The sequence below is a fragment of the Chiloscyllium punctatum genome, chromosome 20 (genome assembly GCF_047496795.1).
Source record: "Chiloscyllium punctatum isolate Juve2018m chromosome 20, sChiPun1.3, whole genome shotgun sequence".
Taxonomy (NCBI): domain Eukaryota; kingdom Metazoa; phylum Chordata; class Chondrichthyes; order Orectolobiformes; family Hemiscylliidae; genus Chiloscyllium; species Chiloscyllium punctatum.
The window spans coordinates 68,208,254-68,280,342 of NC_092758.1; positions in this window are offsets into that span (position 1 = coordinate 68,208,254).

The window sequence follows — 72,089 nt, forward strand, 5'->3', positions numbered from 1 at the left end:
AAAAGTCATGGTTGCTGTGAGATGAAGCCCAGTGGCGTATAGAACTTGGGTAGGTGCGACAGCCCTGAACAAGCACATGGACCATATGAAAGCTGAAAACTCGCACATTGAGCAGGAGCAAAACCTACCAGGCTCCTCAGAACAGATGGCAAAGCTGTTGGAACCCATTGGTTCTCCCTCTCCATCAAGCCTTGAAGAGACCTCATAATCTGAGATGGACATGGCAGATGTCACAGTCCCAATGCCTTTGCTGCCTGAAGAAGAGAATGAATTTCTTTCTAAACCTGGTGAGTGAAAATGGTGAGCTACCATGTGTTACAAATTACTGGTCCACGATATAGTTGGAGGAGCCTGGCCTAGTGAGACAATGCCCCAGGAGGAGTGAATAAAAATGGCCTATGTCCTCAGATCCAGAGGCCAAAGGATGCAATGATTGTAATGAGGTCAGCCAAGTGAACCTCAAAGAATATGAGTTCCCTGATTGTTCCTGTTCATCTGGTCCAACAGGGAGCCCTGGCTCACAGATTAAAATGGAAATACCGGACATCCTATCATTCTGATGGCCAGCTGTGAAGGAGCTGGATCGGTGTCAAGGACTTTCCACATGTAAATAAAGGGCAACTTGACAGGGCACCGGCCTCTGTGGAGTTAATTCCAAAAAGACATAGTACATGTGTATGTTTTGATTAGATTAGATTCCCTACAGTGCGGCAACAGGCCCTCCGACCCAACCAGTCCACTCCGATGAGTAACCCACCCAGATTTAATTCCCTCTGACTAATGCACCTAGCACTATGGGCAATTTAGCATGGCCAATTCACATCAATGTTTATATTCGTGACCTGCCCATGTGGACTGTGGGTGGAAACCAGAGAACCCAAAGGAAACCCATGCAGACACGGGGAGAATGTGCAAAATCAACACAAACAGTTGCCCGAGGCTGGAATCCAACTTGGGACCCTGATGCTGTGAGGCAGCAGTGCTAACCACTGAGCTACCATGCTGCCCGTAAAGAACAAGGCTTTATCTCTTAAATATGTAATTTTCAGTGCATTCAAGTGTCCACTGACAATGTGAAATTAGTTAGCAGTGTAATTCTTTGCATTCTTGTGATTATTCAGCCAACAACATCCACATGCAGAATCACATCTAATATTGGACACAGTGCTGCGCATTTTGCGAACATGATCTGGTTGAATACATTAATGCCTTACTTGCTGTGAATAGCTGAATGGATATACTGCTTGATATGATGAGGTAAAAACAATGACTGCAGATGCTGGAAACAAGATTCTGGATTAGAGTGGTGCTGGAAAAGCACAACAGTTCAGGCAGCATCCGCGGAGCAGTAAAATCGACATTTCGGGTAAAAGCCCTTCATCAGGAATACAGGCAGAGTGCCTGAAGAGTGGAGAGATAAATGAGAGGAGGGTGGGGATAGGGAGAAAGTAGCATAGAGTACAATAGGTGAGTGGGGGTGGGGATGAAGGTGATAGGTCAAGGAGGAGGGTGGGGGAAGGTAGCAAAGAGTACAATGGGTGAATGGGGATGGGATGAAGGTGATAAGTCAGAGAAGAGGGTGGAGTGGATTGGTGGAAAGGAACATAGGCATGGGGACAGTGCTGAGTTGGAAGTTTGGAACTGGGGTGAGGTGGGGGAAGGGGAAATGAGGAAACCGGTGAAGTCCACATTGATGCCCTGGGGTTGGAGTGTTCCGAGGCGGAAGATGAGGCATTCTTCCTCCAGGCGTCAGGTGATGTGGTAGCAGCGGAGAAGGAGGCCCAGGACCTCCATGTCCTCGGTTGAGTGGGAGGGGGAGTTGAAATGTTGGGCCACAGGGCGGTGTGGTTGATTGGTGTGGGTGTCCCAGAGATGTTACCTAAAGTGTTCTGCTAGAGGCGTCCAGTCTCCCCAATGTAGAGGAGACCGCATCGGGAGCAACGGATACAATAAATGATATTGGTGGATGTGCAGGTAAAACTTTGATGGATGTGGAAGGCTCCTTTGGGGCCTTGGATGGAGGTGACGGAGGAGCTGTGGGCGCAGGTTTTGCAATTTCTGCGGTGGCAGGGGAAGGTGACAGGACGGGAGGGTGGGTTGTTGGAGGGCGTGGGCCTGACCAGGTAGTCACGGAGGGAACGGTCTTTGCGGAAGGCGGAAAGGGGTTGGGAGGGAAATATATCCCTGGTGGTGGGGTCCATTTGAAGGTGGCGGAAATGTCACTGGATGATTTGGTTTATGCCACCCCCATTCACCCATTGTAGTCTTTGCTACCTTCCCCCACCCTCCTCCCTGACCTATCACCTTCATCCCCACCCCCACTCACCTATTGTACTCTATGCTACTTTCTCCCTACCCCCACCCTCCTCTCATTTATCTCTCCACTCTTCAGGCACTCTGCCTGTATTCCTGATGAAGGGCTTTTGCCTGAAACATCAATTGTCCTGCTCCTCGGAAGCTGCCTGAACTGCTGTGCTTTTCCAGCACCACTCTAATCCAGAACCTGCTTGATATGATTGCCAGTCCACAGAATAAATGGCATATATACTAGCATCACACCAACACTCAAACACATATACCATGCAATGATATCCTACAAAAATGAATTTATCTAGTAGAAAGTGAAGACTGCAGATACTGGAGATCAGAGTCGAGAGTGTGGTGCTGGAAAAACACAGCTAGTCAGGCAGTGTCCGAGGAGCATGATAATCAATGCTTCAGGCATAAACCCTTCATCGGGAATGGCTGATGAAGGACTTATGCCCAAAACGTTGATTCTCCTGCTTCTTGGATGCTGCCTGATCTGCTGTGCATTTCTAACACCACGCTCTCGACTCTGAATGAATTTCATGCCTCCATTAAAGTTTAAACAAAAACCAGGCAATTAGTTGTCAATCAGCATTAATGAATGCATTCTCCACAGAAATGACTCTACCAATTAAAGTCAATTTACCAAACCATAGTACTCTTCTGTCATTCAATGTAAATGCTGGATTTCCCCTGAAGTAACACATTCCTGAAAATCGTCATGGTGATTGTAAGATGAAAATCTTTGACAAAAGTTATGTTTTGTTTCAGCAATACTAAATAACTAAAAATGAGACATTGACCTTAACCCAAGTGAAAATGTATGACAAAATTAAACCAGTCATACTCTTGCCAACCATTGCAAATAACATTGCTTTCTCCTCTAAAGTGATATCAGTGGGATACAGATCACTTTTAGCATCTGTTCTGAGGAAGGGTCACCAGACCCAAAACATTAACTCCTATTTCTCTTCACAGATGCTGCCAGACCTGCTGAGCTTTTCCAGAAATTTCTGTTTTTGTTTCTGATTTACAGCATCCACAGTCCTTTCAGTTTTAATTTAGTATTTATCTCACTGCCACTTCTCTTCTAGGCATGACCACCTTGACGAAGTTCTGTTTCTCTCTTCGACAGGATTTCTGTTTCAATCTTTTTTCTTATCCACTGACATTAATTTCACTGTTTTTCCTGGTCTTTGGCCAGTTATTTGCTAAAACTCAATTCTACAGTTACATCACATTCCTCAGTGACTGCCTCTGGCTCAGACTCACCGGACATGGATTCCAAGTTACGTTTCATCCCTTGTGCTTTGATTGCACCCAGGATCACAAGTATTTCTGGAGTTCTAAGGAAGGGTCACCAGACCAGAAACATTAACTCTGTTTTCTCTTCGCAAATTCTGGCAGACCTGCTGAGCTTTTCCAGCAATTTCTGTTTATGTTCTTCGGATCTGTGTTATGGGCAAAATGCAATTTTACATTCATGTTGTAGTCTGAAGTGATTTATGCTGATTGTAGAAGCTGCTATATTCTTTCAATCACCTGACTGACCAGGAATCTCTCCCAGTCTTGCTGCCTGCAGTGTCTTAGGTTTGAAGGATGTGCAGGTCAATAAGCAACCTGGTTGGCTGCATTATGAGTTCACCTTCCTTGACTAACAAGTGGAAGTTAAACTCGACCTCCTGACACAGACATACTGACAAGCACTTTCCATCAAATAAAATGATAATGGCACTGCATCATTCCTAAGAATGATCCATCATGCTTCTCCACATACTAATGAATCATTAATTAGTGTTGTTAGTTCAATATTCTTATGCTGCAAGTTGTGAAAATTCAGTGTGATAACAACACAACACCACCAACTGACCTTGGTTTGCAGAATCTTAGTGATGCTAATTCTGTTGTGAACATTTGCTCTCCTGAGTGCAAATGCCAGGATTTAATGACTCAACATTCATCCATGCCCAACTGCCTCAGAAAAGTGAATGTAATACTATAATTTGGAACTAAAACCTGTGCTGATGCTCTCTTTAACAGTGGAAATATGTTCCCTTTGTAGAAAAATGTTTTTGAACCAGAACAGAGATTTCTACTAGATGGCTGATGACACTTGCAATTTTGGAGATTGATCTTCTCTGACCAGTTTTTGCATGTTGTGCAACAGGATTAATGTAGGGGTGAGAAAAATTACTAAAAAGTTTATTAATTTAGTTGAAGATCCTATTTGCTGACTAATAGCAAACACACAGTTCACAGCGATGTCAAAGGAAGGACAGGAGACTTACTGAAATGCCTTTACAATTAAAGAATAGGAACTTCTGAACATATAACAAGGAAAATAATTTAGTGAAAAATGTAAGTAGTACAACAGTGACTTCTGGTAAGGGACAAATTGTTATTTAGCAACAAATGTGGAGTGCAAATTTAAGAGAGCTCAACAATTTTAAAACACTGGCTATTGGAAAATAAATTGACCCCAAAAACAAATTTTAAATGTTTCATATCTTTATCATTCTTTATTTGTACCTAAATTTGATTCATTCAGATTGATTTACATAGAGTAAGAAACTTTAATTAAATGTCAAATAGAAAGTTTTAACAAAAACTGCAGAAGATTGATCTTAACTACATTTCTTATGCCAAAGGATTCTGAGTGTTGTGTTGTAGAGTGATTACCAGCCATAATGCAAAGGGAAAGCATTAAGCTCTGAACGCTTACGCTGTCTCTCATGACATTCACAGAATCATAGAATCCCTACAGTGCATTGCAGCAACTTTAGTTATTACAGCTTTATACAAACACATTGCTAATTTTGATTCTACTCTTGGACTTGGCTGGGTTAATAAGTTATGAGTGTTACCATTTGTGTGCTCAGGATAAGTCCATTTATAATGTTAGATTTCACTCTTAAAAATCACACAACACCAGGCTATAGTCCAACAGGTTTATTTGGAAGCACTACCTTTCAGAGCACTGCTCCTCACAACCGTCTGATGAAGGAACAGTGCTCCGAAAGCTATTGCTTCCAAATGGACTAAAATCAGGTATTGTGTGACTTTTAACTTTGTAGACCCCAGTCCAACACTGGTACCTTCAAATCAAAATTTCACTCTGACTTTATAGAATGATTCAACTTGCTATTTTTATCCTTTTGCCAGTGACCAGCGATTTAGAATTAATTAAAAGTGTATATGCTTGAAAACGGAGCTTGATGATGGAAATTTTCTGATCTTAGTATTTTGGTACTAGTTTGACTTTGTTTAAGAAAAAAATGAAAGTTTTACAACTGTATTGTTTAAGGAAATATTAATCATTAGGTTGCCAAGTTCTTGGGCTAATTAATCCGTTTGTCTTCAGCTAAGGACTGAATGACTGAGATAAACAGTATTAAATCTCCTCAAACACCAGGGTAAGTGCATTAAAGCAATTATTGCATTATGTCTTACAACTGTATGCAACATGACTTTAAGAGATGCACTCATGCGATCATCACTGTATCATAGCACATGATGTGGTGATATAAAACTCTGCCTTCATCTTACTGGGTCATGTACAACATGATATGCAAAGAGAACCATGCAACAGTTTGTAACCGAATTATTCAGTTCTAGCCCAGGCATAGCAGTTCCTGTGGTTGTAATATAAGTGCAGATACCAGGAGCTGTTATAAAATTCTGTGCAATTTTTCAGTACTACATGATGCACATTTTGTTCTTATGTTACAGGAGCTAACATAAACATTTCAGGTACGAATACACTGCCTGAAGCTCATCAATGCATCGATGGCAGATCATGAGGGCAGAATAGATCAATAATAATCTCAATATTAAGTTAAAAATCACACAGAACCAAGTTATAGTCCGACAGGTTTATTTGGAAGTAAAAGTTTTCAGTGTTACAACAATATAGTTGTGTGACTCCCTATTCTCAATGACAACTTGTCCCCATCAACCCCAGCGCTACTCGTCAAATGCCAACTCATCCCCAGGAACCCCAGCGCTACTCCTTCATTAGGTTGCTGGTGGGGCAGCATCATAGGACACAAAATTTATAGAGAAACTGATCTTGAGCTCTGAAAGCTTGCACTTCCAAATAAACCTGTTGGACGATAATCTGGTGTTGAATGATTTTCAACTTTGAGAAAGTGAGGGCTGCAGATGCTGGAGATCAGAATCAAAAATATGGCGCTGGAAAAGAACAGCAGGTCAGGAGCAGGAGAGTCGATGTTTTGGACTTAAATCCTTCATTAGGAATACTTTTTAAATTTGTCCACCCCAGTCCAACACCGGCACCTCCACATCTATCTTAATATTGAACAACTGAAATGCATTTTCATGTAGAAACTTATACTGTGCATGTCATCAGTTATTCTCCATTTCTCTTTTCTTTGTTTTAATTAATACAGTGGATAGAATCTTTAACCTTTCAAAATATTCTTCCATTAAAGAAAACTGGATCAATCAACTCAGTTGGTTGTGGGTCCAGCCTTCCCAAGCTAACTTTCAGGATTCAGCCAATTAAGAAGTTACCTCTGTGAACCTGGTTCAATGAAGGACACTGGGTAGATTTCTGAGGCAACTGTCTTAGAGGTCTGGTACTTTTGAAAGGTTGGTGGCCCAATTGCAAGAGGTGGACATGGCTCAAGGAGCAAGCAAAGCATAGGCTGATATCAAACTCAAAATGCTGAGGGCTGAAGCTGAAAGAGTACTGGGGAGTGAACCATTTGAGCTGTGAATGTGACTTATTATGCCCATGAGTATGTCAGTGTGGCACAGAGCCTCTAAAACATCAGCCTATCACTTGGTTGTGGCATCTACAATGCTGCCAATCTTAGCACTCTCCCACCAGGAAATTCCAGGCTGAGTCCACCTCATCTCTGTCATTAACCTCCTGTCTGATAATTATTTACTACCTGCCATTATTGGGTGAGTATACACTTCCTCTCACCCATCTCTGCACAGATCACCTAAAGGAAGGAAATTTGCTTCCAGCTATACTTTAAATTGATCTCTGTGGAAACGGAAAGATTCTGCCATGAATTTCAAAATCAACTTCAAGCAACAAATCCAATTTGCCACTTTGGAAGTCATTGCAGTTCATCATATATTTTCAAGCTGAAATCCTGGTTGCATGGTGGCTCAGTGGTTAGCACTGCTGTCTCACAGTGCCAGGGACTCAGGTTTGATTCCAGGCTTGGGTGACTGTTTGTATGGAGTTTCCACATTCTCCCGATTCTGTGTGGGGTTGCCTCCGGGTGCTCTGGTTTCCTCCCACAATCCAAAGATGTGCAGATTAGGTAAATTTGCCATGCTTAATTGCCCATAGTGTTCACAGATGTGTAGGTTAGATGCATTAGTCAGGGGTAATTATAGGATAGTAGAGTAGGGGAATGGGTCTGCGCTGGTTAATTTCTGGAGGGTCAGCTTCCTGATGAAGGGCTTCCACCCGAAACATTGATTCTCCTGCTCCTCAGATGCTGCCTGACCTGCTGTGCTTTTCCAGCACTATACTTTTAACACTGGTTTCAAAGATGCCTCTTCAAGGTAATGTAGTCAAACTTGGAGTGGCACAGTGGCTTAGTGATTAGCATTGCTGCCTCACAATGCCAGGGCCCCAGCTTCAATTCCATACTTAAGTGACCATGTGAAGTTTGTACATTGTCCCGGTGTCTGAGTAGTCTTCTGTTGGCTGCTCTGGTTTCCTCTGACATTACATAAAGGTGTGCACAGTAGGTGAATTGGTCATGCTAAATTTCTCCATTCTGTTCTGAGATATGCAGGCTAGGTGGGTTGGCTTTGGTAAATGCAGGTTTATGGGATTTTGAAGGGGTCTGGGTCTGGGTGAGATGCTCTTGGATGTTTGATGCAGACCTGATAGTCCAAATGGCCTCTTTCCATACTGTATTCATGCTGCACATAATTATAATGGTCTGAATCTACTGAGATTTAGAACCACTGTCAGACTACTACTCTCACACCTACATTTCTGGGCCCAGTCTCTAATGCTGGAGGTTTCAGAAAAGAATAGCATCACTTTAATCCCACTGAATCCTCAGAGTTTAAGACAATCAGAGGAAACCAATCAAGCCTGTTTTCTTACAATGCTTACTGCCATTTTCTGCTAAATTTATCAATTTATTAATGCACTGAAAATCTGTTGGTATTTTACAATTTTGCACTGTATTTGTGTATGAGTCAGGCAAGTGGATAAAAGGATGAGGAATAAGGAAGTAAGTTGGCAAGATGTGTAGGATGAATTAAGTGGCAAGTTGGATCAGTGGGATTTAGTGGATCAGGTGGGTGATTGTGCAAGGGACTCAGGGTGTTTGGATCATATCTGGAGGGGAGGGGAAATGTGGATAGGAGGAGTCAGGGTGTGCCTGGAGGCTGTGTGGAGGTCGGGGAGACAGTAGTAATATCTGATCCAGAGAAGGCTGAGTGTGTCAAGTCCAGAAAAGGAGCATTGGCTAAGGTTGCTGGGGAGCTGATATCTGTCCAGGACAGGTCAGGTCTAGAGCAGGGAGAATAGGGAGAAAGTCAACAGGTTTGGCAGTGGAGAGTCAGGTCCCAAAACAGAGGAAGTGGTGTGGTGGTGAGGGTAGTTGGTACTGGATAATTGTGAAGGGCTGGTGAAGATGGCCATCAGGATGATCAATGTGGATGATTGGGGTCTGGTGGTATTGAGAGGTCAGTGTGAGCAACTATCTATGATCAGTTTTGCGGTTAGTCAATAGTTGAAGCAGGTTTTATTTATTCTGAGTTTTCCTGGATAACTGTTCAGTTAAATGAGTTATAACTATCTGAAATTTCTGATTCTAAGTCAGAGTTGGGGAATTCTTTGGAGGGTTCCAGATGTTTGGTAATTGCCTATTGGAGTTTTCAACTTCCTAAGCAATTCATAAGGAGTCAGCTGCATTAGGACCTGACACACAACTCCAGTCTTTGCTGTTGTGATGACAATCTTTCCACTGAAAGACCCAAGACCATTGTGGCATTTGGCTGCATGCTCTGTTACACATCTTCACATTTAGAAGACACTTGAAATTTATATGAGGTGAGCACAACATAAAGCTAATCTGCATTAAATATCAAAGAGCAGAGTACCAGAAATGTTGGAAATTTAAAATAAAAACAGAAGACACAGGAAATACTCAGAAAGTCAGGCAGCATCTGTGGAGAGAAATAGGGTTAAAGTTTCAGGCTGTTAATCTTTCATCAGGTTTTGGCGGTTTTGAGCAAAAGGCAAGGACAAAGGAAAATTCTGTGATTTTTTTTATTGCTTGATTTATCGTTGCCACATATACCGAGATCCAGTAAAAAGTATTGTTTTACATGCTGCACAGGCAGATTGTATGATACCAACTGCATCAAGGTAGCAGAACAGGACGCAGAATACAGTGTAACTGCCACCGAATAAGTGCAGAGAGAGATATGAGAATTAACATTTGAGGGGTCTATTCAAAAGTCCGATATCAGCGGTAAGAAGGGTCTTTGATTATGTTGGCTGCTTCCCTGAGGCAGTGAGAAGTGGATAGGAGAGATTGAATGACAGAAGAGCTAATCTACCAGCACCATAGGAGCTGGTAATGGGGCAGGAAAAGAAACAAAATATGTGCCAAGAACTGGCATAACTCTGTCTGAAAACAAAATCAAGAAAAAAAATCAAAAATACAAAGGAGAGGAAACAAAATAAGGGACAAAACAAGGAGAAAGTTCACAGTCTAAAACTGTTGAACATGATGTAGAGGCCTGAAGACGGTCCTTTACAATGAAATGCTGTTCATCGAGTTTGTGTTGAGCTTCATTGGAACATTGAAGTAGGCAACAGATGATATAAGCATGAGAGCAAGATGGTAAATTGAAGTGACATGCAGTTGATAGCTTGGGGCCATGCTGGAAGATTAAGTTGTGAAACTGTTCCAGAAAGTAATTAACCAACCTGCATTGGCTCTCTCCAAAGTAATAGCACCTACCTTGTCAGTGGAGAAAATGATAGACTCATTGTAAGACATTCATGTAAATCACTGCTTCACTTGGAAGTATTTTGGGCCTTGGATGGGGAGGAAATAGGAGGTGAAAGGGCCAACATTTTGAAATGGAAAGATGTCCTAGGAAGGTGACAGGATGTTACAAATGATTGAGTGGACCATGATCACAGTCCCATTGTCACTGACAGACTAATTTTTACTTAATCCTTCCTGTCTTCCACCCAATTCCTTTGTCCTTATCTATGCACTCCTTGCTCAAAGCTGATTACACCTCTAACATTTTTCAGCTGGTGAAACAAAATAAGTCTGAAATGTAAGCTCTGTTTTTCTCTTCACAAATGTGCTGGAACTGCTTAATGTTTCCTGCATTTTTTGTTTTCCTATATTGCCTAATGCCACAGTGCACCTCTTAAATGACAAGATGCATTCTGAATATAAGGTGTGAAAGAGCAGCCAAATAACAGGATAAGCATTGAAAAAAGGCATAACAGTCAGGGGAGTATGTTCCAGAGCTCTCTGATGCAGCATGGGGGTCCTTGTCGCAGAAAAGGAGAGAGCATAGGATGATCTCTGGGAAAATATTAGGAAGGCAAAGGGAGCATCTAATCATTGTGGTCATTGTTGGCAGTTTAACCACAAGGACTTGGATTCAGTGCAATAATTTCAGAATCACAGAAATGTTACAATGCAGAAGGCCATATAGTCCTTAGAATCTGTACTAGCTCTCCAAATGAGCAGCTCAACTTTGTGCCACTCTTCTGCCTTCTTCCCATACCCTTGGATCTTATTTATATTCAAACAATCATCTGATGCTGTCTTGAATGCCTCAATTGAACCTGCATCTATCACAGTTCCAAGCAGTGTATTCCAGATTGAATCATTTGCATGATTTTTTTTTTCCTGAAATCGCATTTTTTGTGTTTGTAAATCTCTTCAAATCCATGCCCTCTCATTCTTGACCCTTTTAATGAGCACAAACAGTTTCCATCTGTCCCAGGACTGTACACATTACTCCAGCTCAGGTCAAGCAAACATCAAGCACAAATTCAATATACCCTCTTTCCTCTAGTACTCCATTGCCCTATAAAAAGCCAAAGATACTACAAGCTGATTAACTACTGTGTCAACCTTTCTTATCACTTTGAATGATTTATGCACATATATACCCAGATTTCTCTGCTCCTTTGCCTCGTTTACAATTGTAATCTTTTTTATATTTGCTTTTCAACTATCTTCCTACCAAATAAATCATCTTGCACATCTCCACATTAAATTTCACCTGCCATATCACACATTTGTTTGTCCTTTTGCAGTTTGATACTGCCTTCCTCATAGTTTACAATGGTTCTAAGTTCCATATCATATGCAAGCTGTACATTTGGTCCCTGCCCACCAAGACTTAGTTCAGTAAAATACAGCAGGAAAAGCAATGCTCCCAATACTGACCCCTGAGAAACTACAAACCTTCCTCCAGCTTAAAAAAATCCATTGACGGTTGCTTTCTGTTTCCTATCACTCAGTCAATTTTATATTCACATTGCTACCATGAGCTACAACACTTATCAAAAGTTGGCACTATATTGAATTTTTTGAAGGCCAAAGTAGACCACATCAACAACATTGCCCTCATCAACTCTCTTGTTACCTCCTCAAATTCTATTCCAAGTGATTGTTTCTAAAAGATTCCCCAACCCTAATGTTAAAGTGACTTGTCCGTAATTGCTGAGATTTAGACTTACACCTTTTTAGAACAAAGCTATAATGTCTGAAATTCTCCAATCCCCTGGCACATCTCCTATGTCAAGGGAAATGTGAAACATTATGGCCAGTGCCATACTTTCACTTCCTACTTTCACTTCTTACAATATTGTTGGATGCAACTCAGCTGGTACTAGTGTCTTGTTAGCCTTAAGTACTGACAATCTATTTAACACTCTTTATCAATTTTGAATCTTTCCAGAAACAAAGGTTCCTCATCTATCACCATGACCTTGGCAGTGTCTACTTTCTTGGTGAATAGAGAGGCAAAGTATTAATTTAATATCTAGGTCAGGCCTCCATCTGTAAATTCTCATTTATGGCCTCTATTCTTCCTTATTCTTCCCTTGGCTACTTTTATTATTTATATGCCTAAGAAGACTTTGGTACACCACTTAAGTTGACTTCCAATCTTTTCTCATTATCCATTATCTAATTATCATTTCTCCAATATTATTTTTCACCTCCCTCACTCCCCATGATAATGATAATGAGAACGATTTGTCCTTAACTATATTTTCTACCTGACACCTGTCATTAGCACATCTTTTCTTCTTCATCTTCATTTCTCAGCTGAGGGAGCTCTGAACTTGCTTGCCCAATCATTCTTTTCTGAGGGTCTATACCTTGGTTGTGACCAATGTATTTTATTTGAATGTAGTTCATTTTTCAGCTAACCTACCAATCCTTGGACTATAGAAGGAAACCAGAGCACCCAGTATAAACTCACACAGACATGGGGAGAATATGCAAACTCTACACAGACTGTCACCCAAGTCTGGAATTGAACTCCTATACCTGGTGCAGTATGACCCTGCTAAGTCCATGTTAAAACTGAATTATTATGTTTCCACCATTCTGTAACTTTACTGAAGCTTTGTTCCTCCACAGCTTCCCCATGAGTTGATGGTCTATGGATGATACCAAATTGCACACTTTTTTTGTTCTTCGGCTCTAGCCAAATAAATTCTTTGAACCTTCTAAGACATCCTCTTTCTCCAAAATTTCAATTGTCTCATTAACAAGACTGCTGCTCTTCTTCCTTTCCTATCTATTCTGAACATCTTATACCCAAGATGTTTTAAAACAATTTCTGCCATTCCTTGAGCCAAACCCTCTTATCATTACAGCATCATATTTCATCATGGCAATCTATGCTGAAAACTCCCCAATCTATGTTTTCAACATAGATTGCCATGATGAAATATGATGCTATACCCCATTGTTATGGACCAGACCAAACTCCTTTAAATATGTCAAAGAGATAGCCTATACCCTAACTTTGGTTGGTATTTAAAGGCAAGTGCAAGGTGATATGTTCTAGATGTAATTCAATTGGTCACGCTATTCAGCTTTAAGCAAATCATACTTTATTCTTACACCCAGTTAAAGCACAATTAAAAGAAAGAAGTGTCAGTATAATTTTAACTCTATTGGGAAAAAAGACTGAACGGAATAATCGATTTTTTAAACTCCTTAATGGCAATTGTTCCAATTTAGTAACAATAAACATACTCTTGTCAAAGGCATTTTCAGCAAAATAGATAGTCTCAAATGCATTGTTTCTCCAGTCCAGAAGTAAAAGAACACAAAGAGAAAATTCTGGCAGAGAGAGAGAAGTCTATCATTTTGCTGTGGCAGAGAAATGTATAGCAGCTTCCACAACCAGCATCAAAACCCCAACAATTGAAAACTAAACTAAAATCCTAGTACTGAGGGAGCCTGACTCCACTCATTGCTTCTGTTTTTTAACTTAAAAAAGAAACAGGGCTTCATAAGCTGTTCACTTTATTGGCTTGGAAGAGACAACTTGACATTTATGTCGCAAAATCCTCTTCAAAAAAGCCCAGGACAAAATAGTTCTTAAAGCTAATGTATCATCACACTGTACACATACATGCAATTTAACACTGATGTAAAATTTGTTACTTTCTTCCGAATTCCAATCACACCTGTTAACTTTTTATTGCCTATCTTAGTGTTATCTGTCTCTTCAAGTATTTTGAACAACCTGGTATTCCTCTCTAAATATCCTTCCTGATTCCTACACCTCTCCTGAGTTAGAACATAGAACATAGAAGAATACAGCGCAGTACAGGCCCTTCGGCCCTCGATGTTGCGCCGATCAAAGCCCACCTAACCTACACTAACCCACTATCCTCCATATACCTATCCAATGCCCGCTTAAATACCCATAAAGCGGGAGAGTCCACTACTGCTACTGGCAGGGCATTCCATGAACTTACGACTCGCTGAGTGAAGAACCTACCCCTAACATCAGTCCTATATCTACCCCCCCTTAATTTAAAGCTATGCCCCCTTGTAATAGTTGACTCCATACGTGGAAAAAGGTTCTCACTGTCAACCCTATCTAACCCCCTAATCATCTTGTACACCTCTATCAAATCACCCCTAAACCTTCTTTTCTCCAAAGAAAACAACCCCAAGTGCCTCAGCCTTTCCTCATAGGATCTTCCTACCATACCAGGCAACATCCTGGTAAACTTCCTCTGCACCCGTTCCAGTGCCTCCACATCCTTCCTATAGTATGGCGACCAAAACTGCACACAATATTCCAGATGCGGCCGCACCAGAGTCTTATACAACTGCAGCATGACCTCAGGACTCCGGAACTCAATTCCTCTACCAATAAAAGCCAGTACGCCATATGCCTTCTTCACTGCACTATTTACCTGGGTGGCAACTTTCAGAGATCTGTGTACATGGACACCAAGATCCCTCTGCTCTTCCACACTACCAAGTAGTCTACCATTAGCACAGTAATCCATCTTTTTGTTACTCTTACCAAAGTGAATCACTTCACACTTAGCTACATTGAACTCCATTTGCCACCTTTCTGCCCAGCTCTGCAGCTTCTCTATATCCCGCTGTAACCTGCCATATCCTTCCTCACTGTCTACAACTCCTCCGACTTTCGTATCATCCGCAAACTTGCTCACCCAACCTTCTAACCCTTCCTCCAGGTCATTTATAAAAATGACAAACAGCAATGGTCCCAAAACAGATCCTTGCGGAACACCGCTAGTGACAGCACTCTAAGATGAACCTTTGCCATCAACTACTACCCTCTGTCTTCTTCCAGAGAGCCAATTCCTAATCCAAACCTCCAACTCACCCTCAATGCCATATCTCTGTATTTTCTGCAGTAGCCTACCATGGGGGACCTTATCAAACGCCTTACTAAAATCCATATATACCACATCTACCGCTTTCCCCTCATCTACCTCCTTAGTCACCTTCTCAAAGAATTCAATAAGGTTTGTGAGGCACGACCTGCCCTTCACAAAACCATGCTGACTATCCTTGATCACATCATTCTTATCCAGATGTGCATAAATCCTATCCCTTACAATTCTCTCTAAGACTTTGCCCACAACAGAAGTGAGACTCACTGGCCTATAGTTACTAGGATTATCCCTACTCCCCTTCTTAAACAAGGGAACCACGTTTGCTAGCCTCCAGTCCTCTGGCACTACTCCTGTCAACAAAGAGGACACAAAAATCAAGGCCAATGGCTCTGCAATCTCCTCCCTTGCTTCCCAGAGAATCCTAGGATAAAAGCCATCAGGCCCAGGGGACTTATCTATTTTCACCCTTGCCAGAATTTCCAACACCTCTTCTCTACATATCTCAAAGCCATCCATTCTACTTATTCGTGCCTCAGTATTCATATCGACAACAATGTCCTGTTCCTGAGTGAATACTGACGAAAAGTATTCATTCAGCGCCTCCCCAATCTCTTCAGCCTCCACACGCAACTTCCCATTACTATCCTTGATTGGACCTATTCCTTCCCTAGTCATTCTTTTATTCCTAACATACCTATAGAAAGCCTTAGGGTTTTCCCTAATCCTACCAACTAAGGACCTTTCATGTCCCCTCCTTGCTGCTCTTAGCTCTCTCTTCAGGTCCTTCCGGGCTACCTTATAACTGTCAATCGCCCCTATTGAACCTTCACGCCTCATCTTTACAAAGGCCGCCCTCTTCCATTTAACAAGGGATTCCAACTCCTTATTAAACCACGGCTCCCTCACACGACCCTTTCCTCCCTGCCTGATAGGTACGTACTTATCAAGGACACTCAATAGTTGCTCCTTGAACAAGTTCCACATATCAATTACGCTCTTGCCTTGGAATCTACTTTTCCAATCCACACATCCTAAGTCATGCCTCAACGCTTCATAATTTCCCTGCCCCCAGCTATAACTCTTGCCCTGTAGTACACACTTATCCCTCTCCATCACTAGAGTAAAAATCACCGAATTGTGGTCACTGTCCCCAAAGTGCTCACCTACCTCTAGTTCTAATACCTGGCCTGGTTCGTTACCCAGAACCAAATACAGTATGGCCTCACCTCTTGTTGGCTTATCTACATATTGTGTCAGGAAACTCTCCTGCACACATTGCACAAACACTGACCCATCTAACGAACTTGAGCTATAGCTTTCCCAATCAATATCAGGAAAGTTAAAGTCTCCCATAACAATCACCCTATTACTGTCACTCTTCTCCTGAATCATCTTCGCAATCCTTTCTTCAACGATTCTAGGACTATTAGGAGGCCTGTAAAAGACTCCTAACAGGGTGACCTCACCTCTCCTATTCCTAACCTCAACCCAAACTACCTCAGATGGCAAATCTTCGTCCATCTTCCTTTCCCCCGCTGTAATACTACAGTTAATTCAAATTTCTCTCAACAGCAAGCAACTTAGTTCCAGTTTTATTCAAGTGTAACCTGTACAATTTGCGGAGAGTTCCAGACATCAAAAATGCTCCCTGTTGCAACATCATTTCAGTCACATGTTCACCAACCTTCTCCATCTGTTTCTGTAATCACTTGCACTGGGCACTGTGAGTAATCCAGCAATTATGAAATTTGAAGTCACGAGGAGATCAGCGATCTCACATAAATGGTCAATGCCTCATTAATGACGCCCTTCACCAAAGGACCATCACTCTCTCATCAACAACTAATATCAACAACTCATACTTCATGTTCGAAGCCTTGTCTGACTTCCACACCTGTATTATTGTTAAAAACTATGCAATCATATCTCACAACTTACAAACATACCACAACATGGGCAGGCACATCACCCAAATTCAATGGCACCCCAGCAATTCCCCCCCCCCCCACTTCACTCACTGACATATGCCCCTCACTCATGCAGGAATAGGATCATTATTGGAGATGACAGCACCTATATGGCAGAGGCAAGAGACGGCTGCATATGACCAATATTGGGAGGATATCTTCCTACAAAGTATTGGAGCAATAGTTACTACGGTCATGGGGAGCAGGGTGTCTGAAACCATTGACAGCATTAATACCTTCCTGCTGAATCGTCTTTCTCACGTACTACTTCATCCTAAAATCTCAATCAACAGATGGTGTAAACATACAACTTTTGCTTTTATCCCCCCTTCAGTCATCACTACCTGTGTATCTATTTATCTTCAGATAAGCAAAAAACAGTAAGCAGTGAAATAAACCTGGACAATCTGGAATCAAGGCCTGGCGCAGAAGAGTGGCTAGGTGCCAGTATGGACTAATTTGAGAGGACCATTAATCTGAAGTTTTTATTTCTTTTTTTCTAATTTATTCCTATTATGTGTAATGCTAGACTTCTAATTTCTTTATTTTTCTATTTGTTTTTCCCTAAGAATTTGTACTTTAGAATCTGTACCTATCTACCTTTGTACTTATGATAGAACCTTGAGTGGTGACTTGTAAACTTTTCACTGAACTTGTGACAATAAAGCTCATTCTAATTCTAATTCTAATTCTATTTCTAAATGGGCTGAAATCCTTAAGATAGAAGAGATTAATAAAGATTGCTGATGCTACACCAGCCCAGACACTGATGTAGTATATATTTTAGAAGGTAATGCAAACATGAGATTTCAATGTGGTTAGTTAGAGGGCATAAGAGGGCTTCAGCCAGATCTGGAAAAACAATAGTGTAAATAACAATTCTACAAGAATAGGTTGGAGTTCTACTGCTGCAGTTTCTAACGAGGACTTTTGATGGAATAGAGTATATGAAACAACTCAAGGGCATGTTTAGCATATTGTCTTGTTTGTCTGAAACCCTGTTGTTCAATTCAGAGTTATTGATGTTACAGGCATGTGACTGGTGCAATGGGAGGTTTTGTAATGTTCTGTTGACAGCAGGCAGGGAGACGTAAGGGTGACTAAATTCGAACATACCTTCGAAAAGTGCATGTAATTATGGGCCAATGCAATTAATTGGCATCCAAAAGCAGGCCCCAGATAATCATCAAAGTTGCACAAATTGGCCACTGCCAGCAAATAGCTGCTTTTGATGAAGTTATATAAGACGTAGGAGCAAAGGTAAATCATGAAGCCCATTGAGGCTCTGAAACTAATAAAATTATAATTTATCTGATGTGATCTTTTCTCAATTTTCCTGCATGATCCCCCCCACTCTCCACCACCCCCCCGACCCCACCCTCACCACCCGCCCTCCCATTAACCCTTAGCTCCCTTGTCATTCTATTCATCAAATTCAACTTGAATATATTTAACAACACAGTTTCAACTGATTGCTTGATAATTCCAAACACTAGCAAATCTCTGAGAAAAAAGAAATTCCTCCTCAATTTCATTAAATATGCAGCCCCTTATTCTTAAACTGTGCCCCTCGGTCCTTCTCTTAACATCTATCCTATTCTTAAGTCCTCTGCAGGTTTTAAATAAAGTTGCACGGGGGTGGAAATGCATCAATGGGTCAACCTAAAAGTGGACTTTCAGACTTCTTTCCTGGTCTTGCCTCTAACACTATTCTCTCAAAATTGATAAGATTCCACATTATATCTTCTCATACCTTGAACCAAAGTGCATCTTATTTATTTATCTTTGACAATCAAAAGATTGACAACAATAAATCCTGTTTGAGAGATGAGAATGACTCTAATATTAGCTTGTGGAGAATCAAATCTGGATTGTAGCCATGACAAGACAGAAGCTCAGGAAATTGATAGAGATTGAAATAACTCCACAGAGGCCATATGCCATTACCAAGACATCCTGTACAATCACTCCATCCCACTCCCTCCAAGTCTGTTCTTTTTCTTGCAGCCTGTCCTGTGGTATTTTTGCAGTGGCTCTGGTTCCTCTAGCTCGGCCTCAAATACCGGCAGCATGCACCGCACCTCTTGAGCCAGGAGTGTCGCAGAAGAGATTCAACCCCTTCTTCAGACAGTAAGGGCACTGAGACTATGACATTAGCTGTGTCCATCTCATTCTCCAAGGTTTCTTTGACGCTATACAGAAGGCGAGAAACAATGGGTTCCAACAGCCTTTCTGGGTATATTTTGTTGCTACCTCATTTGCAAGTTTGCAGCTTTCATGTGGTCCATATTCTTGTTCAGGATACCTCACCCCCACTGTACTTTGTATATCACAGGCCATGACCTCGGATCGACCATGCCTCTTCCCCTGCAGGGCCATTTCCATGTTTTCATCACCAAACTTCACCCCCTGAAGTAAACTGTGTCTCTTACTCAGTGGACTCTTGTGTTCAGCGTTGATGTTCTCAATGCTGTTTCCCCCTTCACCCCCCTCAAGGTCCAAGAAGATCAGACTTAACCTGGTGTAGAGCCTTCTCCCAAATAGCAACTCTGCTGGAGTTATCACTGCAGTTGCATGAGGGTTGGTCCGATAATCACATAGGAATCAGGACAGTTTGGTATTGAGCAAAGCTGTAGGCTGTTTCTTTAAGGCTGCCTTCAAAGTTTGGACTGCTGTTTCAGCCAGGCCATTGAACAATGGATGGTATGGAACTATCCTTACATGCCAAATGCTCAAACTCCTTCCCAGTAAATGATGGTCTGTTGTCTGTGATCAACAATTCCAGGACCCTGTGTATTGCAAAAAATATTTGCAATTTTTCTGTTGTCATTCCTATGTTTGATGAATGATCTGAAATTGCCAATAGCATCTCAGGATTAGAAGGGTTTTGGGATCATATTATTCCTTAACTAAATCCATCAATTCAGATTTTAGCATCTTGTTCCTCAAAAATATTAGGCTCCTAATAACTGAAAAAAAACTACAGTTCCATAAACTGTCAGAAGAATTACTCATTACATTTCATCTGCTGCAATGACATTTGCCTGGAAAACTATATGAAATTTTTTTCACATAGTGAGCCCAGTCTTTGATGGCAGGATTGAACAATTCAAGCTTTCCAGAGATGCGCAAGCCAGTTGAATTCACCATGGGAAATGTAGGATAGCTTAGGGGGGTGAGTCTGGATGTGATGCTGTTTGGAGGGTTAGTGTGAACTCAATGCGCTGAATGGCCTGATTCCACACTGTAGATATTCTATGATAATGGCATGATGCTGGAAATGCTTATGCCAACTCAAAAACATTTGTAACTAGCAAATTTCTTCAAGAGGTCATTGTTTTTCTCTCCTTGCCACTGAAATAACTCCACAGAGGCTGGTGTCCCATCACCAAATCATGCTTTATTTACACATCAAAAGTCCTTGATACTGGTCCGGCTTCCCCAGAGCTAGCTCTCGAGGTCCACAGAATTTCTGATACTTTTGATTATATATCTTTCAGCCAGGGCTCCCTGATTGATCCAGGTTAACAATTCAAAATCAGAGAACTTATATTCTATGAGCTCCACCTGGCTGACCTCATTACAATCACTGGAGAGCTGCTATTAGAGTCAAGACAAATGTTCATTCAGCATCTTCTTCTGGTGTACAGTAGACAATGCTGACAATGAGAGCCCCCTCAATGTACAAGAACACAACAAGAAACTGCAGTAATGTTTATGATGAAATAAGTGATTGAGTAGCTGGCAATCCCTGCCCCCTCCAATTAAATTGACTTTTCCTCTCCAATCAGACATGAATGGCATAAATGTACAATGGTAATCTGTGAGACAAGCTGAGTTCTAGCAAAATAGCCTGGACAAAAGTAATCTCATGTGAGTGTGTGAACAGGTGGCTGGAATTGGCCATGAGGGTTTTTTCCAAGTTGAGCATTTGAGTAGCAAAATGTGAGAACAGTTCACCTGCCCATTTTGAAACTTTGCTCTAAGTTTTGATTTGCCACTGAAACAAGTGCTTATGTTCTCTACTAAATAATCATATAGGTCAAAGTTGAAATGGCAAAATGGCAGATTAGGAATTTGTGCATTTTACAAAAATCAGCACTTGATAAACTTCTGCACATTATTCATCCATAATGCTGGATCAAATTTAGATAACAAACTAAAATTGGTTTGGTACATTCCCTATTAAGATGGTGCCACATGTTTGCATTCCTTCTCCCCTATTAGTTAAGCATCACTTCCAAATACAATTGTTTTTTACTTTAGGATCTTCAGAAGCAATACTTCCAAGGCTGAACATCTGGTGAGCGTTTCAATCCTTAATAAGTTTGCAGTAAAAAGATCTTGATGACATCAATAACCTTTTAAGAACTAGTGGCATTGAATACTACAGTTAAGCTTGATTACTACAAAACCTTTCAGTCCAAGAGTGGTTTACAGTGACAATTTGCTTTCAAACTTAGCCACTGTAGTGATGCAGGAAGCACAATAGCCAATTTCTACAAAGAAAGCTCCAATAAAGTACAGGAATATAATAACCAAATAATCTTATTTTCATCATATTACTTGATGCCAGGAAAGCAGAAGTACCTTTCATACTCTTCTTCAGAATAGGTCTCATACAGGTTAGTTGATGTTCACCTGGTGAGACAAATGAAACTCATCCAAAAGGTGAAAGCTTCAACAGTGCAGCTTCCCTCAGGACTGCACTGGAGAGTCGGCCTCACTGGTTGAACAATCAGACATATGAGTAAGCAGCCAGAGGGTCACCACTGAGCCACAGGTGGCGCAGGCTCACTGTATGTGGCACATGCTGGGTGGTACAGCAATCAAGGTTTTGTGCTGAGATTGCCATTGTGTAGTAACCTTATTTGTGGCACATTTTCTAAATCCTCTGAAATGACAGTCTGATTGAGTGCGAACTTTAATTATCAAAAAATGAACTTTGATAAATCCTATTTGTATGTTTACTGCTCTTGACAGAAATAACCTGGCTGTCAATAAATTCAAATAAAATTATTTCTATTACATCTTCCTTTTATTATAATAATCTAATAAATTAGCTAACAAATAACTTATTTATTGAGTTTACTGGAAGTATTAACATAGACACAACTGTTAACTTGGTGGTTTTACAATAATATCTCTTAGGTACCATTTTAAGTTTGAAGATGTTGAGTACAGCTGGTGGGTTAATGCTGTGACTGGTCCATGATGTGTATAAGTAGAAATTTTCCAAAGCTATATTAGAGTGTCAGGAACACATCATATTATACAGTTGAAGTAGAACTGCAGAAGCACATGACCTGGAATTGCCTGCTGACTGACTGAAGTATGACTCTATTTCTTCAAAAAGTGATAACAGATGTTGAAAGAATGAAGCAGCAGAGTGATTCACATTGCAGCAACTCTCCGGCGTTTAATTGCATAATACAAAAACAGTGATCAAACTCCAGGTGTCCATGATTCAAATCCCCTAATCCTAATGTCAATATATTTGTTAATGATGTAGAAATCTCTCTATTTCAACATTATTCAAATTAATTTCAAGGCTAAAAAGTTTGAAGAAGTGACAGAGAGGTTGCCAAAAAAGGATTGAGATCAAAGACTGACGACATTTCAGTCAACTGTGATGTAATTATTGGAAAACTGGACTTGATGCTTGCTTAATTTTAACTTTGGGTTTCATAGATATAACTTGTTTCTTCTGTGTGATATCAATGATCTTTCCCTCTGTTGCTCACTGATATAACTGACAGAAGACTGTAGCGCTGTATCTAAAATCACTCAATGTTGACATCAAGTCAGATTTTCTCTTCCTGTTTGGAATTTTATTATGATTGGCAAGAAACCATTTTAAAAGCACTACTCCTGCTTCATAAATATCTTGTAAGTCATTGTAAGAATTTAAAACACTCCACATATCAAGAAACATGGAAGGTAGATGATGCCCTTCAAAATAAAAGTAAAATATACTCATTTGTAGTAGTCATTCTTTTCAAAGAGCTTCCCTTTTAATAAGCTGACATGAACTTCAGCGACCTTCATTGGTCATGTGTCCATATGGAGCAGGACATAGCTGTCCAGGATCAATGAGAAAACATGGTCTATTGTTAGTCAGGAATCCTGTGATACTAATGCTGGCATACTCTCTAAATTGCTCATTGATTGCACTATCCTGATTTGAACTTTATCATCTTGAGCTGCTACCAATTCTTATCTTATTGGTCCTAGCACTGCAAAAAAACCATCAGTCTTGAGCTCCATAGAAATGGACATCATTTTTCTGACTGTGGATGCAGGTCACTGACTACAGAAAACCAATTTATGTGATAAATCTACCATGTAATATAGCCTGATGCAGTTTGGGTAGTTTTAAAATATTAAAACCTGAGTATGAATTTCAGGCATTTTTAACCATTTAAAAACTTGAAAAGAATGGCTGAAAACACTTTAATAACACATATTCGGCACTGAACCGGTTGTAATCAATAGTAACATTTAAGTGCTAATATTAATGACCAAAGGCCTGGCTTCAAGAGAAATGATTAAGCTAATTTTTTAAAGGAGCTGAATCAAAATCTGCAACTGAATTGGCACAATCACAATAGCAGTGTACATTGATGCAATAGGTTTATTGCTGGATTCAGTATCCTTCAAACCAGTTCCTCAAATTAAGTAATCAACAATTTTCATTTAAACAAAGAATGTCAAAACAATCCAAATTTTTAATTAATATGAATGATTTAAATCAGAATTTTAAATTAATATGTATGCTTGAACGTACATTATGGGTGGTAATGCTTTCTTTTCAATTTTCCATTGTCACCTGGTGCAACACATGAAAAAATAAAAAAGTGAAATTAAAGGAAGGTAATCCAACTGAAAGAGTCAAGAGTGTGGTGCTGGAAAAGGACAGCAAGTCGGGCAGCATCCGAGAAGCAGGGAAATCGATGTTTCGGGCAAAAGCCCTTCATCAGGGATCCAGCTGGAAGAGTCTACTCTATCCTGAAATGTGCATACTTTCACATACTATCACCTCTTGATATCTTAGGAATATAGGAACAGGAGTATGTCATTCAGCCCCTCGAGCCTGTTCCACCATTCAATGAAACCACAGCTGATCTGTGGCCTATCTCCATATACTTTGCTTTGGTCTGTATCCTTTAAGGCTTAACACAATTTATCTATATTAGATTTAAAATTAATACCTGATCTAGCATCCACAGCCATTTGTGGATGAGAGTTCCAAACCTCTACCATACATTGTGTGTAGAAGTGCTCCTGAATGGTTTACCGTAAATATCTTGATTACTGAAATATTAATTTCCTTCTCCCACTCTCACCTGAGGAATAAGAACAAGCTGCGTGACAATCAAAATACAGTTGCGGACTGTGAAGATATATTAGCCTTATTTCAGGGATCAACTAGAATATGACTGTTTCAGGGTTGTTTCTCCATTCTGGTTTCCACATTAAAAAAATATTGCATTAAACTACACTGCAACTGTACCATACTAACTTCATAATGTCTTGAAGATTCACTCTCAGTATAAAGAACAAGGAACAAAGAACAGTGCTATGGAGACATTTCAGCCCACCAAGACTGCGCTAAAACATTCTAAACCAAAAGCTTTTGGCCTCTAAAAGACCTGCTGCTCACATCTCCTCTAAACTTATCCCCTTATCCCTTAAACCTACATTCCCTAGCAGCGCCCCTGCCCCCGCACCCCCCAAAGCCTGTGTATCCTTCTGGTAGTGTGGCAACCAGAACTAGATTAGATTAGATTCCCTACAGTGTGGAAACAGGCCCTTCAGCCCAACAAGTCCACACCAACCCTCCAAAGAGCAACCCACCCAGACCCGTTCCCCTACATTTACCCTGACTAATGCACCTAACACTACAGGCAATTTAGCATCGCCAATTCACCTAACCTACACATCTTTGGACTGTGGGAGGAAACCGGAGCACCCGGCGGAAACCCACGCAGACACAGGGAGAATGTGCAAACTCCACACAGACAGTTTCCCAAGGTGGGAATTGAACCCGGGTCCCTGGCGCTGTGAGGCAGCAGTGCTAACCACTGAGCCACTGTGCTGCCACTTAGACAATATTCCAAATGTGACCAAATAAAGTTCTTTACAGCTGCAACGTAACTTGCTATTTTTTATGTTCCATACCTTGACTGATGAAAGCAAGCATGCCATATCCCTTCTTGAATACCTTATCCACTTGTGTTGCCACTTTCAGGGAACTGTGGACACATATATCTAGATCTTTCTTTATATTGATGCTACTAACATTTACTGTACAATTTTAGTAAATAGTATAATAACAGTAACACTTCTAACTTGTGTTTCACCTAATCGCAATGTGGCTCTGAGGATATTGCATTCTGCATCTGGTTCTTTGCAGCCTGATTCCAGGGCCTCATAGGCACTTACCCTAAAGTCTAAAATTGTCCAAAGTCTAAAATATTGCTGGCACTGAATATTACTGAATGGGAGTAGAAGGATACAGAGGCTCAGGCACAAAGGTTAACATGCATCATAACTGGTATCCCTAGTGTTCTGACTAATCCCTATTAATTTGACTAACCATCAAGTTGGAACTAATAGAATTCAGATGCACTGATTGTGCTTTCAACTTGCCAATTTGGTGAAATGTCAAGAAAAATTCCATGTCAGGAATTGAGTCTTGCAAATTCAATACTCTGTAATCTATTTTATCTACCTCAATTATGTTTGCCCTTATTAATTGTGGTTGACCTCTTGATTGGATATAATTGAAAGCACGGGTGAATCTGATCCTTCCCTTACCATAGGACACTGGGTAAAAAACATGAGTGGGGATGCAATGATGTTCTTCCTCTCTGGACTATTGCTTCATTGTCAACCTGTCAGAGATAATCTAATAGAACATTGCTAGTTATAAGATCTTAGTTGTGGCTAAGGACTAGTTGTGGGGCGGCACGGTGGCACAGTGGTTAGCACTGCTGCCTCACAGTGCCAGAGATCTGGGTTCAATTCCTGCCTCAGGCGACTGACTGTGTGGAGTTTGCACGTTCTCCCCGTGTCTGCGTGGGTTTCCTCCAGGTGCTCCGGTTTCCTCCCACAGTCCAAAGATGTGCAGGTCAGGTGAATTGGCCACGCTAAATTGCCCGTAGTGTTAGGTAAGGGGTAGATGTAGGGGCATGGGTGGGTTGCGCTTCGGCGGGGCGGTATGGACTTGTTGGGCCGAAGGGCCTGTTTCCACACTATAAGTAATCTAATCTAATCTAAAGAAATTTAAATAGTCCGATTTAGCTCAGTTGGAGACTGTAATTCAGTTTGACAATACTCATTAGTTTCGTGTAAGTATATTTTACGAATTAGTATGTTGTGTTTCTAATGCTAAAACTTCATAAATGTGGCAGCTGTTACTCACTCCTAATATTGTTCCATTATTATCTCTATTGGTAATGTTTTTCACTCTTTGACGGAATGTGTGACATAGAGTAACATTGAAAAAAATCCAGAAATTGGGCTCAGATCCTTCTGCATTGTGTGAGACAGATGACAGATTTCTTCTGAGCACAGCATGGATCCTGTTATAGCTTTGGTGGAACATCCATTATTAATACAGCCATAGATAGATGCTAATGTATGATCATAATACAGAAAATAAGTAACCGTGTATGAAACCCATATAAATGGTAATGTATTTGAATACCATTGCAAGAATATTGCTACTGGTTATACTTTCATATTCTTATTTAATGACAACACCTTCTGCAATTCATGAATTTTATATACAAATTAAGATTAGATAAAGCTGTAATTCACTGATTAGAAGGTAAGGCGGAAAATGTTTTGAATTGAATGAATAGCTTCCAGCCAATTCCATTGCAAATTGGAATTCAAAGGATGTGACACCATGACATTTCCTGTCATAAGCTACAGGGGTTGATTTAACATGTCAAAGAAATGCAAAGCCTATGCAAAATTAATTCGAAATTGACCCAAAAAGGTGAAAAATGGCAAGAATTTGTGGTCATAAAGAGGGTAACAGGGAGGTAGATTGCAGATAACAATAAGACACGTCTATGTGATTTTTTTTAGCTCTGTGCAAAGTGTTAAAGATCAGGTGGACTTTTGATGATTTAAAACAATTCCTTACATCTGCTCCTACAAAGATCCTGGAAGATTTCCAGATGCAGTCAAACCGATTTATGAGTCCTCAATATGACTATCTCTTTAATGTAAATGGCTTGAACAGTCGGTAGCTCAAATAAACAGACTGGAAAAGTTCCACTCTCACTTACAGCCTAAACTGATTTAGTTGATAGAGTCATAGAGTCATAGAGATGTACAGCATGGAAACAGACATTTCAGTCCAACCCGTCCATGCCGACCAGATATTCCAACCCAATCTAGTCCCATCTGCCAGCACCCGGCCCATATCCCTCCAAACCCTTCCTATTCATACACATTCAAATGCCTCTTAAATGTTGCAATTGTACCAGCCTCCACCACATCCTCTGGCAGCTCATTCCATACACGTACTACCCTCTGCATGAAAACGTTGACCCTTAGGTCTCTTTTATATCTTTCCCCTCTCACCCTAAACCTATGCCCTCTAGTTCTGGACTCCCCGACCCCAGCGAAAAGACTTTGTCTATTTATCCAATCTATGCCCCTCATAATTTTGTAAACCTCTATAAGGTCATCCCTCGGCCTCCGACGCTCCAGAGAAAACATTTCCAGCCTATTCAGCCTCTCCCTGTAGCTCAGATCCTCCAAACCTGGCAACATCCTTGTAAATCTTTTCTGAACCCTTTCAAGTTTCACAACATCTTTCCCATAGGAAGGAGACCAGAATTGCATGCAATATTCCAACAGTGGCCTAACCAATGTCCTGTACAGCTGCAGCATTACCTCCCAACTCCTGTACTCAATACTCTGACCAATAAAGGAAAGCATACCAAATGCCTTCTTCACTATCCTATCTCCCTGTGACTCCACTTTCAAGGAGCACTGAACCTGCACTCCAAGGTCTCTTTATTCAGCAACACTCCCTAAGACATTAAGTGTATAAGTCCTGCTAAGATTTGCTTTCCCAAGATGCAGCACCTCGCATTTATCTGAATTAAACTCCATCTGCCACTTCTCAGCCCATTGGCCCATCTGGTCCAGATTCTGTTGTAATCTGAGGTAACCCTCTTCGCTGTCCACTACACCTCCAATTTTGGTGTCATCTGCAAACTTACTAACTGTACCTCTTATGCTCGTATCCAAATCATTTACGTAAATGACAAAAAGTAGAGGGCACAGCACCGATCCTTGTGGCACTGTATCCAAATGGCTAGTTCTGTATCCAAATGGCTAGTTCTCCCTGTATTCCATAAGATCTAACCTTGCTAACAGTCTCCCATGGGGAACCTTGTCGAACGCCTTACTGAAGTCCATATCGATCACATCTACTACTCTGCCCTCATCAATCTTCTTTGTTACTTCTTCAAGTTTGTGAGACATAATTTCCCACGCACAAAGCCAGATTGACTATCCCAAATCAGTCCTTGCCTTTCCAAATACATCTACATCCTGTCCCTCAGAATTCCTTCCAACAACTTGCCCACCACCAAGGTCAGGCTCAATGGTCTATAGTTCCCTGGCTTGTCTTTACTGCCAACCTTCAGTCTTCCGGCACCTCACCTGTGACTATCGATGATACAAATATCTCAGCAAGAGGCCCAGCAATCACTTCTCTAGCTTCCCACAGAGTTCTCGGGTACACTTGATCAGGTCCTGGGGATTTATCCACTTTTAACCACTTCAAGACATCCAGAACTTCCTCCTCTCTAATCTGGACATTTTGCAAGATGTCACCATCTGTTTCCCTACAGTCTATATTTTCCATATCCTTTTCCAAAGTAAATACTGATGCAAAATATTCATTTAGTATCTCCCCCATTTTCTGTGGCTCCACACAAAGGCTGCCTTGCTGATCTTTGAGGGATCCTATTCTCCCCCTAGTTACCCTTTTGTCCTTAATATATTTGTAAAAATCCTTTGGATTCTCATTAGTTCTATTTGCCTAAGCTATCTCATGTCCCCGTTTTGCCCTCCTGATTTCCCTCTGAAGTATACTCCTACTTTTTTTATACTCTTCTAAGGATTCACTTGACCTATCCTATCTATACCTACCATATCTTTGATGACCAGAACTAGAAATGCTATAATTGGCATCAGTATGTCTCAGTTAGGAAGGGAAGATCACTTTCTGCTGGCAAGCTTATCTGATCAATGTACAGGAGTCATATAGACTCCCTTGTAATTTTTGCTACCAATTTTTTTAATATAGCAATATATGAAATGATCCAAAATTTTACTCCCTCATGTTATTATTCTTCATGTTGAAAATGATGGCAAGTGAAAACAGTGTGCAGAGGAAATGCTTTGCTTATCGTAATTGGTACAAATTATGGCATCTATAAAGAAGTGATTTGGAGATGCCGTGTTGGACTGGGGTGCACAAAGTTAAAATCACACATCACCAGGTTATAGTCCAACAGGTTTAATTGGAAGCTCCCTAGCTTTTGGAGCGTCGCTCCTTCATCAGGTGATAGTGGAGGGCTCAATCCTAACACGCAGAATTTATAGCAAGAATTTACGGTGCGATGTAACTGAAATTATACATTGAAAAATTGATTATCTGTAAAGTCTTTCATCTGTTTGAATACCATGATAGTTTCACTTCCTTCATGTGTAAATCACAAACCTTTTTTTAAAAAGTTGCATTCTCAGATTAGCTGTTAACAATGGGTGATAGCTAGACAATATGTTGAAGGTGTTAGCCCCCTGTGTTCTCTGTCTATGCCATGATGTTTAGATTGATTCTAATCTATAAAGTGAGATAACGGAGTTTTACATGAATTCATGCTGTTTTTGAGCTCAGAGTTCTACATTAATGTATGCAGTTTTTGAGCAAAGTACAATGTAACCTTGCAAGTACAAATTCACCCCACAAAATATATGTGTGCATGTGGGTGTTTGTCTGTGTGTGTGTGTCTGTGTGTGTGTCTGTGTCTGTCTGGGTTGGGGTTGTGAGTATGAGAAAGTGTATATATGTGTATGTAGTGAGTGTAGAGTGTCTTAAGTCTGTGAGGGGGTGCATGTGTGAGTGTGGGAGTGTGTGTGTCTGTAAGGGTGTGTGTGGGTGTGTGTGCGCGTCTGTGTATATGTGTGTCTGTGTGCATGTGTGTATAGGAGTGCCTGTGTGTGTGTGTGTGTGTGTGTGTGTGTAGGAGTGTCTGTGTGTGTGTATAGTGCAATGGTGGTCACCTGTAATGTGACATGAACCCAAGGTCCCGGTTGAGGTCCTCCATATGGGTACCGAACTTAGCTATCAGCCTCTGCTTGGCCACTTTTCGCTGCTGCCTGTCCCGAAGTCCGCCTTAGAGGACGGTCACCCAAAGGTTCAAGGTTGAATGTCCTGGACCACTAAAGTGTTCCCCAACTGGGAGGGAACCCTCATGTCTGTTGAAAGTTGTGCGGTGCCCATTCATCTGTTCTCGTAGCCATTTGCTTGGTTTCCCCAATGTATCATGCCTCAGGGCATCCTTGCCTGCAACATATAAGATAGACAACGTTGGCTGAGTCACATGAGTACCTGTCATGTACAAGGTGGGAGGTGTCCCCATGCGTAATGGTGGTATCTATGTCCACACTCTGACACGTCTTGCAGCGCCTACCGTGACAGGGTTGTATGGAGTTGTCGAAAGAAGGGTGTTTTGAATTTTGTAGTTAAATGTGTCATACCCTTTTCTGCGAGAGCTTTCAGAGACATGACTGAAAATAACAGCATGCAATTGAACATTGCAAAACCTTAGGATACTCAATGTATGAAATGGTTCTAGAAAAGTCTTGTGAAGGGAAAAGAGATCACTGCACAGATAAACACTTAACATCTACAGTTTTACTTGATTACAGGGAAGATGAGTGTGAGTAAATGTATTAACCTTGAATGAAAACTAACATACAAACAATTGTAGCTATCACTTCAGACTCCACAGTACTAATTAGAAATCAATAGTTGATAAATTTGCAATGCCTCTGTAAGTATAATCAATAACAAAAGATGTGTAGTCTGCCGGCATGATACTGTTTCTCAAGCCAAACATCATTATTTCTCTCAGTGACTGCATATATAGTAGCTCATGTAACATATAAGACAAAAGACCAAGATATTGTTGAGACAGATGTCTTGGGGTTTACTAATAACATTACCAATTTACACTCCAATAATATCAGAGTCATCATCTGTGCTTGCTGATGTTGGTGTACATTTCACACAGGAACACATTACTCTATGCAACAAAGAAGCTGGAATCTCTCCAGGTCATGAATGATGTGCGCCTTGTGGGGAAATCTTATTGAGAGGTTCAATAAGGAGCTTCTTAACATCATAAGTAAAGTGTCCTATTTTTCAACCAGTTGTATCGGCAATCTACAAGTCAAACACACGGTATGTGCTCCCATCAAATTGCCATGTCTCAAAGTCAAAGGCAAGTCATCTCAGTCAAGTGAGTGGGGGGGAGCTGCCATCAGTCAGGAGTCCTGGTAGAGTCAATCCAGGGCATTGTATGATCAAAGTACAGAGTCATCAGCATGGTCAGTTCTCCACTTGGGGTGATCAGGATCAAGAGTTCTATCTCAATACTGCAAGGGACCACTGGAGTTCTCTCAAGGATCTCTCCTGAAGATCCAGTGCAACAATTCGGGGAAGTGTCAAAACATCTGTTGGGGAGCTGCATGAAGATCAATCAGGACTATTCATCCAAACCAGTCAAAGGCCATGGGCCATAGTCCTGGAGTGAGCTATATAAAAATCACAGAGTATTATCAGGGAACACTTCAGTAGTAGAGAAGTGGGGGAAATCAATGGAGACAGCAACCTGGGGTGCAGAAGAGACAAGGATAGTGAAAAGAGGACATTCAACAAATGACACATCCAACAGAAATTTATCTGTACCTCCACCAATATCATCTACTTTATCCATTACACCCGATGTGGTCTCCTCTACTTCAGAGAGACAGGATGCCAACTTGTACATCGTTTCAGAGAACATCTCTGGGACACTCACACCAACCAACCCTACCGCCCAGTAGCTGAACAGTTCAACTACCCCTCCCACTCTGCCAAGGACATGCAGGTCTTGGGCCTCCTTCATCACCAAACGATTGCCACCCGATGTCTGGAGGAAGAATGTCTCATATTCCGCCTTAGGACCCTGCAACTACATGAGATCAATGTGGATTTCACTAGTTCCCTCATTTCCCCTCTCCCCACATTATCCGAGTCCCAAGCCTCCAACTCGACACTACCCACCTGACCTGTCCATGACCTTTCCCATCTATCAGTTCCACCCTCCTCTCCGACCTATCACCTTCTCCCCCACCTTCATTGACCTATCTGCTTTCTCAGCTACTTTCCCCCAACCCCATCCATCTTCCATTTATCTCTCAGCCCTACTGGTCCACAATCCTATTCCTGATGAAGGCCTGAAACGTCAATCACCTGCTTCTCGGATGCTGCTTGATCTGCTGTGCTTTTCCAATATCACATACTCAACTCTGATCTCCATCATTTGCAGTCCTCACTTTCTCCTGCTTTTTGCAAGGGACCACTGGAGTTCTCTCAAGGATCTCTCAATCGTCCACTCACAAACTATTGAGGTTACTATTGCCATTTGTGCTGGATCGCTCCACTTCATCTCATATTCCCATGATGAAGTCAGTGATGCAGCCCAGAAGGTTGGCATTTTGCAACTTAACTAGTTTCACCCAGGTATAAGCACGAGAGACTCTACACACATCACTTGGAGGAGCCCATAATATTATGCAGGTAAAAACAATGACTGCAGATGCTGGAAACCAGATTCTGGATTAGTGGTGCTGGAAGAGCACAGCAGTTCAGGCAGCATCCAAGGAGCTTTGAAATCGACGTTTCGGGCAAAAGCGCTTCATCAGGAATAAAGGCAGTGAGCCTGAAGCATGGAGAGATAAGCTAGAGGACGGTGGGAGTGGGGAGAAAGTAGCATAGAGTACAATGGGTGAGTGGGGGAGGGGATAAAGGTGATAGGTCAGGGAGGAAGAGGGTGGAGTGGATAGGTGGAAAAGGAGATAGGCAGGTAGGACAAGTCATGGGGACAGTGCTGAGCTGTAAGTTTAGAACTAGGGTGAGGTGGGGGAAGGGGAAATGAGGAAACTGTTGAAGTCCACATTGATGCCCTGGGGTTGAAGTGTTCCGAGGCGGAAGATGAGGCGTTCTTCCTCCAGGCGTCTGATGATGAGGGAGCGGCGGTGAAGGAGGCCCAGGACCTCCATGTCCTCGGCAGAGTGGGAGGGGGAGTTGAAATGTTGGGCCACGGGGCTGTGTGGTTGATTGGTGCGGGTGTCCCAGAGATGTTCCCTAAAGTGCTCTGCTAGGAGGCGCCCGGTCTCCCTAATGTAGAGGAGACCACATCGGGAGCAATGGATACAATAAATGATATTAGTGGATGTGCAAGTAAAACTTTGATGGATGTGGAAGGCTCCTTTTTAGGGCCTTGGATAGAGGTGAGGGAAGAGGTGTGGGCGCAGGTTTTACAGTTCCTGCGGTGGCAGTGCAAAGTGCCAGGATGGGAGGGTGGGTTGTAGGGGGGTGTGGACCTGACCAGGTAGTCACAGAGGGAACGGTCTTTGCGGAAGGTGGAAAGGGGTGGGGAGGGAAATAAATTCCTGGTGGTGGGGTCTGTTTGGAGGTGGCGGAAATGTCGCTGGATGATTTGGTTTATGCGAAGGTTGGTAGGGTGGAAGGTGAGCACCAGGGGCATTCTGTCCTTGTTACGGTTGGAGGGGTGGGGTCTGAGGGCGGAGGTGCGGGATGTAGATGAGATGCGATTTCGAAGCTCCTTGGATGCTGCCTGAACTGCTGTGCTCTTCCAGCACCACTAATCCATAATATTATGCAGCTGAGTTAATCAATAGAAAAGGGTTCCATTCCATAGATGTGCAAATGATCTGTGATCATCGGTATCACATCTTGGAAGTCTACACTAGGCATTCTGAGAGTTCTCATGACACCCATAGCCAGATGTCTTGCAAGGATGGTTGCTGGGAAATGAGAGCTACACTCTGTGAACATGGCCAATGAAGCCATTATGCAATCTCCTGAATGAGGCAGAGCATCAAAACAATAAAACCCATTCTTCCACCAGGGCCATGTTAGAGCAGATAATAGGCCTGCTGAAGATGAGATTTCAGTGCTTGTACCAGTGCATCTAAAACATTCCAAACAGAGTGTATCACTTGTACAAACATGCTGTGCTCTGCCCAACTGGAGTAGTCAAATGAATGCTGTTTTGGTGGCTGGACAGTGGGGTTGTCTTCTGAGGCAGCAGATCATAGAATCAGTAAAATCCCCACAGTGTGGAAGGCCATTAATCCCACCAAGTCCATACCAACCCTCCAAAGAGCTTCATACCCAGACCTATCTCCCAACCTATCCATGTCATGCTGCATTTCTCATGGCTAATCCACCTAACCTGCACACCCCTGGACACCATGGGCAATTTAGCAAGGAGAATCCACCTAACCTGCATGTTTTTGGACTGCAGAAGGCAATTAGAGCACCCAAGGGAATCCAAGCACACAGACATAAGGAAAACTCCACAGAGATAGTCATCCAAGGGTAGAGTTGAACCGGGTCCCAGGTGTTGTAAAGCAGCAGTGCTAACCTGCTGAGAATGAAGAATATCGCTTAAGCTTAACAGAGCACGGCTGCATCAGGTGCTACAAGTCAGACAAGACTTGAGTTCCTGAAGAGGAGGTATCGTAATCATTAATTGACAATAAATCTGTTGTTGGATGAAAGGCAAACAATTCATTTCTGTTATGACAGGCAAATCCTGTATGTTTTCTTTTAGCTCATGCTGTTACTCAGTAAAACTAGATAGTTGAAACATTTGAAAGTTTTCCTGGATGTAATGGTCCCACATTGAACAATAAGACGACGCTGGGCATTGGGGAAAAGGTAGCAGTGACTTCAACAAGGTTTTCAGGTGGGGTGTGGCTATGACCAGATAAGTTGTGTGGCTTGGTCCTCAAACAGCGATATGTCTAAGAATGTGTACTTGTATTATCAAGTAGTGCCAACTGTGTGCACTAGAAGCATTGGGTTATGTCTGCTGCCCAACTATGTACATAATGTAGGACAGGTCTGGTTTGCAGCTGATGACCGGGCTCATGCCAGAGTTACTGAGACGCCAAACTGTGGCAAGCATTTCTACCTATGGCAAGTGAGAAGATAGGACAAGTGAGATACCGGATGGCAATGGTAGACAGTAATGAAGCAAGTTTGGAATGATAGCTCAAGAAAATATGCTAGGATCTACTGAGCGAAACCCTTCACAAAACTCATCAAAAGTAACACTTCACCAACTTTTGGTAAAATTCAGCCCAGTGTAACTTAAGATGAGACAGGTACCATTATACTGGAACTTCACATATAATGCCATTGTGTAACTATCTGAAGGGTATATGGATTATCTGGACTGGAATTTAGAAAATAACAGTCATATGTGTAAAAAATAAAGTGCAAGGAATACCACTGTATCATTAGGTTAAACTTTAACTCTAAAGGAAGGGTGGATTAGATTGTATCCAATGAAATCTCCCATCTGCAGAGGTATTAACACACAGGCAAAATATTAAAATATTATGTTAAAACACTTTTCATTTCTCTTTTAAATGAGTTAATTACCAATAACAAAGAAAGGTTTGAGGTTGTGACTGAGATTGAAAAATTTGGTGCAGGAAATTAACCTGTTCATTTTCAAACAGGCTCAGAAGCAGACAACTGTTCCATTCATGGCTTATGGGTTAGCCGTTCTATTTTTTGAAAACTTAGAGAGAAGTGAATCCATGATATAACATTCTATACAGCACTGCTTATGAATCAAATGAAGGAGCAGCTCAATACTTCCTCTAAAAGGAAGGGTGCGCCTGCCTCCTCCCAAATTTCTATCTCACTCTACAATAGATGATGCCTGAAATGTCGATTCTCCTGCTACCCCAATGCTGCCTGACGTGCTCTGCTTTTCCTGCACCACACTCTCGACTCTATGGTAATGAGTCTAGATTACAAAGCACAATCAGCAACATGTGTGTATCTTTAAGTTTGTATTTGCAGTGATTGTTTAAGTATATAGTGTATTTTTGATTTATCTGACAGTAGCAATAATGGAGTTTCTCTCATGGAAGAGTAGAAATGTAGCCATTGTATGCTTGTGGGTCTGTTTCACTGTGCTCCAGGTCCTCCTGTGTTCTTCATTCCAGGGTATCAATTCTTTTGCTAATCTTATGGATGTCATTATTTTTAAAAATGTTATAAATATTCACATTCACTGCAAGCCTGGCACATATTTATTTTGTTGGAGTTGTAATTCTGTCTTATTTGGTCATTGTCTCATTTTTGCACCCTTTGTTGATACAAAGGCATGAGGCCATTCAATCACATTTTCTTACCTTGTTTTATCGTACAGATTAATGGAGTACTTCTTTGCTGTTTGCATGTGAAAATAGCTGCCACAATCACATAGGTAATTGAGACATCTCTGAATGACCTGGTAAAGGATTGTGTAAATGCAAGCGTTTCTATTTAGCATGAAGTGCCTCACACGATACATTAAATCCTTGACTGTTAAATGAATACAAAGCAAATTTGTGTCATATAAATACAAATGGGGTGTCTTAATTAGCATTAGTAAAATAATGGAGAAACAGCCTGTAAATTACATGCCAATGCACATTAATCTGTGCTCATTTTTCTGATAATTTCATTTTCTCTATATATTAAGTAACAATATACAACTTTTGCAGCACCTTCCTTAATGCATTCTCATTGCATTTAGTTAAATTGGTAGTGTAGAATTTAGCATTGTTATTGTAATCAGTGGCCCTGATAAAATCTTATTATGCATTGGATAGCCTAAGCACCACTGGGAGACTTGCCAGTATTTATTGAAAAGTCACATTTTCTGCTAAGCAATTCTTGATTATTCAATTCCGTCATGCAATTAATACCCTAAGTGCCTGCCTGTCATGTAGCAACTTTATCTATAAACACTTACAACATGTTTATACTTGAGTTAATTCCTCCCAGCTCTTAATTTGCAGCTCTAAATGTGATGCTGTCATTAAAGGAGTAGTTAATGTTCTGAAAGGATTCCTCCCAATTAGATGGGGTGCCCACATAGAGTTCATACACTGTGGAAACAGGCCATTTGGCTCATCAAGTCCACACTAATGTTTTGAAGATCATCCCACCCAGACTCACCCCCCCTACCCTATCCCTGTAACTCTGTATTTCCCCATGACTAATCCATCCAGCCTGCACATCCCTAGATACTATGGCAACTTAACATGGTCAATCCACCTAGCCTGAAAACCTTTGAATGGTAGAAGGAGACCAGAGCACCTGGGAGAACAGGGAGAATATGCAAACTCCATACAGGCAGTCACCTGAGGCTCAAATCAAACTGGAGACCCAGGCACTGTGAGGTAGTAATGCTAACAACTCAGTCACTATGCTGACATCTGTTATTTAAGTTATAAAACAACTGTTTGCAATTTCTATTGTAGATTCCATTTTGGCACATTATTTATTTTTTTTAAAATCTGCTGGGTTGTACTGCTCCCTTCCTGTTACATGAGACCATGTACTCGCTTTTGTCCCTTGTTAGAGTGCCACTATTGAGAATTCTGGTTCTCCCATACCCTGCAACCTCTATTGCTGCTGCTTCATTCATATTACCAAATCCCCACTCTCCAGATTGTATGCTGGACGACATGTCCGAGCACTGTCTCAAGCAGAGAACCCAATCACTCCACTATAATGCTCCAATTACTCCTACACCTTCTTTTCTTGTTAATACATTGAGAATTCCCTCTGCAATGCTTACAGACTCCAAAATGAACATTTTGCTACATTCTATCAACATTTTATCAAGATTCTCACCTTGCAACATCACCTAATGATTACTTACCCATTTCAAAGGAGTGGTATTTGCATTGCAATACCTGCAATCTACCTCCTTCAAGCCATTATTTTGGCATGTTTTCCTTATTGCTTAATAGGCATACAAAGTGGCAAAAACTAGTGGTAGACCAGAAGAATAGGAATTTTGTAGGAACCAGCAACAGATGGGCGACACAGTGGCTCAGTGGTTCACACTGCTGCCTCATAATGCCAGGGACCCAGATTTGATTCCTGCCTCAGGCAACTGTCTGTGTGGAGTTTGCACACTCTCCTCATGTCTGTGTAGGCTTCCTTCGGGTGCTCCAGTTTCCTCCCACAAACCAAAAGTGTACAGATCCAGGGAATTGGTCATGCTAAATTGCCAATTCAGGGGTAAATATAGGGCAATGAGTCTGGGTGGGTTACTCTTCGGAGGATCGGTATAGACTTGTTGGGCCGAAGGGCCTGTTTCCATACTGTAGGGAATCTAATCTAATCTAATTACCCATGGGAAATGCACGATTACAGGGATGGATTGGGTCCAGGTGGGAAGATTGGTGTGGACTCAGTGGGCTGAATGACCAGCTTCCACATTGTTGGGATACTATGACTATGAAGTTAATAAAAAGGAAGAAAATATAAAAACTAATAACAAGAGATTCCACAAGAACATAAAAAGAGAGTAACTAAAGTAACTGTAGGATGGTTGAAGGATGCCACTGCAGAACTAGAAACATGAAACAGGGGAATGGCAATAACTTAAACCAAAATTTAACTCTTCACATTGGAATGTTCCTCTATATTGGAGAGACAGGCTCCAACTCGCAGAGTTTCAGTGAACATCTCTGGGATTCAGACACCAAACAACACCACCGTACTGTGACCAACCACTTCAACTCCCCGTTGTACTCCCCCAAGTCCTGGGCCTCATCCACTGCCAAATCAAAGCCACTTGAGAACTGTGAAAGTGAAATCATGTTTGATAAATTTGTTAAGAGTTCTCTGAGAATATAAAAAAAAGATCATGAAGGTACACTGATAGACATAGCATAGTTAGATTTCCTGAAATCATTTGTTGAGGTGCCACATAACAATATGATACAAAAATAGGAGCTCATGGTAATTGTGGTAATGTCTTAGCATGGATTAAAGATTGGTTAACTCACAGAAGATGGATAGTCAGAATTAATGGGTCTTTTTCAGGTTGGAAAGACTTAAGTAGAGAATTTCCACAAGGATTAGCTATAGATTGGGGTCAGTGCTGGGCCTGTTGCTGTTTGTTATTTATGTCAATGATTTGAATGAAAATATGCAAGGTGTGATTAGTAAATTTGCAGATGACATTAAAATAGGAGGTATTGTGGACAGTGAGGAAGGTTATCAGAAATTGCAGCAAGACCTTGATCAACAGGGGAAGTGGGCTGAGAAATGACAAATTAAGTTTAACGTAGATATGTATGAGATTTTGCATTTTGAAAATTCAAATTAAGGTAGGAGGTCCATGGTGAATGGTAGGGACTTAAGATGTGTAGTTGAACAGAGGGACCTTGGAGTTCGGGTGCACAGTTCTCTGAAAGTGCAGTCACAAGTATACAGGGCAGTGAAGAAGGCTTTTGGCCCACTGGCCTTCATCTGCCAGGGCATTGAGTATAGAAGTTGGGAACTTATACAGCAGATGTACAGGAAGTTGGTGAGGCCGCACTTGGATTATTGTGTGCATTTTTGGTCACCTTGCTATAGGAAGGATATTAATAAACTGAAAAGATTGCTGAAGAAATTTGCAAGGATGTTGCCAGGACTCGATGGTCTAAATTATCGGTCGAGGTTGGACAAGCTAGGACGTTTTTTTGTTAAAGCGTAGGAAATTGAGGGGGGAATCTTATGGAAGTGTATAAGACCATGAGAGACATGGTCTCAGTCTTTTTCCCAGGATTGGGGAATCAAGGACTAGAGGGCATCAGTTTAAGATAAGAGGAGAAAAAAAAAGGCAGCCTGAGGGGCAACTTTTTTACACAGATGGCGATACGCATTTAGATTGCGATGTGGGTAAGGCAGGTACATTAACAACATTTAAAAGGCATTTGGACAAGTTCTTGGAAAGGAAAGGATTAGAAGGATATGGGCTAATTGCAGAGAAATGGGGCTAGTGTTGATGGACATTTTGGTCAGCATGGACGAGTTTGGGCCAAAGTTCCTGTCTCCATGTTGTAAGACTCTATGACTCTATATGAAGAATCTGTATGGTGATGTAGACAGGTTTAGTGAGTGGACAAAAACCTGGCAGATGAGGCTTAATGTAGGAAAGTGTGAGATCATGCTCCTTGGTAGGAAAATTATAATTTAAATTGAGGATGACTTGAAAGTATGCAACTCTTGGGGTTCTTTTCCCTGAATAACAAAAAGATAGCATGCAGGTACAGCAAGTAATTAAGAAGGCAAATGGAATTTTGGGCTTTGTTGCTAGGGGGATGAAGTTTAGAAAGAGAGAAGTCTTGTTACAGCTATACTGGATGCTAGTGAGGCCAAGACTAGGGTATTGTGTACAGTTTTGGTGCCTATATTTTAAAAAGTACATACTTGCACAGTAGGCAGTTCAAAAGAAATTCACTAGGTTGATTCTTGGGATGTAGAGTTGACTTTCCAAGAACAGTTAACCATTTTAAGCCTTAATTCATTAGAGTTAAAAGAATGAGAGGCAATCTTTTTGAAATGTACTGGATTCTGAGGGAGCTTGACGGGAGAGAAATTGAAAAGATGTTTTCATGAACAGAGAAATTTTGAATCAGGGACATGGTTACAGAATAAAGGAACATTCATATAAAATTGAGATGCAAAAGAATCTCTTCTCCCAGAGAATCATAAATGTTTGGAATTTTTTACTAGATCATTGAAAATAGTTAAAGAAGGGGTAGGTAGATTTTTGAAATATCAAGATGTTGGAGGCAATCAGTGGCTGGCCCGAAAAAGGGATTGTGACCTGGGATAGATCAGCTATGATATTGTCGGTGGGTCAGGCTTGAGGGGCCAAATAGTCTATTCCTACTCCTATTTCCTATGTTCTTATGGTCTTCTAAATGTTTGACTTTTAAAAAGAAGGAAAATAATCCCTTATCAACAAATTACATTAGAACCGTCATCAGTGTCATCAGGAACATAATCACAATTCTGCACAATGCAATAGTTAACAAATAACAAAAAGATAAATAACCAAATAACCAGTTTGTGTAAGTGGTTCAGGGTAAATGTTGACCGGAACATTTGGACAACTCTCAAGTCTTTTTTTTAGTGCAATGTGACATTTTACTTGCACTTGAGAGGGCAGTTAGGATCGACATTTAATCTGTCGTCTTACAGATGAACTAGACTGAAGTGCCAGTCTAGGTTATGTGCTCAGTCTCAGAAGTGGTATATAAATCCATGCCGTCTGAATCAGATGCATCAACGCTACTACCACTTCAAGGCTGCGATCTGAAACATGGTGCAAAATAAAATTGATTGCATACAGAAATTCTTAACTTATTTGAATAAAAGAAGACATTAAGTTGATGCACTGGAAATGAAGCCTGTTTTAGAATGGGAATACTTTGCATTGATTATATTTAATATAATGTCAAAATAGAAGCAACAAACACTTCCATCTCTTAGATTCCATCTTATGGCATTGGATCTTTAGAACTTAGAGCATAGAAAAGTACAACCCACGATGTTGTGCCGAGGTGTAATCCTAATTAAAATATAATAATTTAACCTATGGACCCCTCAACTCATTGCTATCCATGTGCATGTCCAGCAGTCGCTTAAATGTCCCCAATGACTCTGCTTCCACCACCATAGCTGGCAAGGCATTCTATGCATTCACAACTCTCTGCGTAAAGAACCTGCCTCTGACGTCTCCTTTATATAAAGGAGGCATTGGTTGAGATCTTTCAAGAGTCACTGGAGTCACGGAAAGTCCCGGATGATTGGAAGATCGTGGTTGTAACCCCATTGTTCAAGAAAGGATCAAGACAAAAGATGGAAAATTATAGGCCAATTAGCCTAACCTCGGTTGTTGGTAAAATTCTAGAATCCATCATTAAGGATGAGGTTTCTAAATTCTTAGAAGAGCAGAGTCTGATTAGAACAAGTCAACATGGATTTAGTAAGGGGAGGTCATGCCTGACAAACCTGCTGGTATTCTTTGAAGAGGTGACAAGTAGTTAGACCAGGGAAACCCAGTGGATGTGGTCTATCTAGACTTCCAAAAGGCCTTTGATAAGGTGCCATACGGGAGGCTGCTGAGCAAGGTGAGGGCCCATGGTGTTCGAGGTGAGCTACTGGGATGGATTGAGGATTGGCTGTCTGACAGAAGGCAGAGAGTTGGGATAAAAGGTTCTTTTTCAGAATGGCAGCCGGTGACGAGCGGTGTCCCACAGGGTTCAGTGTTGGGGCCACAGCTGTTCGTATTATATATTAATGATCTGGATGAAGGGACTGGGGGAATTCTAGCGAAGTTTGCCGATGATACGAAGATAGGTGGACAGGCAGGTAGTACTGAGGAAGTGGGGAGGCTGCAGAAGGATCTAGACAGTTTGGGAGAGTGGTCCAGGAAATGGCTGATGGAATTCAACATGAACAAATGCGAGGTCTTGCACTTTGGCAAAAAGAATAAAAGCACAGACTACTTTCTAAACGGTGAGAAAATTCGTAAAGCCAAAGTACAAAGGGATCTGGGAGTGCTAGTCGAGGATTCTCTAAAGGTCAACATGCAGGTTGAGTCTGTGATTAAGAAAGCGAATGCGATGTTGTCACTTATCTCAAGAGGGTTGGAATATAAAAACACCATTGTGCTACTGAGACTTTATAAAGCTCTGGTTAGGCCCCATTTGGAGTACTGTGTCCAGTTTTGGTCCCCACACCTCAGGAAGGACATACTGGCACTGGAACGTGTCCAGCGGAGATTCACACGGATGATCCCTGGAATGGTAGGCCTAACATATGAGGAACGGCTGAGGATCTTGGGATTGTATTCATTGGAGTTTAGAAGATTAAGGGGAGACTTAATAGAGACGTACAAGATAATACATGGCTTGGAAAGGGTGGATGCTAGGAAATTGTTTCCATTAGGTGAGGAGACTAGGACCCGTGGACACAGCCTTAGAATTAGAGGGGGTAAATTCAGAACAGAAATGCGGAGACATTTCTTCAGCCAGAGAGTGGTGGGCCTGTGGAATTGATTGCCGCAGAGTGCAGTGGAGGCCAGGACGCTAAATGTCTTCAAGGCAGAGATTGATAGATTCTTGTTGTCTTGGGGAATTAAGGGCTACGGGGAGAATGCGGGTAAGCGGAGTTGAAGTGCCCAGCAGCCATGATCGAATGGTGGAGTGGACTCAATGGGCCGAATGGCCTTACTTCCACTGCTATGTCTTATGGTCTTATGGTCTTATACATTACTCCTAATATCTTCAAACTATGACTCCTCGTACCAGTCAATCCTACCCTGGGGAAATGTCTCTGGCTATTGACTCTATCTATTCCACTCATTCTCTTGTATACCTCAATCAGGTCTCCTCTCTTCCTCCTTCTCTCCAGAGAGAAAAGTCCGAGCTTATTCAACCTTTCTTCATAAGGCAAGCCCTCCAGTACAGGCAGCATCTTGGTAAACCTTCTTTGCACCCTCTCCAAAGCCTCTGTATCTTTCCTATAGTAGGGTGATCAGAACTGGACATAATATTCCAAGTGTGGTCTCACCAGGGACTTGCAGAACTGTAGCAAACCCTCGCAGCTCTTAAACTCGATCCCCCTGTTAATGAAAGCCAAAACACCATCCGCTTTCTTAACAACCCTATCCACTTGGGTGGCAACTTTGAGGTACTTGCACACCCAGACTTCTCCGTTCCTCCACATTGCCAAGAATCCTGCCTTTAATCCTATATTCAGCATTTGAGTTCGACCTTCCAAAATGCATCACTTTGCATTTATCTAAGTTGAACTCCATCTGCCATTTCTCAGCCCAACTCTGAGGTTATGTCACGCAGCAACCTGCAGTAGCCCTCGATACTATCGACGTCAGCTCCAACCTTGGTGTCATCTGCAAATTTACTAACCCACCCCTCAACCTCCAAGTCGTTTATAAAAACTACAAAGAGCAGAGGCCCAAGAACACAGCCCTGTGGGACACCACTCAACACTGAACTCCAGGCAGAATACTTTCCATCTACATCCTTCTGTCAGCCAGCCAATTCTCAATCCAGATAGCCAAAACTCCCTGTATCCCATACTTCCTGACTTTATGAATGAGCCTACCATGGGGAACCTTATCAAATACCTTGTTAAAGTCCATATACACCACATCCACTGCTCAACCTTCGTCGACCTGTTTTGTCACCTCCTCAAAGAACTCTAAGTTTTGTGAGGCATGGCCTGACCCTCATAAAGCCATGCTGACTGCCTTTAATCACACTATGCTTTGCCAAATAGTCATAAATCCTATCCCTCAGAATTCTTTCCAAAACTTTGACCACAGATGTAAGACTGACTGGTCTGTAATCGCCAGGGATTTCCCTATTGCCCTTCACTTCCTTCCTATTCTCTGGTATGACTCCCGTGGAGAGTGAGGAGGCAAAGATCCTCACCAGTGGCTTAGCAACCGTCTTTCTCGCTTCCTGGAGCAGCCGAGGATAAATCTGGTCTGACCCTGGGGACTTATCAATCTTAATGTTTTCCAAAATTTCCAGCACATCAGCTTCATCAATCTTGATCTGATCGAGACTGTATCCCACTCCTGAAAGTTCTCATTCACAACAAGGTCCCTTTCCTTAGTGAAAGCTGAAGCAAAAAACTCATTTAGGGCTTCCCTATCTGCTCAGACTCCATGAACAAGTTCCCTCCATCCATGAACAAGTTCCCTCCATTATCCCTGATCGGCCCTACCTTTTCCCTGGTCATTTTCTTATGCCTCACATATGAGTAAAATACCTTTGGGTTCTCCATAATCCTTTTTGCCAAGCCTTTATCTGCTCCCTCCTGGCTCTCCTCAGTCCATTTCTGAGCTCCTTTCTAACAAGCCTGTAATCCTCTAAAGCTGTGCTAGATCTTTAATTCCTCCACCTTCTTCCTTTTGACGAGAAGCTCCTCTGTTATCATCATCCGAGGTTCCTTAATCTTACCCCTTCTTACCTGCCTCAGAAGAACAAATTGGTGCATCACACGCAACAACTGCTCCTTAAATAGTCTCCACATGTCTGCTGTGCCTTTTCTGTGGAACAATTGCTCCAAGTTTATACTTCCCAACTCTATCTGATAGCATCATAACTTTTCCCCAGTTAAATATCTTCCCTTGGTAACTGCTCCTTTCCCTTTCCAAAGTAGGCAGTTGTGATCACTTTCACCAAAGTGTTCTCCCACCACACGATCTGACACCTGTCTTGGCTCATTGCCGAGCACCAAATCCAAAATGGCCTCTCCCCTCGTCGGTCTGTCTACATACTGAATAAGGAAACCCTCCTGAACAGACCTGACAAAAAACAGCTCCATCCAAACCATCTGCACTTCGGAGGTTCCAGTTGATATTGGGAAAATTGAAACCACCCATAACAACAACCCTGCTATTTCTGCATTTTTCCAGAATCTGCCCCCAACTCTGAGTTCTTCAATCTCTCTACTGCTATTAGTGGTCTGTAGTAAACCACCAATGTGGTGGCTGTTCCCTTGCTGTTCCTAACTTCCACCCATACTGACTCAGTAGACAAATCTTCCTCAACAACCTTAGTTTCTGTAGCTGTGATGCACTCTCTGATTAGCAATGCTACACCCGCTCCTCGTTTTCCACCCTCCCTGTTCTTTTTAAATGTTCTAAACCCTGGAACATCAAGCAACCATTCCTCCCCCTATGATACCCACGTCTCTGTTATGGCCACAACATTGTAGCCCCAAGTACTGATCCATGCTCTAAGTTCGTCACCCTTATTTCGGACACTCCTTGCGTTAAAGCAGACACACTTTAACTGATCCTTTTGTTTCATTGCCTGAGAAACCTTCCCGACAGATTCAATACATCCTGTCACTGCCCCATCTGCAACTTACCCCCTCTCAGACATGTGGCTCTGATTCCCACCCCCCTGCCAAACTAATTTAAACCCTCCTGAATCACACGAGCAAATCTCCCACCCAGGACATTTTTGCCCCTCCAGTTCAGGTGCAACCTGTCCTTCATGTACAGGTCCCTCCCTCCCCAGTAGGTATCTCAATGGTCTAGGTATCTGAAGCCCTTCCTCCTGCACCCAGCCTTGCAGCCATGTGTTAAGCTGCATTCGCTGACTGCTCCTCATCTCACAATCTGATGGCATGGGTAGCAAATCTGAGATCACTACTCTACTCATCCTGCTCTTCAGCTTCCAACCTAACTCTCTGTAGTCACTTCTCAGACCCTCAATCCCTTTCCTGGCTATATCATTGGTGCCAGTATGTACCACAATTTCTCCTGCTCACCCTCCCCCTTCAGAATCCTGTAAACCTGATTGGCAATATCCCAGATCCTGGCACTGGGGAGGCAACATACCTACCGGGAGTCCCATTCCTGACCACAAAAGCTCCTGTCAGTCCGTCTAACTATTAAGTCCCCTTTTCTATTTTCCCCACTTCCCTTCTGAGCCACAGTGCCAGGCTCAGTGTCAGAGACCTGACAACCTGGGTTTTCCCCTGGTAGGCTGTCCCCACCAGCAGTATCCAAAATGGTATACTTGTTGCTGAGGGGAATAGCCACAGGGGATCCCTGCTCTGACCATCGGTTCTCTTTCCTCCCCCGACAGTAACCCAGCTGTCCTTATCCTGTGTCTGGGGAGTGACCACCTCTCTGTACGTCCTCTCAATTTCCCCTTCAGCCTCCCGGAAACTTTATTTCTTCCACTCCAAGTAGATGGTTTACATGGGCTAAATTATTTGCAATCTCCTTCAAGCAAATAACAATAATGTATTTTGCTTACCAATTACTTAGTTCATCTTACTTCTGTTTAGGCTCAAACAGATTTCTGCATTCCATGTTAACCCATTAGGAACAAGAAAGAGAATGTTTGCACAAAGTGATGGAAAAATTTTATTAAATTATGCTGCGAGTAATTGAAAGAAATTGATGGTTTCCTTTAGTTGCATTAATATTGTATTCCATTACACAATTCAAAAGAATGACCCACCCCCATATGAATTCGTATTCATTGCCTATCAATTGTGACAATTTAGATGTCAAATTTGAGGTTTTTATGAGGAGTTTAGATTCATGTCAAAGAGGAGAGCACTGAGATGGCTTCAGGTTCTAACATCACGGCAAACAGATTATTTTCCCTTTTCTGTATTCCAATTTGCAGCTTCAAAGCTTCAAAGGACTCGACTGCGAAAGCATTTTTCTTTTCTCAAAAAGCCCAACAGTTACATTTTTACTGAGAAATGTAATGGCAAAGACTTAACTGCCGATCTTTCTGCAGATTTGTAATCAATTACAAGATCATTGCAGACTCAGTCTCCTTCCTGCATGTTTCCTGTACTTGTCACCTTAATTCGATTTTGCTGCACAAATAGATTATTTTAAACTTCATACCTGCCTTTTCCTACCCCTTTCACAGATTAATTCATAACCATTTCTTTTTGTGCCACATTAATACACTTATTCCCTCCATGTTCCAAAATACAAATCATGCTTCACATTTCAAATACAGCTGTAATGGAACATTTGATCGAGAATAACTGAAGTGAAGTATTCGTGCCACATAGAGCATGGTCAATTTTTTTATAAATCACACAAACCATATAAATATGGAAACTTTGACTGTCAAACATCAGATGCTGAAATGCACAAACAAGGGGTTGGCAATAATACCATATACCTTTAGTTACTATAATGTAGTGATCACATTTTCTACAAAATGTATCTTTAAAAGATATGATTGGCTTTTGTTCAAGTTAGCTTTAAAAAGAGTCACAATATGCGTAAGCATGTCTTTGAATAACATAAAGCAATGTATGGGACATGTTCATAAACTGCAAGCCAACCAGAGCAGAAAAAACAGTGTTTAAGAGAAGTCAAAGGTGATGAAGAAGCTGGTATTCCTTTAATATTTCTGATCTATACAAGAATCACATAAAATTCTTTCCACTTAACTATATGTGACAGTGTAATGCTTTATGTCGGACATCAATTCTGAAAGAAGATTTGAGAATGTTAACTATGTTTAATAAAAGCCTTCAATTCCTTCTTAGTCAGCTAATTACAAACTTTCATTAAATGGCCAAATTCATTGTTAGGTTTTCCCACTATAGGCGCTAAACCACTAAGAAACCCAGAACTAGCTGCTCCTTACATTGAAACCCAGGTGACAATTCTGACAATTATTGAACTAATGTGACAGCAGTTAAAAACAGTTGAAAAAGGTATAGTCCCGACAGCTATGCTTCAATGCTTCAGGGAAAGACTTAATGAAAGTAAATCATTTTATGTGGTAAATCAGACTTAAAAAGCAAACATCTAAAATGTATACTCTCTAGCTATTGCTTCTCTCCCTCTCTCTCTGCCTCTCTCTCTTTGTATCTATAATTCAAAGCAGGTTGGTAAAGATTAAGATGAAAAATTGTGAACTGAATATAAGATTCAACACTACATAGCACAATGTGAATGGCTCTGTCAAGGTGTTACAGTTGTGAGTTGTGTTAAGAATCAGCAAATTGTTGGAACAGATGTATTGACTTGCAGAGGATTGACTAAAATCTAGTCAGATGCAGCCAGACCTGACAAGGTTGTGCTGAAATGATGTGCCTAGCTTAAGTTCACAGAATGGCTGGCAACATAATTCTGTTTAATTTCTTTGCCCATCTAAATTCATAGTTGTGTTTTTATCCAACTATGCTTAATGTTTTTGGTCATAATATAAGGATAATACCTGTCTATAAAAGTGGACTGTGTGATAAACACCTGCCCTGAGTAATAGAGCTCAAGTGGAGAGTTAATAACGTAGTACCCTAAACAAGCACAAACATATATTGTGTTTTAATGGGCGGCACGGTGGCACAGTGGTTAGCACTACTGCCTCACAGTGCCAGAGACCCAGGTTCAATTCCTGCCTCAGGCAACTGCCTGTATGGAGTTTGCACATTCTTGTATCTGCGTGGGTTTCTCTGGTTTCCTCCCGCAGTCCAAATATGTGCAGTTTAGGTGAATTGGCCAAGCTAAATTGCTCGTAGTGTTAGGTGTAGGGGAATGGGTCTGGATGGGTTGCTCTTTGGAGGGTCAGTGTGGACTTGTTGGGCCAAAGGGCCTGTTTCCACACTGTAAGTAATCTAATATGTGGGTTGAAATGACTACATCAAGTGCAATGTTTTTTTACAAAATATACCTTTCATGTACAAGTTGGTTAATTTCACTTAGAGCCATAGAATCATCGAGATGTACAGCATGGAAACAGACCCTTCAGTCCAACTGACTTCAGTCCATGCTGACCAGAATTCCTAACTAAATCTATATGCATTTGCCAGCATTTGGCTCATAACACTCTAAATCCTTCCTATTCAGATGCTCATCCAGATGCCTTTCAAATGGTATCTCATTTCATATACACACCACCCCTCTGCGTGAAAATGTTGCTCCTTAGGTGTCTTTTAACTCATTCGCCCCTCACCATAAATCTCCAATTTTGGACTCCCCCACCACGGGGATAAAACCCTCTCTATTCACACTATCCATACCCCTCATGATTTTATAAACCTCTAGAAACCTCTAAACTTCCGAAGCTTCTGCTAAAATAGCCCCAGCGTATTCAGCCTCTCCCTGTAGCTCAAATCCTCCAAGCCTGGCAACATCCTTGCAAATCTTTTCTGAACCCTTTCAAGTTTCACAATATCCTTCCTATAGAAAGGAGACCAGAACCGCATGCAATATTCAAAAAGAGGCCTAAATCCTGTACAGTTGCAACATGACCTCCCAACTCATATACTCAATGCTCTAACCAATAAAAGAAAACAAACCAAATGCCCTTGTCACTATCCAGTCTACTTGGGACTTCACTTCTAAGGAATTATGAACTGCACTGCAAGGTCTGTTTGTTTAGAAACAGTCTCCAGCACCTTACATTTAAGCCCTGCCTGATTTGGCTTTCCAAACTGTAGCACCACACATTTAACTAAATTAAACTCCATCTGCCACTCCTCAGCCCATTGGCCAACAAGATCCCATTGCACTATGAGGTAATCTTCTTCATTACCCACTGCACTTCCAATTTTGGTGTTACATGCAAACTTGTGAAGCATACCTCCTATGTTTAAACAAAAGAGGCGAAGCCACATTGGATTTGGTACTAGGTAATGAACCAGGCCAGGGGTTAGATTTGGAGGTTGGTGAGCATTTTGGTGATGGTGGCCTTAATTCAGTTACATTTACTTTAGGGATGGAAAAGGGTAGTACATACCACAGGGCAAGAGTTATAGCTGGGGGAAAGGCAATTGTGAGGCAATTAGGCAAGATTTAGAATGCATAGAATGGGGAAGGAAACTTCAGGGAATGGGCATAACTGAAATGTGGAGCTTGTTCAAGGAACAGCCACTGCATGTCCTTGATAAGTATGTACCTGTCAGGCAGGGAGGAAATGGTTAAGCGAGCAAACCATGGTTTACTAAAGAAGTTGAATCTCTTGTCAAGAGGAAGAAGGAGGCTTATGTAAAGATGAAGAATGAAGGCTCAGCTAGGGAGATTAACAAGTTGGCCAGGAAGGACCTAAAGAGAAAGCTAAGAAGAGCCAGGAGAGGACATGAGAAGCCTTTGCCAGGTGGGATCAAGGAAAACCCTGAAGCTTTCTATTGGTATGTCAGGAATAAAAGAATGAATAGTGTAAGATTAGGGCCAGTCAAGGACGGAAGTGGGAAGTTGTGTGTGGAGTCCTAAGAGATAGGAGAGGTGCAAAATGAATATTTGTTGTTAGTACTCTATGACTCTATTAACACAGGAAAAAGACAATGTTGTTGAAGAGAATACTGAGATCTAAGCTATTAGACTAGACTGGATTGAGGTTCATTAGGAGGAGGTGTTAGCAATTCTGGAAAATGTGAAAATAGATAAGTCCCTGGGCCAGATGGGATTTATCCTAGGATTCACTGGGAAGCCAGGGAGGAAGTTCCAGAGCCTTTGGGTTTGATCTTTATGTTGTCATTGTCTACAAGAATAGTGCCAGAAGACTGGAGGACAGTAAATGTTATCCCCTTGTTCAAGAAGGGGAGTAGAGACAACCCTGGTAATAATAAGCCTTATTTTGGTTGTAGGTAAAGTATTGGAAAGAATTATAAGAGATAGAATTTATAATCATCTAGAAAGGAATAATTTGATTAGAGATACTCAACACAGTTTTGTGAAGGGGAGGTCATGCCTCACAAACCTTATCGAGTTCTTTGAGAAGGTAACCAAACAGATGGATTTCAGTTAATCATTTGATAAGGTTCCCCACGGTAGGCTATTGCAGAAAATACAGAGGCATGGTTTTGAGGATGATTTAGCGGTTTGGATCAGTAATTGGCTAACTGTAAGAAGACAGAGGGTAGTGGTTGATGGGAAATGTTCATCGTGGAGTTCAGTTATTAGTGGTGTACCGCAAGGTTTTGTTTTGCGGCCACTGCTCTTTGTCATTTTTATAACTGACCTGGAAGAAGGCATAGAAGGAATGGGTCAGTGAATTCGCAGATGACACTTAAGTTGGTGGAGTTGTAAATAGTACTGAAGGATGTTGCAGGTTACAGAAGGACATAGATAAGCAGCAGAGCTGGGCTGAGAGTTGGCAAATGGTGTCAAATGGAAAAGTGTGAGGTGATTCGCTTTAGAAGGCGTAACAGGAATAAAGATTACTGGGCTAATGGTCAGAGTCTTGGTAGTGTGGATGAGCAGAGAGATCTCAGTGTCCATGTGCATAGATCCCTGTAAATTGCCACCCTGGTTGATAGGCTTGCTATGAAAGCATATGGCATGTTAGCTTTTATTGGTAGAGGGATTGAGTTTCGGAGCCATGAGGTCATGTTGCAGCTGTATAAAACTCTGTTGTGGCTGCACTTGGATTATTGCATATAGTTCTGTTTGCCATACTACAGGAAGGATGTGGAAGCATTGGAAAGAGTGTAGAGGAGATTTACTGGGATGTTTCCTGATATGGAGGGAAGTTCTTATGAGGAAAGGCTGAGGGACTTGAGCCTGTTTTCATTAAAGAGAGGAAGGTTGAGAGGTGACTTAATAGAGGCATACAAGATGAGCAGAGGATTGGATAGGATGGACAGTGAGAGCTTTTTTCCTAAGCTGGTGATGACTAGCACGAGAGGACACATGGCTTTAAATTGAGGGGTGATAGATATAGGACAGACATCAGAGGTAGTTTCTTTACTCAGAGAGTAGTAAGAGTGTGGAACACATTGCCTACAACAGTAGTAGACTCGCCAACTTTAAGGGCAATTAAATGGTCATTGGATAAACATATGGATGATAATGGAATAGTGTAGATAAGATGGACTTCTGAATGGTTCCACAGATCAGCACAACAATGAAGGCCAAAAGGCCTGTATTATGCTGTTCTATGTTATGTCCTGGGAAAAAGTCTGTGACTATTCATTTTGTCTATGGCTCTCATCATCGTGTACACATCTATCAAGTCACCTCTCACTCTTCTTCGCTCGAATAAGAAAAGCCTTAGCTTTGTCAACCTTTCTCACAAAACATGCCCTCCAGTCCAGGCAGCATCCTGGTAAATCTCCTCTGCACTCTGTCTAAAGCATCCACATCTTTGCTCTAATAAGGCAATCAGAACTGAACACAATATTCCAAGTCTAATTAGGGCTCTAAAGGGCTGCAGCATAACCTCACAGGTGTTAAATTCAAACCTCTTGCTAATGAAAGCCAACACATCATATGCCTTCTTAAAAACTTTGTCAACTTAGGTGGCAACTTTGAGGGATTAATGGACATGGACCCCAAGATCCCTATATTCCTCCACTTTGCCAAGAATCCTGCCTTTAATCCTGTATTCTGCATTCAAATTTGACCTTCCAAAATGAATCACTTCACACTTTTCCAGGTTGAACTCCATCTGCCACTTATCAGCCCAGGTCTTCATCCTATCAATGTCCCATTCCAACCTACAACAGCCCTCCACACTATACACCACTCCTCCAACCTTCGTGTCATTGGCAAACTTACCAACCCACACTTCCTCAGCCAAGTCATTTATAAAAATCACAAAGAGCAGAGTTCCCATAACAGATCCCAGAACCTCATTGGTCACCAAGCTCCAGGCTGAATACTTTCCATTGACTACCACCCTCTGTCTTCTATGGGCCAGCCAATTTTGTATCCAGACAGCCAAATCTCCCTGTATCCCATGTCTCCTTACTTTCTGAATGAGCTTAGCATTGGAGAACCTTATCAAACGCCTTGCTAAAATCCATGTACACCACTTCCACTGTTCAACCTTCATCAATGCATTTTGCCACAGTCTCAAAGAATTCAATAAGCCCTTCACAAAGCCATGCTGACTATATCTAATCAAATGATGGTTGTCTAAGTAATCATGAATCCTGACTTTCAGAATCCTCTTCCATAAATGCAAGACTGATTGGTCTGTAATTCCCAAGATTATCCATATTACCTTTCCTGAACAAAGGAATAACATTTGCCACCCTCCAATCATCTAGCACAATTCCAATGGATAGTGAGGATACAAAGATCATTGCCAAAGGTGCAGCAATCTTTTCTCTCACTTCCTGTAGCAACTTTGGATATATCCCACCTGGCAGGGGACTTATCAATCCTTATGATTTTCAAAATGTTTAGCTCATCCTCCTTCTTAACATCAACATGTTCAAGCACATCAGCCTGTTTCACACTATCCTCACAAATGAGTAGGCCCCTCTCAGACGTGAATACTGAAGCAAAGTATTCACTAATGACCCCCCCTATCTCCTCCGACTCCAGGCACAAGTTCCCTCCACTTTCCTGGTCAGCCCTACCCTGACTCTGGCCATCGTCTTATTCCTTACATAAATGTAGAATGCCCTAGGCTTTTCCTTAATCTACCCACTAAAGCTTTCTCATGCCTCCTTCTCGCTCTCCTAAGTCCATTCTTCAGTTCTTTCCTCGTCACCTTGTAACCCTCTAGAGCCCTGTCTGATCCTTGTCTCCTCAAACTTAAGTAAACTTCCTTCTTATTCTTGACTAGACTTTCCACATGTCTTGTTATCCAAGGTTCCATCACCTACCATCCCTTTCCTGCCTCAGTTGGACAAACCTATCCAGCACTCTCAACAAGTGCTCCCTAAACAACCTCCATATTTATGTTGTGCATTTTCCTGAGAACATCTTTTCCCAATGTAGGCATCCCAGTTCCTGCCGAATAGCATTGTAATCCCCCCCTCCCCCAATTAAATGCATTTCCCATACTGTCTGCTCTTATTCCTCTTCATGAATAGTCAAGATCAGGGAGTTGTGATCACTATCACCGAAATGCTCTCCCACTGAGAGATCTAACACCTAGCCTGGTTCGTTGCTGAGCATCAAATCCAATATGGCTTCCCCTCTTGTCAGCCTACTACATATTGAGTCATGAATCCTTCCAGGACACACCTGACAAAAACTGGTCTATCCAAACTATTTGAACTAAGGAAGTTCCAATCAAATTTAGGGAAATTGAAATCACTCAAGACAACAACCTTGTTACTTCTGCACCTTTCCAAAATCTGCTTCTCCACCTGCTCCTCTGTTGCTATTCGGAGGTTCAGTAGAAAACTCCCTAATCTATCCCTAATCAGTCCTTGCCTTTCCTTCAACAACCTGCTCACCACTAACGTCAGGCTCACTGGTCTACATTTCCCTGGCTCTTTCTTAATTAGTTGCACCACATTTGTCTTCCCACACCTCATCTGTGCCTATCGATGATACAAATTTCTCAGCAAGGGGTCTAGCAATCACTTCCTTAGCTTCCCACAGAGTTCTATGTTACACCTGATCAGATCAAGGGGAGTTATCCACCTTTATGCTTTTTAAGACATGCAACAGGTCTTCCTCCGTAATATGAACATTTTTCAAGATGTAGCTATTTATTTCTCCATGTTCTTTATCTTCCATATCTTTCTCCAGAGTAGACACTATGCAAAATATTCATTTAGTATCTCCCCCATCTCCTGTGGATCCACCTGAGACGGGAATTGAACCCGTATCTCAGGCGCTGTGAGGCAGCAGTGCTAACCACTGTGCCACCGTGCCACCCTGCCATCTAACATAATGACAGTACTTTTGTTGAAAGTAGTGCAGTGGATGTACATATGGTTTTTCAAAATTTTTATCAGAGAACAGATCTTTTCAAAAAATAGAAGTATGTAGGAGTAAAGTGGGAACTAAGTATGTAATTGGCTTTGGCATAGGAGGCAGGGTAGTTGTTAACTGATGTTGCCTTGACTGGAGAGTAGTATATACCACAAAGGTCAGTATTGAAATTATTGATTTTCTTGTTATGTACAGTGGCCCAGAATTAGATTTAAGGAGTAGCACTTTGAATTTTTTAGATCTTGATAGTACCAGACCTCAACAGAATGTTAAATAAAAACTGGAAGAACTGTGGATGCTGTAAATCAGAAACAAAAACAGAAATTACTGTAAATGCTTAGCAGGTCTGCCAACTTTTGTGGAAAGAACTGTTCTAAGGAAAGGTCACTGAAGCCAAAATGTTAACTGATTTCTCTCCACAAATGATGCCAGAACTGCTGAGATTTTCCAGCAATTTCTGTTTTTGTTTCTCAATAGGATGTTGACTGACTGGGAACATAGACTGACACATTTTTCATGAACATTCCTAACTTAAGCAATATAAAATTCAGCAAGTAAAATATGAAACTATGCCCTTCAGGAGAACCAACAATGAAGCAGCCAAATTTATGCAAATAGTAATATTTTGAAGGTCTAGTGCAAGAACAGAGGAACTCGGTGGATGCATACAGTCATACAGTCATAGAGATGTACAGCACAGAAACAGACCCTTTGGTCCAACTTATCCATGCCGACCAGCTATCCCAATCTAATCTAATCCCACCTGCCAGCACCCTGCCCATATCCCTCCAAACCCTTCCGAATCATATACCCATCCAGATGTTTTTTAAATGTTGTAAATGAACTAGTCTCCACCACTTCCTCTGGCAGCTCATTCCACACGTGCACCACCCTCTGCATGAAAAAGCTGCCCCTTAGGTCTCTTTTATATCTTTCCCTTCTCACCCTATGTCCTCTAGTTCTGGACTCCCCACACCCCAGGGAAAAGACCTTGTCTATTTATATTATCCATGTCCTTCATGATTTTATAAACCTCTATAAAGGTCACCCATCAGCCTCCAATGCTCTAGGAAAAACAGCCCCTGCCTATTTAACCTCTCCCTATAGCTCAAATCCTCCAGCCCTGGCAACATCCTTGTAAATCTTTTCTGAACCCTTTCAAGTTTCACAACATCCTTCCGATAGGAAGGAGACCAGAACTGCATGCAACATTCCAAAAGTGGCCTAACCAATGTCCTGTACAGCCGCAACATGACCTCCCAACTCCTGTACTCAATACTCTGATCAATAAATGAAAGCTAACCAAACACCTTTTTCAATATCCTATCTACCTGTGATTCTACTTTCAAGGAACCAATAACCAATGTGGGCGTCACGGTGGCACAGTGGTTAGCACTGCTGCCTCGCAGCGCCGGAGACCCAGGTTCAATTCCCGCCTCAGGCGACTGACTGTGTGGAGTTTGCACGTTCTCCCCGTGTCTGCGTGGGTTTCCTCCGGGTGCTCCGGTTTCCTCCCACAGTCCAAAGATGTGCAGGTTAGGTGAATTGGCCATGCTAAATTGCCCGTAGTGTTAGGTAAGGGGTAGATGTAGATGTAGATGTAGATGTAGGGGTATGGGTGGGTTACGCTTCGGCGGGGCGGTGTGGACTTGTTGGGCCGGAGGGCCTGTTTCCACACTGTAAGTAATCTAATCTAAAACCTGCATTCCAAGGTCTCTTTGTTCAGCAACATTTCCTAGGACCTTACCATTAAGTGTATAGGTCCTGTTAGGTTTTGCTTTCATGTTCACAAATCTTGAAGGTTGCAAGGTAAGTTCATAAGTTGATTAAGCAAACAAATGTGACATGTAGCTTTGTAAATTGGGGCATTAACTGCAAAAGTCACACTAAACCTTCACAAAGCTTTCCAACTTGAAAATTGTCTTAAGTTCCTGGCCTTTAAATGCACAACAATACTTTTCAAATGGGTAGCACAGTGGCTCAGTGTTTAGCACCGCTGCCTCACAGCACCATGGACCTGGTTTTGATTCCGCTCTGAGACGACTATCGGTGTGGAGTTTGCACATTCTCCCTGCTTCTACATGGGTTTCCTCAGTGTGCTCTGGTTTCCTCCCACAGTCCAAAGATGTATAGGTTACGTGGATTGACCATGCTAAATTGCCCATCATGTGCAGGGATTATCCATGGAAGATACAGGGCTACAAGAATAGGTTAGGATGTTGGGTCTGAATGATATGGTCTTCAAAGTTTGGTGTGGACTTGATGGGCTGAATGGCCTGCTTCCACACTCTATGATTCAATGAAATCCAATCCAGTCAAGTACCACCACATTGAGCTACTTTCAAACAAAGAAGTGGTGAAAGTACTATCAATTTGCTCAGCAATATTCATTTTGGGTTCTGCCAGGATCATGCAACTCTTGAACTTATTACAACCTTGGTCTTAACATGAGCAAAAGGTTTCATTGTTAGAGATGAGGTAAAATTGATTATTGTTGATATCAAGAAGTTTTGGTAAAACTGAGGTCAATAAGAATCCAAAGGAAAACATTCTACTCATTGCAATCATATCTGGCACAACCAGAAGATAGGGATTGATCACCACTCTTGTGACTTGTTTGGGTGGAGCCCAAAGCTAAATCAGCTTTAATAGTTTTATCAATTTCTTCCCTTCTACCATAAGTTCAGAAATATGGGTGTTGACTTATAATTGCAAAGTGTTCAGTTTCATTTGCAACTCCTCACAGCGCCAGAGACCAGGGTTCAATTCCCGCCTCAGGCGACTGACTGTGTGGAGTTTGCACATTCTCCCCGTGTCTGCGTGGGTTTCCTCCGGGTGCTCCGGTTTCCTCCCACAGTCCAAAGATGTGCAGGTCAGGTGAACTGGCCATGCTAAATTGCCCGTAGTGTTAGGTAAGGGGTAAATGTAGGGGTATGGGTGGGTTGCGCTTCGGCGGGTCGGTGTGGACTTATTCGGCCGCAGGGCCTGTTTCCACACTGTAATCTAATCTAATCTAATCTAATCTAATCTAATCTAATCTTCAGCTAATGAGGCACTTTGTGTTTACATGCAGTAAAACCTGGACAATATTCCACACTTGGGCTGTTTTGGGGTCCAAGTGTTATATGCCATTTAAGTGCCTGGTGATGATTATCTCCTCTTGACATTCAATGGTATTAAAATTATTGAATCTTCCCCTCTGTATTTCTTACCTCCCAGCCCTCACCCTCACCCTCACCCCTTCTTTCACTTTATCTCCTTCCCTAGAAATTCTAGTCACCACTATTGACCAAAGCTTTAACTGAACCAGCCACATTAATGCTGTTGGTACAAGAGCAGGACAACGCAGAGGCTGAGAAATCTATTGCAATTGATTCACTTCCTGTCTACCAAAGTCTTTCCACTATCAACAAGGCACAAGTCAGGACTGTAACAGAATGCTGTCCACTTTCCTGAATGAATGTCGCTTCAACAACATGCTGAAAGTCTGACACCAACCAAAGTAGACCACCAAGATTTATCATCACTTATTTGGCATCTTATCCTCTATCTTAAATATTAACTACAATATCAACACATACATTGCAGAAGTGAACTCTCTATAGAAGATATCATACAGCAATAAAAGAGACTTATGTGAGACCGGCAAAAAAAGAATCTCTACTCCATAGAAGTCAGAGGGTTTGGGAGCATGAGACATCATCAACTGAAAGTTTCCCTTCAAGCCAGACAACATGTTGACTGAGAGATTTCACTATTCCTTCCTCATGGACTGCCTCTCTAAAAGAAAATTCAGAGCATCTTCATCACCTCAGAGTTTTAAGCAGTTTAAGAAGGTAACTCATGACCACTATGTCAAGGGCAGTTGGTGTATGAATGTTAAATACTGACTTTATTAATAATGCTCACTTCCCATAAATGAATAGCAAGAGAAAAAAAATCAGAAGTTAAGCTTCAGTCGGAGTATAATGGCTAATTCTGAGCACTACACTTTAAGAAGGAGATCAAGGATTTGAAAAAGACACAGAAGAAGATACGAGGATAGTATCAAGAAGAGACAATCCAGTTACACAGAGTAAGGTTGGGATAATTAAAGTAGAGAACAAAGAACAAAGAAAATTACAGCACAGGACCCTCCAAGCCTACGCCAATCCAGATCCTCTTTCTAAACTTAGCATCTATTTTCGAAGGATTTGTATCTCTCTGCTCCCTACCCATTCATGTATCTGTCTTGATACATCTTAAATGATGCTATCATGCCCGCCTCTACCACCTCTGCTGGCCTCATGTTCCAGACGCCCACCACCCTCTGCGTGAAGATCTTTCCACTCATATCTCCCTTAAACATTTTCTCCTCTCACCTTGAGATCGTGACCCCTAGCTTCTTTCTATCAACCCTGTCTGTACATCTCTTGATTTTGTAGAGCTCAATCAATTTCCCCTCAACCTTCATATTTCTAATGAAAATTCATAGGTGGCATGGTGGCTCAGTGGTTAGCACTGCTGCCTCACAGCACCAGGGACCCAGTTTTGATCCTGCCTCTGGTGACTGTCATGTGGAGTTTGCACATTTTCCCCGTGTCTGCATGGATTATCTCTAGATACTCTGATTTCTTCCCACATTCCAAAAGATGTGCAGTTCAGGTGAATTGGCCATGCTAAATTGTTCATAGTGTTAGATGCATTAGTCAGGGGTAAATGCTGGGAAATGAGTCTGGGTAGGTTACTCTTCAGAGTGTCAGTGTGGCCTTGTTGGGCCGAAGGACTGTTTCCACACTGTAGGGAATCCAATCCAAAAAATATTCCTAATCTACTTAACCTATCTTCATAGCTAGCACCCTCTATAATAGTCAACATCCTGGTGAACCTCCTGTGCACCCTCTCCAAAGCATCTACATCATTTTGGTAATGTGGCAACCAGAACTGTACACAGTATTCTAAATTTCGCTGATCCAAAGTTCTATACAACTGTTACATGACCTGCCAACTCTTGGACACAATGTCCTGTCAAGTGAAGAAAAGCATCTTGATCACTCTTCCGACCTACGTTGTCACCTTCAAGTTACAACGGACCTGCACACCCAGACCTCCCTGTACATTAATTTTTCCTAGGGATTTTCCATTTACAGTATAGTTCGCTCTAGAATTAGCTCTTCCAAACTGGCTCTTCCTTGCATTTACCCAGATTGAACTCCATCCGCTATTTCTCTGCCCAATTCTCCAATCTATCTATATTCTTCTGTATTCTCTGACAGTCCCCTTCCCTATCTGCTACTCCACCAATCTTAGTGTCATCTGCAAGCTTGCTAATCAGACTACCATACTTTCATCCAGATCATTTATGTACATCACAAACACCAGTGGTCCCAGCACAGATCCCTGTGGAACTGGTCACAGTCCTCCATTTTGAGAACTTCCACTACTACTTTCTGTCTCTTTTTTCCTAGCCAGTTCTTTATCCAGCTAGTTAGTAGACCCTGGACCCCATGCAACTTCATTTTCTCCATCAGCCTACCATGAGGAACCTTATCAAATGCCTTATTGAAGTCCATGAATACGACACCTACAGCTCTTCCCTCATCAATTAACTTTGTCACTTCCTCAAAGAATTCTACTAAGTGGGTAAGACATGACCTTCCCTGCACAAAACCGTGTTGCCGATCACTGATAAGCTCATTTTCTTCCAAATGTAGATTAATCCTATCCCTCAGTAACTTCTCCAGCAGTATCCCTACAACTGATGTCAGGCTCACCAGTCTATAATTGCCTGGATTATCCCTGCTACCTTTCTTAAACAAGTGGATGACATGAGCAATTCTCCAGTCCTCCGGTCCTCATTCGTCTTCAAGGATGCTGAAAAGGCCCCAGCTGTTTCATCTTTCGCTTCCCTCAGTAACCTGGGATAGATCCAATCTGGATCTGGGGACTTGTCCACTTTAGTGCCTTTTATAATGCCCAACACTTCCTCCCTCCTTAAGCCTACTTGACTGAGAGCAATCAAATATCTATCCCTAACCTCAACATCTATCATGTTCTTCTCCTCGGTGAATAATGAAGCAAAGTATTCATTAGGAATCTCATCTATTTTCTATGACTCCACGCATAACTTTCCTCCTTTGTCCTTGAGTAGGACAACATTTTCTCTAGTTACCCTCTTGCTCCTTTTATGCAAATAAAAGGCTTTGGGATTTTACTTAACCCTATTTCTTAAAGATATTTCATGACCCCTTTTATCCCTCTTAATTCCTCATTTCAACTTGCTCCTATTTTCCCAATATTCTTCCAAAGCTACATCTGTTTTCAGTTGCCTATATTTTATGTATGCTTCCTTTTTCCTTTGAGCTAGTCTCACAATTTCACCTGTTATCCATGGTTCCCTAATCTTACTATTTCTATCCCTCATTTTCACAGTGACATGTTTATCCTACACTCTAATCAACCTTGCTTTAAAAGCCTGCCACATATGAAATGTGGATTTACCCTCAAATAGCTGTTCTCAATCACCATTCCCCAGCTTCTGCCAAATTTTGCTATAGTTGGCCTTCACCCAGTTTAGCACTCTTCTTTTAGGACCATTCATGTCTTTGTCCACGAGTATTCGAAAACTTATAGAATTGTGATCACTATTTCCAAAGTAATCCCCTACTGAAACTTCAACCACCTGGCTTGGCTCATTCCCCAACACCTGGTCCAATATGGCCCCTTCCTGAGTTGGACAATTTACATATCTATGCTCTATGAAACCCTCTTGGATGCTCCTTACAAATTCTGCTCCCCCTAGACCTAAGTGCATCCCCGTCAATATTGGGAAAAATCACCACCACCTTGTTGCTCCTACATTGTTCCATAATATTTGTATCTCTATCTCACACTTGCTGATGGGATGCCTGTGTTATAACCCCAAAATTGTTACTGCACTCTTCCTATTTCTGAGCTCTGCTCAGATGGCCTCACTAATCGAGTGCTCCATAGTTCCCTCCTTCAGCACAGCTATGATATCCTCTCTCATCAATGCAACTCCTACATCCCTTTTACCCACCCCCACCCCCACCCCACCAGCATTCTGCCTGAAGTTGAAATGAAGATCTTCAGCGTCATCAGCTTTATAAATAGACACACCGAGTGAAGCGATGTTGATTAGATTAGATCCCCTACAGTGTGGAAATAGGCCCTTCGGCCCAACCAGTCCACACCAATCCTCGGAAGAGTAACCCACCTAGACCCATTTCCCTCTGACTAATGCACCTAACACCATGGGCAATTTAGCATGGCCAATTCACCTGACCTGCACATCTTTGGACTGTGGGAGGAAACTGGAGCACCCGGAGGAAACCCACACAGACACGGGGAGAATGTGCAAACTCCACACAGACAGTTGCTTGAGGCCGGAATTGAACCTGGGAGCCTGGTGCTGTGAGGGAGCAGTGCTAACCACTGAGCCACCGTGCTGTCCCAACATTGAAAGATTGAACTTGCACAGGATACTTGCTAGTCTCTGCTGGACTATTGCGTACAGTTGTGGGCACTACTTTACGGGGAGAATGTGAATGCATTGGAAGGAGTGCAGAAGTAATTTCTAAGAACAGTTTCAGGAAAGGGTAACTTCAGTTATGAGGATAGATTGATGAATTTGCAACTAATCTCCTTGACAAAAGAAGGCGGAGAGGACACATATTACAGTTTTCAAAATTATGGATGAGTTGGACAGATTAAGTTTGGGAGAAAGAAGAAGGAATTAACGGGTATAGATTTAAAGCAATACGCGAATGAAACAAGGCTGAGAAAAGCATTTTCACACAGTACATGGCTCGGATATGGAATACACTACCTGGAAATGGGGTGGAGGCAAGTTAAATTGAACATTCAAGAGGACCTTGGATAATTATTTGGACAGAAATGGTGTGCAAGGATATGGGGGAAAAGGCAGAACATGCAAGCAGGATGGGGCAATAATGTCCTCCTTCTGTGCCAAAACAGTTATGTGATTCTGTGAAAATGGTTTCGTAACCAAAGGTCATAATTCAAGGTTATTGGCAATTGGAGTGAAAGAAATTTAAAGTTTTCTCTTGGGTTATTAAGATCAGGAACAGACCACCTGAAATTGAAAGCAGGAAGTGTATGCAGGAAATTTCACAAGACAACTACACACATAATTGAATAAAGTTATATGAGCATTTTGGGAATGAAAGATTTGTGGTGAGTGATTCATTTAGACATCTCTTTCACAAAGCACACTGGACCAAATAGCCCCCATCTGAACTGTAAAATTCTATGATTTTTCAGAGCAATTCACAAACTCAACAAGCTGGATCGCCTGCAGATATCCAAACTAACATTGACATGAGTGGAGTTCATTATAAGATGCTACTTTTGTACCAGTGGTTGCCTGTATGTGTTTAGTAAACGCATGACTTAGTTTCTTAGATGAGCATGACAGTTCATATATTCATCCAATTTAATTTCAATATAAGGCATGCTCAATTTTCTTTTAATATCAAACTGACATAAAGAAAATCTAAATCTGCTGGAAGGATTACCACAGAATTGTTTGCTATTTTGTACTCTGCTATCTCAATGAGTCTTGCACAAAGGGTATGTGCAGTGGAGGAGAGATAAAGTAACTCCAACTTAATACAAGCTGAATTGCAAAATGAGTTGAGTTAGTTGTCAAAGGTAGCGTGTTACCACTACTGCAACTGTCTAAGAATTAAGTCTATATATATAGTAGTGAAAATGCTGAGATTTATAGCTGCAGGAATAGCCCAGTTGTTCAGTAGGCTGTAAATTGCACTCTGCTGATGAGGCATGGACAGAGCTCCACATTCTGGATGGTAAATTTTTAACACCTTGAGGATACGGGCAAGAAAATCCACCTTTCCAAAGCAGTAAGAAGACTCCCAGTGATCCAATAGGCCTCACACTTTTACAAAATCTAGACTTCACAATAGCCTTATCTATGCAACTCTGGTCTCCTTCCTATCGGAAAGATGTTAAAAGATGTTGCCAGGGTTGGAGGATTTGAGCGATAGGGAGAAGCTGATCACGCTGGGGCTGTCTTCCTTGGAGCATCGGAGGCTGAGGGGTGACCTTATAGAGGTTTACAAAATTATGAGGAGCATGGATAGGATAAATAGACAAGGTCTGTTCCCTGGGGTAGGGGAGTTCAGAACAAGGGGGCATATGTTTAGGGTGAGAGGAGAAAGATATAAAAGAGTCCTAAGGGACAACTTTTCCACACAGAGGGTGGTACGGGTATGGAATGAGTTGCCAGAGGAGGCTGGTACAATTGCAACATTTAAGATGCATTTGGATGGGCATATGAATAGGAAAGGTTTGGAGGGATATGAGCCAGGTGTTGGCAGGTAGGACTAGAATGGTTTGGGATATCTGGTCGGTGAAGGGTCTGTTTCCGTGTTGTACGTCTCTATGATTCTATGACTCTATATATTGATAACAGAGACCTCATAGCTTGGCACACTCTAAAGTCAGATTGGGATGTAATACTGAAGATAAATCGCCTCTTTAGTTTTTACAGAACCAAAATCAATAAGTATCCACATGTAAGCAGCAGTATATCAATGCCTAAACATCAAAAATAACATTGTCTGCTTTTGCTTTTCTGCTCCTGATTGCTTTGTATCTTTTCACTGAAGCAAGAACTGCAATTGCAGAAATTAGTCTGGAGCTGCAGTATGAAGGGTTGTATAGAGTCATAGAGTTATATAGCATGGAAAAAGACCCTTTGACCTAAATTGTCCATGCCGATCAGATATCCTAAACTGACCTAGTCCCATTTGCCAGCATTTGGCCCTTATTCTCTAAACCCTTCCTATGTACCCATCAAGATATATTTTAAATATTGTTTAAACCTTGTCTGAAAGCTGTTCCATCCATGCAGCTTTGTGTGAAAAAGTCGTCCCCTAGGTCCCTTTTAAATCTTTTGCCTCTCACCTTAAACAGATGTCCTGTAGTTTTGGGCTCCCATACCCTGGCAAAAAAAATCGGCTATTCACCCAGTCCACGCCCCTTACGATTTTATAAACCTTTGTAAGTTCACCCCTCAGTTTCTGATACTTCAGGGAAAAAAAAAACAGCCATTCAGATAGCTCCCGATAGCTCAAACTTCCTAATCTCAGCAACTTCCTTGTAAATCAATTCTGAATCCTTACAAGTTTAACAACATCTCTCCTATCACAGGGAAAACAGAATTGAACACAGCTATTCAAAAAGTGGGCTAATCGATTTCTTATACAGTTGCAACATGACATTTAATTCTTACACTGAACGAACTGACCAATGAAGCTACAGAGTTCAACAACATAGAAGAGGGTCCTTTGGTCCATTGAGTCTATGCTGATCAAAAACAACCGCTTAAGTATTCTAATTCTATTTTCTAGTTCTTGGCCCATAGCCTTCTATGCCTTGGCATCACAAGTGCAAATCTAAATACTTCTTAAAAGGTGTCTGTACCAGCCTTACAAGGCAGTGAGTTGCAGATTCCTACCACCCTCCAAGTGAAAATAAAGTCACCCTCACAATCACTCTAAACCTCCAAGCCCTTATTTTAAATCAATGCCTGCTAGTCACAGGTCTTTCACCTAACAGAAAAGTTCCTTCCTGTCTATGCCCCTCAAAATAAATATTTCAATCATTTTCCCCTCAGTCTCCAGTGTCCAAGCTTTTCTATTTAATGCAAGAGGAGGATCCCATCGGACCAAGTTGTCCTGCTGTTTTGAACCTTCTTATTGACAGACAGTAATTCAGGAACTGATTACATAATCTAATTCACTACCCAAACTCAGATCTCTCACTCCTCTTCTGTATCTCTGGCAGACTATACCAAGGATTTTTTTTTAATTGTAAAAATATATTTTATTCATAGAAATAAATCTTTGGAATGTGCACAGTTAATTAAGCTATTCAGATCTATACTCTCTTTACTTACAGAGAATAATTAAAGTCTTGGATGTTCACCATTCCCTATATTTAGTAAACCGCTTTGCCTTTGGTTGAGGTGTCAGCAGGGCCCAATTACTGAATGGACCCCGCCTTATTCTTTGGCAGAAGGACTTCACACTGTGGTCTTTCCCCATTGTACCCTGGCGACAGCTGCCCCAAGCTTCAGAGCATCCCTCAGCACATAGTCCTAGACCTTGGAACGTGCCAGTCTGCAACACTCAGTCGGAGTCAACTCCTTCAACCGAAGACCAGCAAGTTTTGGGCAGACCTCACTGAGCGGATGGTCCTCCAGGCACAGTTGATGTTCACCTTGGTGTGCATTCTGAGAAACAGACTGGATAGCACGGCATCCCTCTTCATGGAACTGCTTGGAACAAATCTTGACAAACAATCTTGACATTCCAGAAGGAGGTGTGTGACAGTCTCACCCCCTTCACAGCCGCTTTGAGGGCAGCGTGCATAAAGGATCTCACAACAGTGCTCTTCTCACCACCAGCCAAGTGATGTCCTGGTGCTTGTTTGAAAGTTCTGGCAATATTGCATTCTGCCAAATGACTTTACAATCAGCAGAGGGAACCAGTTAACAGGATCCGCCCTCTACTTTTCCCAAAAGGTCTCATGGAGGCTACATGCTGAACACTTTTTGATGGACTTGTGGTCAAAGATGTTTTCCCATCACAAATTTCTCTGTGATGAACAGGCGGTACATATAGTTCAACTATTTGGAACATTTTGCAGCGATGAGGCCAAGCCCACCCTTTGTAACACCAGGGACAGTGAGACCCTCAGTACATAGTGACACTTGGTGTTTGTGTCCCAGGGATCCATGAACAGCTTGATGTAGCCACACAAAGGTGGCCATCTGTGTGAGGTACCATTGGATGTGTTTTTATGGTGTCCTTCAGATGCAGTCCATCTTCAATCTTTTTTACCCCTCTCCAGGTACTACTCCTCATTTAGTCTGCAAACCTGATTCCTGATCAGCTAAGCCTATGTGTGTTATGCTCTTCTCAGTCATGGTTAGTGAGTGTTGGGGAAAAGTCAGTTATTCAGAAGTTGACTGGCTCACAGCAATCCAATTTAGAAAGTAATGCATCACACAAGCCTTGAGTATTGATACATTTATTTGGGATATCGTGGGGAAAAACAAGGACATCAGTTCGGTTGGGTGATCCTAAATCACTCTGACAGAATGCAGAGATTTTATAGGTTACAATTAGCTAACAATTAACAGACTGTTAATTACAGAATAATGGGTAGGCATAGGGCAACCTTCCCAGCATTAGCTCCAGTCATGTAGCATCTAGACAGAGTGGTTTAGTCATTGATAAGCAAGTGTAGTATACAATAGGAGCTTGTAAAGAGAAGAATAGTTTCATGCAAAGAGAAGAATTTGTTTATCAGGTATCTGCTCAGCTGCAAGGTCAACCGTCTCAGGCAGAAATGGGAAACAAACTTTCTGCAGGACAAGCACTGAATAGGAGACAAAATAGTTTCCACACATTAATATGTGACAAAACGGCTTGTACAATTCTTCCAAAATGAGCCAACTTCTCCCAGAATCCTACTCAGTTGCTTCTCACCAGCATCCTCTGTACCTCCAATGTTTTGTATTCTTCCTTACCAAATAATTCCTGCTTTGCAAATGCTCTTTCACTGTCACTAGCAAACACGGAGTATATCTCAGTTACAAGATTTTATATTGCAAATTTAAATAACATGTGCTTCTTACCAGATTTGAAAGAAACACCGTGCTGTGCATCCTTTGTACACCTCATATAACATTGAAATAATGAAGCTTTATTTTAAAATATCTTTTGTTGGTAAAATTCTAGAATCCATCATTAAGGATGAGGTTTCTAAATTCTTGGAAGAGCAGAGTCTGATTAGAACAAGTCAACATGGATTTAGTAAAGGGAGGTCATGCCTGACAAACCTGTTGGAATTTTTTGAAGAGGTAACAAGTAGGTTAGACCAGGGGAACCCAGTGGATGTGGTCTATCTGGACTTTCAAAAGGCCTTTGATAAGGTGCCACACGGGAGACTGCTGAGCAAGGTGAGGGCCCATGGTGTTCGAGGTGAGCTGCTGGGATGGATTGAGGATTGGCTATCTAACAGAAGGCAGAGAGTTGGGATAAAAGGTTCTTTTTCAGAATGGCAGCCGGTGACGAGCGGTGTCCCGCAGGGTTCGGTGCTGGGGCCACAGCTGTTCGCATTATATATTAATGATTTGGATGAGGGAACCGGGGGCATTCTAGCAAAGTTTGCCGATGATACAAAGTTAGGTAGACAGGCAGGTAGTACTGAGGAAGTGGGGAGGCTACAGAAGGATCTAGACAGGTTGGGAGAGTGGTCCAGGAAATGGCTGATGGAATTTAACGTGAGCAAGTGCGAGGTCTTGCACTTTGGCAAAAAGAATATAGGAATGGACTACTTTCTAAATGGTGAGAAACTTAATAAAGCCAAAGCACAAAGGGATCTGGGAGTGCTAGTCGAGGATTCTCTAAAGGTAAACATGCAGGTTGAGTCTGTGATTAAGAAAGCGAATGCAATGTTGTCTCTTATCTCAAGAGGGTTGGAATATAAAAGCAGAGATGTACTACTAAGACTTTATAAAGCTCTGGTTAGGCCCCATTTGGAGTACTGTGTCCAGTTTTGGTCCCCACACCTCAGGAAGGACATACTGGCACTGGAACGTGTCCAGCGGAGATTCACACGGATGATCCCTGGAATGACAGGTCTAGCATATGAGGAACGGCTGAGGATACTGGGATTGTATTCATTGGAGTTTAGAAGATTAAGGGGAGATCTAATAGAGACGTACAAAATAATACATGGCTTTGAAAAGGTGGATGCTAGAAAATTGTTTCTGTTAGGCGAGGAGACTAGGACCCGTGGACACAGCCTTAGAATTAGAGGGGGTCATTTCAGAACGGAAATGCGGAGACATTTCTTCAGCCAGAGAGTGGTGGGCCTGTGGAATTCATTGCCACGGAGTGCAGTGGAAGCCGGGACGCTAAATGTCTTCAAGGCCGAGATTGATAGGTTCTTGTTGTCTAGAGGAATTAAGGGCTACGGGGAGAACGCTGGCAAGTGGAGCTGAAATGCGCATCATCCATGATTGAATGGCGGAGTGGACTCGATGGGCCGAATGGCCTTACTTCCACTCCTATGTCTTATGGTCTTATGGTCTTAATTTTTTCATACCCCACACTACTGCCATACAACAGAAAAGCTTACTTTTCCCCTCAGCACCCATGTGTGTGTTGTGCAGAGATTCAGTGAAAAAAGTTTTATTTCAATATTTCCACTGAGAGGAAAAAGAACAATGTAATCAGGAAACTAGTAACAAGCAAAGACTAATACAGGCAATGTCTATGTGAAAAAAGTGAAAGGGTAGTGTAGGGGAGGGTATCAAAATAGAATTGCATGGGAAGAAGTAAGCATTACTGCTGTTTAGAAGTAGTGTGGGGGTAATAAAAAAAAGCAGAATTGGAGGGGGAAGTACACCATCTGCAGTCCCCACCTCTCTCTAAAGATATTGAGAGCATTGGTGGATACCGTGTGTTCCCTCTCAAAGGACATCCAGACTCGAACATAGCCGTGGAAGAGGGGCAGGCGGTTGGCAGAAATGATCCCCTCCATGACATGCTGCCTGGACCTGCTTATGGCCAGCCTCACCAGCTCAGGGGCAAACCAACGAGGAGATCCTCTGACCTACCTGCTCCCCTCCACACCGGTTGCCCAAAGATCATGAGTGTGAGGCTGAAGTGCAATCAAAACCATAGCAGAATGTCCTTCATGTAACTAAAAAGGGAATGCAAATGCTCACAACCAATTGGTCCATGGACTCCACGTCACCTCAAAACAAACAGTTGGGCTGGGAGTCTGTAAACCACCACAATCTGTGATTGCAGGAGACTGCTGCATGCATCACCCCCTACTCCAGATCACCAAGGCACAGTGGTGAACCCCTCTGTCAATTAAACCAAACACCCAGAAAAGCTCACCTCATCTCAGAATCTGTTAAAATATGAGTGACAGAGAACTCCCAAATTCCACTATTTAAAGAAAATAATATCAATTTATTATTTTAATTGAACATTAAACAACTATTCACAAATCTAAGCCCCTCTTTCTTTTAACTGCTTATTACCTGCCTCCAAATCTATAGAACATAGAACATAGAACATAGAACAATACAGCACAGAACAGGCCCTTCGGCCCACGATGTTGTGCCGAACTTCTATCCTAGATTAAGCACCCATCCATGTACCTATCCAAATGCCGCTTAAAGGTCGCCAATGAATCTGACTCTACCACTCCCTCGGGCAGCGCATTCCATGCCCCCACCACTCTCTGGGTAAAGAACCCACCCCTGACATCTCCCCTATACCTTCCACCCTTCACCTTACATTTATGTCCCCTTGTAACACTCTGTTGTACCCGGGGAAAAAGTTTCTGACTGTCTACTCTATCTATTCCTCTGATCATCTTATAAACCTCTATCAAGTCACCCCTCATCCTTCGCCGTTCCAACGAGAAAAGGCCGAGAACTCTCAACCTATCCTCGTACGATCTACTCTCCATTCCAGGCAACATCCTGGTAAATCTTCTCTGCACCCTCTCCAAAGCTTCCACATCTTTCCTAAAGTGAGGCGACCAGAACTGCACACAGTACTCCAAATGTGACCTAACCAAAGTCCTGTACAGCTGCAACATCACCTCACGACTCTTGAATTCAATCCCTCTGCTAATGAACGATAATACTCCATAGGCCTTCTTACAAACTCTATCCACCTGAGTGGCAACCTTCAAAGATCTATGTACATAGACCCCAAGATCCCTCTGTTCCTCCACCTGACCAAGAACCCTACCATTAACCCTGTATTCCGCATTCTTATTTGTTCTTCCAAAATGGACAACCTCACACTTGGCAGGGTTGAACTCCATCTGCCACTCCTCAGCCCAGCTCTGCATCATATCTAAGTCCCTCTGCAGCCGACAACAGCCCTCCTCACTGTCCACAACTCCACCTATCTTTGTATCATCTGCAAATTTACTGACCCACCCTTCGACTCCCTCCTCTAAGTCATTAATAAAAATTACAAACAGCAGAGGACCCAGAACTGATCCCTGCGGAATTCCACTTGTAACTGGACTCCATGCTGAATATTTACCATCTACCACCACTCTCTGACTTTGACCGGTTAGCCAGTTTTCTATCCAATTGGCCAAATTTCCCTCTATCCCATGCCTCCTGACTTTCCGCATAAGCCTACCATGGGGAACCTTATCAAATGCCTTACTAAAATCCATGTACACTACATCCACTGCTCTACCCTCATCCACATGCTTGGTCACCTCCTCGAAGAATTCAATAAGACTTGTAAGGCAAGACCTACCCTTCACAAATCCGTGCTGGCTGTCCCTAATCAAGCAGTGTCTTTCCAGGTACTCGTAAATCCTATCCCTCAGTACCCTTTCCATTACTTTGCCTACCACAGAAGTAAGACTAACTGGCCTGTAATTCCCGGGGTTATCCCTATTCCCTTTTTTGAACAGGGGCACAACATTCGCTACTCTCCAGTCCCCTGGTACCACCCCAGT